The sequence below is a fragment of the Saccostrea cucullata genome, unplaced genomic scaffold (assembly GCF_032062105.1).
Source record: "Saccostrea cucullata isolate Sc308-1 unplaced genomic scaffold, CSIRO_AGI_Scuc_v1 ctg74, whole genome shotgun sequence".
Taxonomy (NCBI): domain Eukaryota; kingdom Metazoa; phylum Mollusca; class Bivalvia; order Ostreida; family Ostreidae; genus Saccostrea; species Saccostrea cuccullata.
Genome location: NW_026934212.1, coordinates 162,411 through 234,499, shown reverse-complemented (window position 1 = coordinate 234,499; position 72,089 = coordinate 162,411). Strand labels below are relative to the sequence as shown.

Here is a 72,089-nt window from a genome sequence, read left to right as displayed (position 1 = left end):
ATTTCTATAAGATCTATATAAAATTCGATTGATAAGGATTTTTCGTCTTTCGTGAGAAGACGATAACAATATTGTACTAACATATATAAATACCGGTATATGTATCTTAAATCGCTGTAGTAACGTTGAATGATTATAAAACTGACATAGATGTAAACATGTTGTTTGTAATGAAATGGTCAGTGAATGTCCTACTTTAATGCAGACTCTATATACAGGTCAACTTAGGTCAGAAAGTTTGCGGTCGTCGAAAGTTCATTAATGGAATGCATATTATGTAAACAAAAAACTACATGTACGAATATACATGTTATCCATTTTAAAATTTAACAATATCTCATGGATGCAAATTCCAAATGATTTTTTTTCTTTTCTTTATTTTAATCATGCTAATCTTTAACAACTCTTAAAATTAAGGGACCCCGAACCTCAGCCAGGAAGGACAACTCTTTAATTTATAATTTAATTCAAAAAGTCTTTAAATGAAGCTTGAAAATTAAATATTTTCATGCAACAACTTTCATTACATGCCTCTCAATGTGCTTCAAGGTTCTTTGCAAAGCTCCATAAATCACTTCTAATTTCATATCATGTTAATAAACATTGGTATCTAAAAATGCTTTTTCGGGATAAAAATTTCTACTCTTAATTAGACCTTTCTAGGAAGTTCAAAGAACCTCGAAGCACGTTGAGAGGCGTGTAATGAATATTGTTGCATGAAAAGATTTAATTTTCAAGTTACATTATAAGACTTTTTGAGTTAAATCATAAATTAAAGAGTTGTCCTTCCTAGCTGAGGGTCGGAGTCCCTTAAGTGTTTACATAATAAAACTTGTGATTATATCCTAATGAATTTGATCTTGTGTAAGAATTTTTAAAAAATGTATATTTTGGATTAATTGTATAAATGATCTAAATTTTCTAAGTATACCTAAGGGATATATATACCCTCTTAATTAAATATGTATAATTAAAGCCTCATAATTGTATCTGCTGCATTTTCCAAAGTTATCTAACATTGAAAAAAAAAACTATGAATTTAAATTTTATTTCATTCACCATGTAATTCCCTGTTAACATAAAAACAAATACAGGGATTTTCCCTTCAAGATAGGGAATAGGTAGTTCAACATTGGTGTTGACATAATTCGTTGAAATCCCAAATAGTAGATAGCCAGTGGTCATGTTTTGTTCAGCTAATGCTCTAATTATTTAGACTTGGTATTTAGGTTAACTGTGGAAAAACAAAATTAATATTTCACCAAAAGGTCAAAAGCAAAATACACAATATAAACACAACATTGGTTAGGATATTTTAGACATAGATATATTAAATTACTTTAATTTTCTTTTCTCTACTGCCACAAACTTTATGATGACGAAATAAATTCGTATTGTTTAGAATAAACTTTTCTTACCTTCATGTATCAAATAGCTTGTACTTGTATGTAAATATTTGTATATATCTTAATTAAGAAGACGGCGTAAGTTATCTTTCTCTTCTCACTTAAATTTATTTAATACTCATTCATCTATTTACAAGACTTTCTCTTATGATTTATATTTTCCATCTTCATCTCTACAGGGGACATAAATGATACATTTACTTCTTCTATAATACAAGCAATAAATACATGCTTCTACAAATATCCGCATGATATTTGTGTCTGCACTTGACTGAATTGTTTCTCATAACACATCATTCTAGAATACATGCTTAAATATGTTACATCAGTTAACCAAGTGTCAAGGTCAAGTTAAGATCCTTCAACTGATACAACTTAGCTTTAGCAATTTTAACTTAACTAGCTAAATACATACCATTATTTTATAATTTCCATTTTCCTTTTACTGTACTTTTTCTTTTATATAGAAGTATTTTTTTAGATTTTATTTTTTATTAAACTTTGGGATAATATACTTTTTCGAAACACCCTATACATGTTTTTTTGTTTTTTCTGAGGATGTTTACTCTTTATGAGTGATATGTTGGTCACATCAGTATTTCTTTTGGGTTACGTATAACTCATACAAAACTCATTGTCCCATGCCTGTTTGTACCGGTCCCATCATTGTGATTAATTTTGCCTGGTCCCTTATATGATTGCACATATTTATATACCAAACTAAAAAAGTTTCAATTATGCCGTAGTGGTAAAAGATAAAACGTTATATTCATGTTTTATTTAAATTGCCATCTTTTACTGACACATCATTGAAAGCTGCTTTTTCAATTAAAATCGAAATTGCAAAGTTACTTACCTTGACAAAAGCAATCTCTACTTATGTAAATTTCTAATTATTAAAACGAGGTAAATTATTGACAAACAAGTTGATGAAACAAGTCTCGTTTAAATTCATCATTTCGTAAGTTATATGGTCGATACAATGACCTTGTCAGCAAATACAGTTTTTCATTAAGTCAAATGCTGACTGACGTTTTTCATACTAGTCGTAAGGACATTATTTACACGCTTAATTGACTACGGTTTTTTCCGTTATTTCCCGATCAAACAAGGAGCACACGGAGGTGTGACTGGTCTGCAGGGGATTGTCACTCCTCCATGGCACCTGATCCCACCTCTAATGCTTTGGAGGTCCATGTAAGCTTTGCTGCTATTTTGTATTGTTAAATGGATTGTTGAGCTTCAATACTGTTCGTTATCTCCATATATTTTTATGCACATAAAGGGTAGATAAATCAGGAGTAGCATACAAAAGAATTTACGGGGGATACAATCTCTGAAATGGTATGTCGCATTCTCTGCATTGCCTATAACAGTAATTTAAATGTTCACAATAAATAAAATATATTATGCATTTAGTGACCAGTAAAGCCTTCTCTTTTACCATTTATTCTACAAACACGTGCATTTTGTTTATATCTGTAAGTGTGCATGAATGTTTTTTTTTATTCCTTGTCTTGTCAAAAAATTGTTCATGGAAATATATTCTTACTCCAAACTTGACCTTAAAAACCAACTTATATTTTTAGAATTGCACCTTTAATATCGACCAGTGTATCTTTTTCTAGCAAAACTAACAAATCTATTTTTATTTAACTATGGTTTACCATAGTTAACTACAGTATCAAATTTTTTTAACAACAAGTGAATCAGAGTTTAAAATATACTTAGTAGTAATACACATTTTTACCATTGATTTTACTGGCTTATATTTTTATTTCTCCCAGAACTAAATGCACTTTTCAAATATTCATATTTCATCTCCATATGTTTCATCGTACAAAATGTATTCAATTACGTCACTGGTATATTACGGTTTTTATGTTAACTTTCAAAGTTTATTGTTGGGAAAATGTTGAGAAAATCTATTCTATTATTTTTAAGAAAATAAGCGCATACAATATAATTTTACAATCACTATGATTTTTTTAATTGCTTATGAAACATATGGAGATAACGAACAGTATTCAAGATCAAAAGTCCATAAAACAATAAAAAAAGAAAAAAGAAAAAATAGGAGCAGAGCAATAACGGACCTCCAAAACTTTGGAAAATGGGATCAGTGCATGGAGGAGTGAGCATCCCCTGCCCACCGGTCACACCCGCCGTATGCTTCTTGGCTTCGGGAAAATCCGTCGTCAGTTCAGTGTTTAAATAATGGACTAACAATTAGTATGAAAAACATCAGTCAGCATTTGACTCAATGATAAATTGTATTTGCTGAGAAGGTCATTGTATCGACCATATTAAACGAGACTCCTGATATTCTTGTTTCATCAACTTTTTTTCAATAATTTAGCTCGTTTTAGAAATTGCTCATACGTAGAGCATGATCTTGCGTATCGAATAAACTAAGAAATATAAACTCCGTATGCAGGTGATGAAGGTATAATGCTGCATAAGTAAGGGAAGTTGACGATAGAAAAGTTAAAGTCATCAAGTTTATCAAAGAGCTTGGTTGTTCGATTACATTTAACGTCTATTTCAAGTAAAATATCCAAATATGAACAACATGTGTCAGACTTTGTGGTATCATTTATCTCAAGCTCACCGGGATATATCGTATCGACATCAAAATGGAAGGTACCATTCTTAATTGACAACATGTCGTCGATATATTTAAATGTCGTTTTCAAGGCCAGAACAAGTGTTTTTTTTCTTTTCATGCATAAGATTTTGCACAAATTCTGCTTTATATGAATACAAAAATAGGTCTACTAATAACGGGGCGCAATTGGAACCCATGGGAATTTCAATAGATCGTTGGAAGACCTGGTCTCGAAAAACAACAAAGGTGTTGTCAATTAGAAACTCGAGTATCTTTTTGATGTCAACTTCAGTGTGTACAATCAGAATGTTTTTAACAAAATAATTTTGCAAATGACCAGTGACCAGATAGTTCCATTCTTATTGAAAAAGCAGCTGTCAATGATATCAAAACGCCTGGACTTTAATTTATCGTGGGGAATGGTTGTGTATAAAGTTGAAAAGATTTAAGTTTTTAGGCTGTTGATTTTGATAAAAATTTCATGATTTCAAATTGTCCAAAAATTCTTTTGAATTTTTAAGTGTCAACATCTGATTTACACCACTTCTTAAATATATCGTTGTACTCTTGAATTTTCTCCTTCAGAACTGTAATATCTTAGTGAGGAGTAGAGAAAGAGGCTCGGTTGAACGTTTACTGGAATCCGCTATGTATCTTTGTAATGATTCTTGTGAAGTTTCACAATCCAATATCTATATAGGTAGTTCCAGGGACCTATATACTACTTAGTATATAGGTCCCTGGTAGTTCAAATTCATTTTGGTTGTTTGTGATATTATAAATGATCAATACTGACATATAATTTGGAAGAATTTTTTCCTTAGCATGGGAACTATGATTATAAGTTGGATTACCACTTGTAGAATTAAATTATTATATAACATCTTCTAATGATGATTATTAATGTTAAAAAAAAAAACCTAATGAAAACAGTCTTTGATACTGTAAATATTTCCTAATGCAAATTAGGTATCTGCGACTTTTTTCCATAGGGTGAAGGAAAAAATGCAATTTACGTTTTAAAAAGATTGTTCATGGTACATGGTAAACACTTTATTTTTTAAATATACATAATGAAAAGCCAAAAAATAGAATCTGGAAAAACTACGCAATTTTACCTACAAGAAGATTTTAATTTGTGTTTGTATGTAAAAACATGTAATAACTGAGAATCAAGATTTGAATTATTTTTTTCTTTTTTCTGTTACAGCTTTTTTTTGCTAATTAGACATATGTGAGATGTTTTGACTGAACGCATTGAAAGAAACTCGATTTATTTTATGATAAGGTTAGATTTTAAAAAAGGTTATTGGATGATGGATGTATCTGTGTTTTATATATAGATATATAGCTATCATTTTTGAAGCTTTCTCTACTCAGTCTAATTGTGTCGTATCGAATTTCACATGGATGTTATGCTTATCGTTTTAATCAGAATTATATCAGTACCTGTAAAAAAAATGTTGTTACTTTGCTTAGTTTTAAAATCATCAGCCTTTAAGTATCACATTTCATATTCAAAATCATCAATAGAAGGTAAGAGTTTGGCGAAACAGTATCTGTATTTACCAGTGTCATGATCACAGCGTGATGGATGGATGACAATAATATAACCTCAAAGTCATTGACACAGCCTCACTTCTATAGAATCCTCCTATTGTTAAAACTGTTATATCCGCCTTCACAATATGGTATGTTATATGATTCTGTTTATTATATGATTCTGTTTATGATATGTTATGTTCCTATCTTAAAGCTAAATTTTTACACTTTAAGATGGAAGCTGACGAATAAAAAGAAAGCCATTCAATTACAAAAAGACAAACATATAATGTTCTAGCTATGTTTTTTCTTAATTTCCAAGATTTTTATAGATTTTTAATAGTCATATTTATTTCTTTTTATTTCTAACATCAAATAAATTTTCTTAATGATAATTGCGCAAAAGGGCAATTAAGATATAATTAAAAACAAAACAATTAAAATTATTTACTATCATGTGTTCATTTTTGTTGTTTTTTCGTCATTAGTGGTGAGCATACTGACTTCTCATACAGAAGACCTATTTGCACTGTGATATCAAGGACATCCCTCTCGATACGTATTGATATGCAACACTTCACTCCAACAAATATACAAATATCAATTCTGCTTAACGAGGCCGAGTCTAATTATTTCTGCCCTAGGGATTTTGATAATTTTTTGAAAATTAATTTTTACTGTTATATTTATTGTTTTCAGATTAAAAAATTGAATGTTTAACATTCCGATTTCATAGGGGGCTATCTCAAAAGATGTCAAAGTTTACTATTGGACCCTATGGGAATTTGTTGGAAAAGTGCCGAATTATCACATTTTTTTCCCATATTTTTGTATTTCTGCCCTAGGGATTTCTTTTTCATTCAAGTATATGAAAGTTATTGTAAAAAGTCACCAAATTGTGAAATTTCAAAAACGTTCACCATCTAGACTGGTTTGGAATTAATTCCTAAGTTTTTTTTTCAACGCCCAATACCTCAAAAATTGCTATATTACGGTATAAATACAATTCAGTGCAGATGAATTATCGGCGCATATGATTTTTTTTCGGTAAAAATAGCAATATTTAGATTGATACAAAGTTCTGTCATCAGTTTTTAGTATAATATCCATAGATGTCTTGAACAAACAAGCGAGCCATGCGTAATTTTTCAGCGTCATGCATTGCTTACAAAATCCGAAAATGGTGACGTCGTTAAACTTTATGTTTATGAATATTTCAGAGCACATACAGTAATGTTTATTTTGTATTAAGATCAAAATATTTGGCAAAGGTTTACTGTCGCACAAATGACTGCATAAAATTAAAAAGCTGCGCAAAGTCATGAATTGTGCGCACTCGAATTAGACTCAGCCTCATTAAATATGAGCACGTTTAATCACCTGAGTAACAAATTCAATGTTTAATAATGTAAACCATTGACTCCTCCAAGGTCAAACTTTATGTTTACGAATATAAACATGTATATTGTATATAATACGTCATTCATGCATAAAATGTAAATGATCTAATTGCTAACTTAACATTCTAAAGCTTGCATTGCCCGTGGCTGTAATTTCTATTCTTATACTACTTTTTATGCCTCCGTAAACGAAGTATAAAAGTTTTTGTCGTGTTCGTCCGTCTGTCTCTCTGTCTGTCTCTCTTTTTGTCTGTCCGCAAAAACTTTAACCTTGCCCATAACTTTTGATTTAGTGGAGCTATGACTTTTATATTTCACATGTGTATTCCTTTTGACAAGACCTTTCTTTGGGTACCACCAAATTTGACCTTTTGACCTTGACCTTGACCCACTTTAACACAAATATTTTAAATTTTTACTTTCGCCATAACTTTTGAACGGAAGATACTAGGACTTTTATACTTCTAATATATATATTTTTTGTGGCACGACCTTTAATTGAATACCACCAACCTTGACTTTTTGACCTTGACCTTGGAGATTTACGTACTAATAAAAAAAACTTTAACCTTGGCAATAACTTCAGAACGGTTAGGGATAGAGCTTTAATACTATACATCTGTAATCCTTGTAAGAAGTCGCTTTATTGGATACTAAGAGCTTTGAATTTTTGACCCTGACTTTGGAGTTTGACCTACTTTTAAAAAACAAACCTTGACAATATCTTTTAAATGGTCAGGGCTAGTGCTTTCATACTTTACATATTTAATTCCTTGTGACAAGACCTTTCATTTGATATCAAGACCTTTGACCCTTTGACCTTGACCTTAGAGTTTGACCTACTTTTAAATTTTTTAAACCTTGGCCATAACTTTTTAACGGTTAGGGCTAGAGCTTTCATACTTCACATATATATTTTTTGTGGAAAGACCTTTCATTGGATACCAATAACCTTGACCTTCTGGCCTTGACCTTGAAGATTTCCAGACCTATGAAAAAACATTAACCTTAGCAATACCTTTTTAACGGTTAGGGCTAGGGCTTCCATACTTAATAAGTGTATTCTTTGTGGCAAGTCCTTTTATTGGATACCAATGATCTTGACCTTTTGACCTTGACCTTACAGATTTCAAGACTTATGAAAAAAATATTAACCTTGGCAATAACTTTTCAAGAATAAGGGCTAGGGCTTCCATACCTCTCATATGTAATTCTTGTGACAAGACCTTTCATTCAATACCAATAATCTTGACCTTCTGACCTTGATCTTGGAGTTTAACCTACTTGTAAAAGCTTTTAACCTTGGCCATAACTTTTGAATGGTTAGGGCTAGGGCTTCCATACTTCATACATGTATTCTTTGTGGAAATATCTTTCATTGGACACCAATAACATTGACCTTCTGACCTTGATCTTGAAGATTTCAGTACTTATGAAAAAACTTTAGCCTGGCCATAATTGGGAACAGATGGTGATAGGGCTTTCATGTTTTACAATGGTATTTCCAGTTAGGAGACCCTACTTTAGGTACTAATATATTAAATTTGAATTTAAGAAAAGTTTAGTCTTCACTATGTTGCCATCCGGGGGCATCAGTGTTTCACAAACACATCTTGTTCTATATATATGTAAAAGGTCTTGAAACCTGTCCTTTATTTTTTGATAATCAGCAACAGGGTTAATTGCAGATGGAGAATAATCAGGTGAAATACAGTGTTGTATAAAGTGACGTGTTAATAAGATATATTTTTAGAAAAGGGATATTCTTTGAAAACACAGCATATATTTATACCCCCCGCTTGAAAAGCGGGATATATTTCGGTTCTAATTTTTAATTAAAATCAACATAATCCGTCCGAGAGTCCGTCCGTCTGTTACGTTTGAATGATTTCATTTTATTTTTAACTTCTCATACCGCTGAATGAAATTTGATGAAACTTTCACAGAATCTTTATTACATATTGCCATTGTGCACCTCCTATTTTACTTTTTGATCCGACACATATTTTGAATTTTCCGGCCACAGGAAAACATGGACTTTTTCACCGGTTAAAACCATATGGGAAACAGGGGGTCATATTTCAGTGAGCTCATCGCTCATAGTATCTAAAAATTGACTAATTTCAGCATAATTTCGGTTCTAATTTTTAATTAAAATCAACATAATCGAAGAGAGAGAGAACATAAATGTTTGAATGATTTCATTTTATTTTTATTTATCCTGTCTGGTTCGTTCACTTGCAAGCTTCCAGTAACAAACAAATAAAGCATGCATGTGTTCATCACTACACTACTGAAGTATTATGTAATATCTCAAGACATGCAAAACAATAGAATATGAATTTTCCATGATGCATTCCTGACACATGCCTCCTTGTCTCATACAGAGAAACAGTCATATGTCACTGCTTGCTATCGCAAATTTATTAAAAACATTTGTGCAGTAATTTATGAATCGTCTTTTAAAAACATTGTGATGTTTGATAAAGAGAACATCATAAGATTTCAAATGAATGATCTTTTAGTTTGAAATAAAATTTGAATTACGAATTGAATAATAATGTAGTTAATTTAACATTTCTATGACATTGTTTTAACGCAATAAGATACGAGTGAATTTTTACCTGACATTAACAAACACATAAATTATGCCGCCAATTCTTCAAGTATTTTCCGTCATGCATTCAAGGTTGATTAAAAAAAAACTATTTAACGATAACAAATTCATTTTGTAAACTCAAAGTTTCCAAATTAAACTTTAAGAATTTAAATTTATAATAATGATACGATTCACATTACAGATAATAAAAACAATATTGTTGTATATAGTCTTTTTAACCCTCTCTCTCTCTCTCTCTCTCTCTCTCTCTCTCTCTCTCTCTCTTTTAAAAAAAGCTATAAAAACATTGTGAAATGTAACTTTTTTAATACATCAAAATCTAACATCGACGATCAGGCTGGCCCAGAATAGTTAACAAATCTAAAACGCAAAATTCGGATATCAGAGTCCTCAGTCAGCAATTTTAATGCTAATTGCGTTTTAAGTTTGAATCTTTTCAAAGTGGCCTTGCATTTTACACAATGGTTCGTTACTGCGTTCTAAGTTTGGGTCCATGGTTTTTTTTTTCTTACCTAAACTGGCACTATCTGATTTATAAGTATATTCTTTTGAAATAAGACAAACAGCCTTAGGTTTTAAATGTAATATTTTTGTATACTAAAATATTCCGACGCAATTAGAGAACGTTCTAAATATATTTTAATAAAATTTAAAATAATTTTCTCTAATAAGTAAAAAAAAAGCACACTATTTTTTCAAAATATAAAGGAAAAAAATATAACCCGGATTATACCGGGAAAAGATAACATAATATTATTATCTCACGTCATATTTTTAACATTGAAGGCTTTGCAGCATCATGCAGACTAGAAAAGAACCATCAGCTTTTTTATATATCCTTGTTTCTTTATTGCATTTGTCGATATAATTCGATAAATAAAAATTGTTTGAATGTAGAACATGCTTTTGCGTATATAACTAACTTGGAGACATAATCTCCACATGCAGATAATACTGGTATAGTGTTGTCTTGATCAGGAAAGTTCATGATTTAAAAGTTGAAATCAACACATAATTCATAATGTTTTGTGTTATATATATATATATATATATATATATATATATATATATATATATATATATATATATATATATATATATATATATATATATATATATATATATATATATATATATATATATATATATATATATATATATATAAACAGTATTTAATCAACGTTATAAATAACAGCAAGAGTAAACTGTAATTTTCACGATCTTAACAGAATTAATTTTATATATTAAAGCAATATGTAATCAGTATTAAGTATGTTGGCGTTTTAAGGAATATATCTAGAACGTCACATTCTATTTTATATAAATCTTCTTAATTATAGCTCTTATAATTTGAAGTGTATCGTTTACTATGAATTCTTAATCACTGACATTTTTGTATATTAGTACAATCTGTTTACAAGTAAAGGACTATAGAATAAATGGCATTAAACTTTAACTTTTTATGAATTAACAGTGAAATTTAATCTACCACAGATAAACACGTTTTGATTTCATATAGAAAATATTAATCTTATTAAACCAAATTTTTAGGAAGCAAGCTTTATCAATTAATATACTGGAATTTTCACATAAAAAAATGAAATATATATCTTATACATGTATGCTGTCAATTTAATCATGTCGATTAGAAAAATACTGAAAATTATATATTGATTATATACGTTAACCAAAAAAACTAAAGATATATGTTCATATGTCAGTGTAGAACTGTACATGCACGTAAATACGTATAAACACCCAGCTTCTGTAATATAATGCTGTTTGAGTACAAAACCCTGACACTTACAGAAATCGTTCAGACCTTTGTTATGTGGCTTACTTTTGTGCACTGGGAGAATATTCCAGAGTCAGAAGTAATTACATAAATTGTAGAAAAATGAGTTAACAACAAAATGAATGTATATTCTCTGAATCTTTAGAGAGTTATCGTTCTTCGTCTTAGATAGGTCGCCATTCATACACGTAAGCATGAATGGTCAATGACTGAGTTTCTAATCTAATTAAGTACCACTGATCTAGAGTTCAAAGTCCTTTTGCAGGATTTTCTTCAATCAGAAAGCTCAGAGTCCAATTTTTCCTTTCTAACTACAGGAACCATTTCTTTTGAATTAGATCTGCAGCATATGGTCAGCCAAAAACTCTCTGACCTGATCAATAGGGCTTATCAATACATGAGCTATTGATGCCAAGTGGAATTTGAACTTCACACTGAAGTCTACATACAAATTGATCAAATTTTGTTTAATATTGTTTAACTGCATTTGTAAACTTTACCTCTGACATATATATTTTTTTCATAATATCAGTATTATTGTTGTTAAAAGTACGTTTTATCGCTTGTTTCTTTACAAATTAAAAGAAATACTTTCTCAAATATTTTTGTTAAATCACCCGTGGGGTTTAATATCCGTTGTTTTCGATGCATGAAGAGACCATGAATTATGAGCACCATGAAATTTAAATTTTCATATGCAGTATTACTAAATATATTCTCCAACCATGAAATAAAGTCCCCCAAAACCAACGTTTTTCCTCAAACCTCGAAAATTTGTCCAACGAATATATGTGATTTTACAGCATGTAGTCAAAAAAGTACTTTTTTTTCACCATTTTTACTTATAACTATTTTATTTTTTCAAGAGAAGATCATAGGTAAACTGTAAAAAAGACGTTTAGAATTATATTGCATAATCATTAATGCCTCTCGTACGTATTAGATGAAAATATTTCATCAGTTGATTCCAAACATTCAATATGAAACAAAACAATAGAATTCTCGTGAATACTTTATATAATATTTCAGTGCTTGTAGTAATATATACTTCGATATAATGCTGAATGAAGACGTAAACATGTTGTGTTTTGGTTGGCGGATTGCCCTACTATTGCTACTATCCCATGTATGCAGGTCAATCTTGGTCAGTTAGTTCGATCGTAGTCGGCAAGAGGTCATGAGGGATGCATGAATTGTAAACAAATGTTCACTAGATGCTTTATATTTTTCACATAATAATGTATGTTTTGTACCAACTGATGGGAGTGTTTTCCATTGTCTTTTTTCTTTTTTTTCAATGTATTTTAAATCATGAAAGAATTAGTAGATAATTGTTTAAGAATGTTAAATAAGATCATAGAAACATACTGGTTATTAAAGCTCAGTTCATGCATGTATGAAAAATCCTTCACTATATGTATATAACCTAAAATTAAATTAGCCAAAACTTTGTCCAACTATTTGCCCTATTATACATGTTTCGTACAATGAAAAAAAAAAATAAGCCTGATGAGGCTTTTATACGAGCAGACAATGCAACAATGCTATTGACGTGATTTGTTGAAATTTCAAATATTTAACCGCAAATGGTCATGTTTTGGTCAGCTAATCCCCGAACTATACAATCCAGAGAAAAAGAGGTCATGTACATACTAAGGTCAATACAAGGTCAAAAATATATCAATAATGTAAACAAATACATTTTGGAAAAAAGGGCTATATCTCTACATTCCTTTCTATTTCTTGAGTATTTTGATAATTCTTAATTTTTTCTCTATCATTTATTTAAATTTGATTACAACTCCTAAGTAAATTTATTTCTAATAGATGCATGAAAATGTCATTTCTAGAGCACAAAATTTTGAATTAAGATACTACTAATTATAAAATGATTTAGAAAACACAATAGACAAAAATATATGATCATAGCATTCATAATAGAGAAAAAAAAGTACTTTTACAAAATGCATTAATTATAATGTTTACACGATCTATAGGTGTACCTAAAGCATTTGCATATACCTCTACATATTGTATGTTTACTCTCCGTAGTTGGATTCCTCATGCGTACTTGACTGAATTGTCTTTGTGTTGAAATTGTATTGCATGCTATTTAAAAATACACTTGTTTACATTTAAAATATATATTTATATTCATCCTACTCAAAACGTCATTCAACTGTTGAGACCAAGTTATCATAATACTGATTTTTTTTACTAAATTTGAAATTTAGCAAAATTGTACGTATATACACTGTATATCTTTTTTAAACATTTTATACAAGTATTTCTTTTTTAAATTATTTAATGAATTCAGTTTCAAAAGTAGAATTTCTACATTAATTGAAACACACTATAGAGGATGTTTACATTTTTATGGGTGATATGTAGGTCACATCTAAATAACTACATATAAATCATTTGGATCTTGAAATTTTTCTCAAAGTTTTACACATCATTCTACCATATTTATACTTTTTGCAAATATATATTTGAATCTATAGTATCTTTAGAAGAAAAACGTGCACCAAAGCACTTTCAAATGTATCATCATATCGTTGCATGTAAATATCAGGTCAGTAGAACATGGGGAAATCAGCACGAGGACTCACGAGGAGTAGAACGTGAGAGAGGAGGGTCTCTATAACCTGGAGCTCATTGTACATATGTCACTTTTAAGTTTACATACAAAAATGGAAAGTGCCCCCCTAGAATATCTAACTCTAGCTATCAAATGACATCGTGCATTTTACTGACAATTTAAGAAAAGCGTTAATTTCTGTTTGACTAAAAAAATCTACAAAGACATGCATTTTATGCACCCTTTTCCCATAAAATTCTCTTTTCAAACGAAAGTTACCTATAAAATATCTTTTTTTTTAATCATGTACACTGACATATAAAAAAAAATGACCATCAAATATAAAAGCCAACACAAAACCAAAAGAAATTCAATCTTTGTTTTAAACCTCCTTTTTAATGACTCTTTCATTATAATTTAATTTTTATTTTAACATTAATTAATTGACTTTAATTTTAGGATAATTTTATTTCATAGTATTATCATCTTGAAATTAATGATGGGAAAAGAAAAAAACTCAACATTTATTGTTCATAAATGTTGCAGATGTAATAAAATTTCAACTGAATTAATTCCGCCTTTTTCTAGTTGCATAAAAATAGCAATAAAACAAATAAGTAAAGCTACATTTTACGTTTCAAAAAATGTGTTTTTTACAGTTTGCAGTAAACAAGTTTTTTTAATATAAACAATGACAAACAAGGACTTTTTTCGCACGAAGGAACATAATGGAGGGGAAAAAATACAATTTTCTTCTTAAAAGATTACATTTACATATATCTTGGTTTTAAAAAATAAATGTACATTTTAATTTTATTAACAAACATAAATAAAATCTTATCAAATCATACAGAAAATGTGTATAGTGATAGAATTTTGATAGTGAAGTCAACGTTAATACTATGAGACTTATTTCCTTTCCCATTCTTTAGATTGATTTTAGAATCTTACTTTTCCAAAGGCATTTACATTAAATATGAAAATGACAAAAATAACACAGCACTGGCTTAAAAAAAGAAAAATGTCTATGATATATAAAAGCATAAAATAGTGTTAACAAAGTAATAGAAAAAGACCTTAATTATAATCAAATTAGAATAATTGCTATTTCTTATAAGCAATAAGCTAACATTTAGTATCAACATCACCATAAAATTTCTTTAAAAAAATAGTTCTATTTCTTCTCTTAACCTTTAAGTATCTAATTCCAAAGCTCCAGAAACCTTAAAAAGTGTATGAGTTTGGAGGCAGTGTACCTGTATAAACCAGTACAAAGCTGTAGTTTCAGTGCACTGATTGTGTAATGAGTTCTTAGTACTAGATCAAGATCATAGTGTGAAGGATGGATGATGATAGGTATAGCCTAAAAGTCACTGACACAGCCTCACTGAACAAACTGCTGTAGTCGCCAAAACATCCTAACTATTCTTGTGATGAACTTTTTGTTGAGTTTTACGATATCTACTGCATTTTAATGCATTTTAAATTTTTAATAATTAATAATTTCTTGAAAGATAGGCAAGTAAAATGTAGAAAGACTTGCAGCAATTTTAGTAGAAGACACTAGATGCATACATGAATATAATGTAATTAAATGTTTGAAATCGCCGAGTCTTACAGTTTTGATCAGACGGTAAGCTCATCATTTAAGTCAAAATTTACTTAATTTTCATCTTATTTTCTAAAGTTCTAGTGATCAATATTTTAAACCTTTCATACCAGTTAGTGTTTTTGAAATATGTGCAGGTTCCGTGGCATCACTCCTCCTTGGCACCTGATCCCACCTCGAATGTTTTGGAGGTCCGTGTTTGCTCTGCTCACATATGTTATTTATTGTTTTATGGACTTTTGGTCTTGAATACAGTTCATTATCTCCATATATTTCATTGCAAACACTATTTTTTTAATATCAAAGTATGTGAGAGCTGCTTAAGGAAAAAAGAAAATTTGGGTCAAATATATATAGTTATTGTCGGTGTTTATCTCGTAATTTGTGGTCAACATACTGACTTAATCCAACACAAGGAGCTTCTCTCTCTCTCTCTTTTATAACCTAAATGATAAATTAAGGATCTATCCAGATTTACTGTCAAAAATGTATTGACTTGAATATCCAACATAAACAGTCTGCTATGTGAACACGTTTCAATCACGTGCGAAAAACGTCCAACTGCTAGATATGTTCACATTTACCAATTACGCTATCAAACTTCTTTTTATAAATGTGCATAACAGAATATTTCACATACCTTATTCATTCAGGCAATATTAATCTGATAACAAAGTTTCAATACAATTTTGCTGTACATATATATCTGTGAAAAACAACCACAACAAAAGTTCTGAAACAATTATAATTCGCTGCATTTCATTTCTGGAAATATGCATAGCATTTCCGACATTTTTTTTTATTTCATTTCCATTTTTTGTTTTCATTTGCGGAATTTACCTGTGCGGCAATTCTATGTATTCTAATTAAGTGAAAATGGAATTTTAAAAGTATTTATACCAAAATATTGATAATTAAAAAAAATCTATACATATATACATACATAAAGCACTAAGTCTAGGTAAAAGAGTTCAATGTGCATAAAACTTTTCACCACATTTACGAGGGGTGATCAAAAAGTTGACGATCTCTATATCTACAAAACCACAATTCAGATTAGAATGAAATTCGGTACACACATAGCCATACACAAGGTCTATAAATAGCATATGCTGAATAAAGTTTCTCTCCTTGTTTGTGACGTCACAATGTGAAAATGACGTCACTATTTAGGTCACTTGTAACGAAAAATGGTTGTCTCAGTCGAACTCGTTCACCAAACGACTGTACAATTTATTGTAATATCTTAGAAATCCCTCTACAGTATCATATAATAATTTGTACACAGTTTATTGAGATAAATGAGTTCCTATAAATTTAATTAATGATTGGATTAATCGTTTTAGTGAAGGAAGGCTGATGGTTAAAAATGATACTTATTATCTTGCCCAGTGAAAGCAAGTTTGAAAAGATATGTATTTTTAATTAAGCAATTTGCTATCAAAGACCTCCAATTAGCACTTTGAAAAATAGTTGAATATTTGAACAATGATATAAGTATTAAATACCTAAGATATCGTTTACTTTAGATTTTAAACATATTAGATATGATAAAAAGGATGCACCCAATCTCTATCCACCTTGAATAAAGGTCTCTCCTGAGACAGAAGATTTGTGTTTTAATGGTCGCCATGCTTATTTTTGGAAAGGATGTTATTATCCACCCATTCTGTTGCCGAGATATGACCATTTCTGACAAATTAACTGTTCTTGTCATAAAAATTAACTCACATGGAAAGAAATAAAAAAATCGGAAAAATCTTTTAACTTTTGTGACAGAACGCTTCAAGGAGGGGGTCACGTGACCGCCAATATCACGTGATTCGCGCATGCGCAGAACGGTGGTTGATGTGCATTAAAATTGGGGAGGATTAATTTAAAATATAATCAACATTAAAACCAAATATTGTTTCTTGTATGGAAGTTATTGAATTAGTTTGCGAACTTTTTGATCAACCCTCGTAATGTGCGCTAAATTAAATGTCAGTGATACCACCAAACTTATGTCCAAGTCATTGATAGATTTACAAAACTCAGAAATTGGATTTCAATGATTTATTTATGATTTATTCCTTTATATTTTTCATAAGTAAAGTCTTCAAATCGGTTACTAAAGGTACTATACATATGTATTTGAAAAATATATATCTGAAACGAAAACAAAAAAAAAATGTCGGAAATGAAAACAAAAAAATGTCGGAAATGAAAACTAAAAAATGTCGGAAATAAAAAGTTGATTATTAAAAAAGATTCCGGAAATGAAATGCAGCCTTATAATTAATTGAATTAGCTAATCGTTTTGTTGTTTCCAATCAGTTATATCTGTTTACTTATGTTATGACTACTATATAATGCTTTTGCTCAAAACACCCACTTAAACGATAAGCTTATCAGTTGTCACACTTATTGTTGTCTCTACTTAAGGTCAATTCTTAAAATATCCCTCTAGTTATGAACACTTAAACTTTGCCTTCACCAAATCTTACATGCACTATGAATTATATGCACATTGTTACTATAATGGACATACTTATTCATTGTATTGAAAATGTGTCATCAATAAACCTTGGTTTAAATACCATGAAACGCAGAAGCTTAATCAAGAATATTCTTGTATAAAAATGTCAATTAATGATGAATGGAAAATTATTTGAATATAATTTGGCTGAATTTATTAGAATAAGGATAACTCTTGAACAACTTTTAAAAACCATTTTCTTAACAACATGTTCATGTATTTTGAGATATCTGGTTGAGAAAGAAAATTAATACATGACATAAAAACAGGACTTTCCCGAAACATTCAGAGACTGATTGATTGCACTTAATATTTAATCTTCTTCTGGAGAGTACTTATATAATAAGCGTCTGCTGTCCAATCCATTTATTATTGTTCATAATAAGATGTTGTTTGAATAATTCTACTCTTCTTGTATTCTATCTGGCAATTAAGAGACTTTGTGGAAGTTTCTTCGACTAAAATTAGTTTTACGTAGTTTAAAAAATCATTGTAAATTTATGATAACTTCTTTTAAATTACTGTCACACATTGTATTTAATTCATATGGTAATCGCGCCTACATATACGGAAAACACACTTAATTATAAGTTTGAAAATTATGTTTTCTTTCGGTCTTCAAAAAAGTCTATATACGAGGGTTGATCCAAAAGTTCGTGGAATTTCTTTCTAAAATTTTATTGTAATTTGATGAAAGCAAATAACAGGCATATTCATAATGAAGAGTCATAATTCAACGATATTGGAAAATTTCACCACTTTCCAATTACCAATGGGGTCACACGAGCTTTCTGAAAATGGATAGTTGTGAAACCCGGGGGAGACTTCGACGTAACGTCAACTTAGATATGTCACTTCACATTATAGATGCCACTCGCCCTAATGTCCAATTGGAATACGTAATTCTACAAAAATGCTGTCCTTTTCTCCATTTTTTTTATCAAGAAAAGCCTGGGTATCCTCTCGCACCAACTTATCTTCATTTTTCACTTATATTTCAAAATACTCCCATCTTTCCATATCTAAACAACAGTATGTAAGCAACAGTAGCCAACGGACTATAATACTTTGGCAAAAGTATTATATTATTAATTATTATTTCTTAAAGACTCACTTCCTTTTTATAACATTAACGGCAACTTTTGGGGACAAGACAATCCTAACATTAAAATCTTTAAAAAAATATTTATAATTCAGATTCTGAAGGTACATCATCACCGAAAAGTTCACGGTTCAAATTATTGTATATCATACATTAAATTTGCAAGAATGCCAACAAAAACATGTAATTTTTTTTCAAAGTGCCTTAATATTGTCGATATTAATGCGCTTTGAAAAGAAAAATTCTTTTTCTTTTTTGTATATCAACGTCTTCGCAGTTATGAAATACAGTCATATATTTGGGTAGGAAAGATAAAGAGTTTGGCCAGGGACCTTCTTCTTGTTCAGAATTTAATTTTGTTCCAAAAACGCAGTTTGAAATAAAAAAAAATTCAAAGTGCATTTTATTTTGTCCTAATTCTAGTGCACTTTGAATTTTTTTTTTTCGAAGTACGTAATTTGTTGTAAAACTGCGTCGCCAAATAGCATGTGTTCACATACAATAATATACAGCATGTGCTCACATACAATAATATACATGCTGCATGTATTCACATAAAGTAACTTTAGCATTTACATTGTCATAAAGCATGTGTTCATATCTTCACGTTTCCAGAAATAACGTGTTATGTAATCTCCCAAGATATGTCTGGCCGGCGATAAGTAGGAATAAGACACCGCTTTTATCATTTACGTATTTAAATATAGTATTAAACAATTCTATAATTTGCTTCCATGTATTATTTTGTAATTCGTGGATTGATGGAGTTAACCGGTATAAAACAGAACGATTAATTAAAAACCATTCAAAGATAAAAATACCATATTTCATAACGTAAATTAATTGACATTTCCACGATATTGTTTCTTATAATATATATAAAACTGAGTAAAAGTACAGGCACCTTAGACATTATTAATTATATCGTAATTCATTCAGCAGACATGTACAAAACATGTTTTTCTACATGGATTCAAGGCCAGTAATGACATAATTTTAGGAAAGAATTCACTTTCTAAACACACAAATTTGATTCTGTGAATAAAACAACGCATATTAAAATAGAACAAAAACAAGATGAGTAGTATGAATTAAAAAAATAAAATATTATTGTAGGTTTATGAGATACAGTTACCTATTTGCTCACTTTTGAGGAATACCTATGCGATAAAAAATATCGATTAGAATTAAAGTAATAGATTACAGGCAAACATGACACTTCATTTGAAGAACTTTATCGCTGGCTTAAATAACAATGTTTTCCGAGGGAGCATACAATGCAGGTACATTGTAATTTTGGGTTGTTCAGATTATTAATGACTTAATTGTGAAGCAGAATAATCATTATTAAGTTTTTTTGTTTGTTTTTTTTCTTTAAGACGCCCTGCTACCGGCAACAGTGCAAAAATGTTTCCTTTTTATCAACAAGATACAGCTACCATAACAAATGTAGAAGCAGGAGGGTTTTTCAGTCGACATAAGAACTTCTTATCACCCAAAACTCCATACATGATTTCTCTTCTTCCTTTGCAAACAAATTGTGGTCGTGATTTGACATGGGGTAAGGGTTTTCAGCGAAAAGTGGAGGGATTGAATTAAAAAAAAACTATAAGCAGTTATAAGCAGTTTTCTTTATGATCATATTTGGATTATAATTTATTGAATGCCCCTCGTACTGCACAAATTTAACTCAGGCAATCAAATCAAAGAACGTGACCAAAACAAAAATGTGAAATTCGGCAATCGGCTTCCTTATCTAGCACCATTTAAATGCTAATTGCGTAGTAAGCATGGATCTATTCAATATGGCCTTGTTTATTCTTCAGTAATATTTAATTGCGTAATATGTCTCTTCATTGTGACCTTGGTTTTTAAAACAATCTTAAAGTAAGACAAATGGCCATGAATTTTAATTTTGAAATATTACGCGTTAATTGAATTATAAAATGTTAAATAAAGTTAATTAGATAAAACAAGTTTTAGAACACCTTTTCTAATAAAAATGTAACCGAACAAATCTAACCATTTTTTTCATTGAATGCAAGATATTTCATAGTTTTGTAAACTGGTATAGAATAAAGTACTAGTAATTATGTAAGCTCAAATATCTCAAATTTACGCAATATTCTGTTTGAGAAGTCTGCTACTTCGGTTAAGAATTCTAACAAAGAAATATGTGGAGATAACGAACAGTTTTCGAGCTCAGAAGTCCATAACACATAACGAAATAGGAGCAGAGCAAACACGGACCCGCAAAACATCAGAGGTGGGATCAAGTACCATGGAGGAGTGAGCATCCCCTGCTGGCAGGTCACACTCTCCGTTTGCACCTTGTCATGATCGGGAAAAAACGAAAAAACTCCGTGGACAACTCAGTGTGTAAATAATGCCCAACAGTCAGAATGAAAAAAGTCAGCCAGCATTTGGCTCAATGATAAATTGTATCTCCTGACAAGGTCATTGTATCGACCATAATACTTACGAAATGATGACTTTAAACGAGACTGTTGATATTCTTGCTTCATCAACTTACCTCGTTTGAAATTGTTTACACATAGAACATTCTCCTCCGTATCAAATCAACTAAGACATATAGACTCCGTATGTAGGTGACAAAGGTATAATGCTGCATTACTAAGGGAAGTTGACGATTGGAAAGTTAAACTCAACACGTTTATCATAAAACTTTGTTGTTAGATAACAATTAAGGTCTTTTTTCTAGTAAAAGATCCAAAAATAAACCAGATTAGTTAATGAAGGGTATGGAGTTAACGAACAGTATTCAATATCAAAGTTCATGAAACAATACAAAGAAGGAGCAGAGCAAATATACGGACCTCTAAAACATCAGAGGTGAGATCAGGTGCCATGGAGGAGTGAGCATCCCCTGCTGACCGGTTACACCCGCCGTGTGCTCCTTGTCATGATCGGGAAATAACAAAAAAATCTGTCGTCAATTCAGTGTCTAAATAATGGACTTACAATTAGTATGAAAAACGTCAGTCAGCATTTGATTCCATGATAAACTGTATTTGCTGACAAGGTCATTGTATTGACCAAAGAACTTACGAAATTATGACTTTAAACGAGACTGCTGAAATTTTTTTTCATCAACTTGTTTGTCAATAATATACCTCGTTTTAGAAATTGTTCATACGTAGAGCACGCTCGTGCGTATCGAATCAACTGAGATATATAAACTCCGTAATGTAACAGGAATTTCGACAACCTCGTATAAATCGGCATTTCATAAATTTTATGGCCGTTATAATGTTCCTGATAGCAAATATAACCTATCAATGGGTTGTATTTTGTTTAACTTGTTAAATACCGATCTTTTAGCTTTGGTTTTATACTGAATTTGACTTATAGGAATGTTCTGTCTGCCTGATCAATAAATAAGGTTTACAGCGAATGTGAACGGTCAATAGAGTATGCTTTCTCGTCTTAGGCACACGACCCCACCTCTTTAATTTCCAGGAGTCCGTGTGTTATGCCCTCTTCATTGATTTCTATTGTTAATAGATTTCTTTTATGGTCGATCGTTATCCTCGTCTTTCTTTATTTTGATTCATCAAAGTAAAATGTGCATCTAGATATTAAGGAAACCACTTCGAGAGAAACTGAACTATGTAACATAAAACAAAGGTGTTAGATTACAAATTGTGCTTAAAGAAGTGGACAAGAGCTTTCAAAAGGAGATAAGTATAATGTGAAACCTATGTGTCTAGACATTCCAAACATTTTTTTTTATTTAAAAAAAATCTTCTTTTTCTTTTAATTTTAAGAATCTGTTATGATAAAAGCATTTGAAAGAAGTATGAAGAATACATATTAGAAAACTTTAATATTCGTTTCTGTTTCTTTAGAATTTTAATTAAACATAAAATGTTACCATATCATTTTTTTTTAATTTTACTATAAACAACTTTTCATGGAAACTTCAAATGAATGAACACATTATTGATTATAGGGCTGCACTGTATGTAAACTGTATGAGCAGAGTCATGATCAGTGCGTGAACCATGACTGTCCGTATGTGACTTTTCTCATTTTCTCAGCATCCGGACCTACTGTTTTTTCGCATTAATCGTTATCATATGGTTATATGTCAAGCAAATACAGCCAACCACCTGGTTATAATGAAATTGAAAGTGCATGCATAAGGTAAATTTATTTACAGATATGTCTCTTCATGCATTCAGTGCGCCTCCCCTTTTTAATAAGGAAGAAACAAGCACAAAAGATTCACTTTCACTCAGAATTTCCCATAACTAAAACATTAGGATCGGGGCAATTTTCTTGTACATAAATGTAACATTTTGTGTTTCAAGTCACTGATCCAGCTTTTGATGACAGTATGTATGATGATAATAATTATGTCAAATACATAATGATTAATAGAAGTGTAGGCAGTATTAACAGGTACAATTTGTCCAAACATATAAATTGAAAACTACACGATATCTTCATGTATGTTTACTTTTCGTTCTTGTTAAAAACACCTCATTTGATTAAAATTTGTGTTCTTTTTTTAATAAAATACAGTTGTACGAAAAAAGATATTGTATCCCAACTGCTGTATCCAATACTTCAGTACATTATCTTAGCTCTATGAAAAAAATGCTAAATCTAAAATTGTCAATCAATATACCGGTATGAGATTTGAATGAGTAGAATGAGTAGAATTTGAATGAGACGTGAGTAAACAGTGAGTAAATAAACTTGGTTTGTTTTTTCACCATTTTTCTCTTTCATTAAAGATAATTTTTTGTTGTTCATGAAACAATGTCGTGAACACACGGAAATAAAACAATTTTACATGAAGGCGTTTCATGCACATTAATACAAGTCTCTTTTATATGAACACGTTCCAATCACGCGATTAGTAATCCCTCTATGATTCAATGTGCACTGTTGTAAATAAAACAGGGCCAAAATATTACTTTGAAAGTGTACACGTTTACATAACAGTAATTAAATCATGAATAAATTTGATAATATCATTATGGATACAAGTTATATAATACTTCATTGATATTTTTATTCAATTTTATAATCAACAGAATTTTTCATCATTGTATAAAATGCATTGATCATGATCTTTCGTTTGATTGAAAAGGAAGGAATAGTATAAGAGACACCTGCATTAGTGACATCAGTTGCGCCAGATGCTGATTTTTTTTGTTTCGCAGACAAAGAAAGCATGGGACCGGTTCCTCGATCACATGACGTCACATATAAAAACGTTTATGTAAGGTTCTTTGGGTCAGTGTTCTAGCAGTCTGGTTTTGACCGCATTCTTGCAGGTATTTTATCGTATTTGTATGAGTGAATGACCTTCTGGAAAAAACTAAAGAAATAAAGCCATTTCAAGATGGTATTTTGTTGTGAGGTACATCGGAAAAACTTCTCGTTGTTGCTTTTCCCCTGAGTGTATTATAGGGTGTGTGAGTTGGTGAGGGGGAGAGAAAGAGATCGAGGCGTTATATAAACTGCACACACTAAACCCCTTAAGCTTTGTTCATAAATAGGTCAAAATGTTAGCGTGCCAGCACATTTAACACATTATAAAGATAATTTTAAAGTCACGGTTAAGTAAAGTGCACTGCTTAAAACGTTTATAATTGAAAATTTTAAGCTTAAAATATTGACGTGAAATAAATATAAAAACGTGAAATATACACATGTACTTGGAAAATGTTTTTGTCGTCCAAATGATTCGGTATGCGGGAGCATGCTTTACCTTCGAACTATTTTTCTACTGACAAGTTGATGAAATCATTAAGAATATCTATAGAAAAACTTCAAGTCAACATTTAGCATGTTTCATGGTCCTTAAAAAGACTTGTCAGCAGGTACAATCTTTCATTATAAGCCCAATGCTGACTGACGTTGCATATACTTATTGTAAGACAAGTTTTGAGACACTGAATTGTCCAAATGGATTTTTTTTTCGTTGGCCAGATAATAATAAAGTACACACGGCAGGTAAAACCGGTCGACAGGGGGATATTTCTCCTCCAGAACATCTGATCCCACCTCTGTTTTAGAGGTGCAAGTTTGCTCTTCTTTTGATGAGTATGGGTTTAATGAAAATTAGATTTTAGCTTGACTATTCTTTATCTCAAAACCCAAATGGATAGTTTTCTAAAATAGCCAAGACTACACCTTAAATGTCCAGGCATGGGTACATAGTGCATTGACCACGTCCAGCATCTCCTTTTCATCGTACTTTATAGCCCTGAGTCAAGGACACTAAATGGAGATAAAGAACGGTATTCAAGCTCAAAAGTCATTCAAACTAATTAGAAGCAAAGGACCTCTAAAACATTAAATGTGAGATCTGGTGCTTTGGAGAAGTGAGCATCCCCTGCAGACCGCTCATACCTGTTATGTTCGGGAAAACACTAAAAAAAAAAAATGAAGACAATAAAGAACTAATATAAATTAGTAAGAAAAACATCAGCTAGCAGTTGGCTCAATAATAAGTTGTACATGTATTTGCTGACATGCCAGCCGCACCCTGGTCATTGTATCGATGACTTCAAAAAAGACTGTTTATATCCTTGTTTCGTCAACTTTTTATCAATAGCTTGTCTCATTTCAAAAACAGTTTATATGTAGTATATGCCCTTGCGTATCGAATCAACTGAGAGATGTTAACCCTATCCAGGATATAAGGATATATTGCTACATAGGGAAGTTGATGATTGAATGTTGAATTCATCACGTTTATAATATTTTAAGTTTAGTTATTAGGTTACCATTAATGTCTTTTTCTAGAAAAAAATATTCACAAATGATGCGTGCTCTGTCGTATCTTTTATTTCAAGCTCTCTGAGATATATGGAATCGACATATGAATGGAAGTAACTATTTAAAATTGATAAAACATCATCAATATATATGAATTTAAGGTCACAGCAGGTGTTTCCTTCTGAAATTCTTCAATACAATATGCTTCATATAAATGAAAAATATAGGATAAGAACAGGGCGCAATTGGAACCCATTGAAATAGATAGCTGGAAGACTTGATCTCCAAAAACTACATAGATGAATGTCAGCCAGAAAATCAAGCAGCTTTATAACATCAATTTCAGATCTAGAGTACTTGTGTGCACAATCAGAATGTTTTTTTTTGTAAAATATAAATTTTGCGAATGACCAATGCCAAGGAAAAGTTTTTCGCGAATTTCACTTTTAATTATTGAAAAGCAGCTGTCTCTGATGCCAAAATAAATTTATTAACTGTGGTATATGTTCCAAGGCCTTGGCTCAAGGGCATATCTAACATGTAACTTAAATTGTCCTTTAAAATCATTAAAACAAAACTTACATCTTTTGTTTAATTTTGATAATTCATTAGCTGTTACATGTATAAATTAATACTTTTAATATATAATTATTTTCGGGTTTCATTAAAATCTTAAAATAAAATAATTTCAATGGATAAGTCAAATTTTGCATTATGTAATACTTATGCTACGCATATTTTTTTTGATAAACAAAACCAAGTGATTGTTGATATGCAACAGATGTTGAAATACAATGTACAGAACCAAGTATACATAATAGCATGTACCATATGGAAAATAAAGAAAATAATATTATGTTTTCATGATAACGTAAAAAAATACACTCTTTTTTATACGCAAAAACACAGATCAATTAAGTGGAGTAGGATGTACACTTTTAAAGTACTTTTTTGTGTTTCTTTTTTTATTGGTATAAGCAATGATTCTCGTCACGTACGTGTTATGGTCTGCACATGTAAACAACTCGAAATCGATATTTTACTGACTCACTCCTTTGAATTTGACTCTTAACTCATTCTAGCAGATTTTCGTTTTAGCGAATGTTTACGTTTTTTTCTTGCCCTAATTAAACATCTCGTGACATTTTTGTCACGCCTGTGACCTTGTTACGATTCGTCCGCTTCCCTCCAGCTGGCTTGTTTTTCTCTAGGTACATGAATGGATCATTCTTGAAGATTATAAGGTTATTTTTATATGTTTTTAAAACTAACACAGGATTCTTGTTGATTCAATGAACATTCTTAACGGAGTATGAATACATATGAAAAAAATTGTTGCACGAGTCAAGTTTGATACGTTTACTTTTGTTTTCGTTGTTCTTGTTTGTTTGTTGTTATAAGTTCATTTGAGAAATTTTCACTCATGTTGACATATGTCTCCATTTGCCGGTGAAGGGTATTCCCTATTGAAAAGTTGATTGATGGCTCGTTTTAAAACGAGCCATCAATCAACTTCTCAATAGAGAATAGGTGGAGGGCTGCACATTTTAGACCTTTACTCAGCACTTAAGACCTTTGAGCAGTATAATTAGGTTCTTTTTTTCGTGCCAACACACGCAACATGAGGCCTCGGTTTTTTTTTTTTATTTTCATCCAAATAATTGGTCTCCTGTCCCTCAGTAAGATTCAAACCATAGAGGTAAGGATCAACTCCTTACTCCGGGACTCTAAAGCAACAGTGCAACCACTGAGCCACGCAGGTGACTCGTCTCCTTGTAATATAAATATACCAAAAGTGTAATCTCAGCGATATTCCGTAGAGACTAAAATTTGTGGTCTAGCTGGTGTCTTAATGGTACTTTGAGATGCTAGACCAAAAGTTTTAGTCTCTTCGAATCTCGCTGTGATTAACCAACAGTGGTGTAAATTAATACTTCAAGGGCTTTTTATTGTTTAACGTCCCTCTCGAGAATGTTTCACTCATCTTGCTCATATGGAGATGCCACTACTTGCCGGTGGAGGACTGCAAATTAATAGCTATACTCGAACTCGGCACTTCGGGTCATTGAGTAGTGCTAAAGGGATCTTTTTATTGTCAATGCCTACTACGACATGGGACCTCGGTTCTACGGTCTCATCCGGAAGGGTCTCCACACCCTGCAGTGTGTTTGAACCTACGGCGTAAGGATCCTTACTTTGCGACTCTAGACCAGACTTTTTAACCACTGTGCCACGTTTTTGGTAAATGCCATAAAGCCCTTGTTCTGTTTAACAAAAAAAAAAAAAAAAAAAAAAATATACAACTAAGACCAGTATATATTTTTATTGTGGTCAAGTGTTGGGTCGTTCAGTGAATATTTTCTTGATTTCTTGATATTTAGAAAGGTCTTCTTAGACATATATATATTATCAGGTAAGCAAGGTGAAGAAAATAGCTAAATATTGTTGTACGATTGCTTCACTTGAGTGATTTTCTAGGTTCCCACATATACATCATCCTTCCTGTGTCAAGCAAATGAAATTCTTTTTCTGACTACTGCTATCGTTTTTAAATTGCCAGTACTGGCGTTTTATGTCACTTTAATAATTTGCAAGTACTATTTTCTATTTCTAAGTTATTTACAGGTTTTTTCAGGTGGTCAGTTAACAAGTGTTGGGTCGTTCACAGATTCTGAAAAGCTGTGTTTATATCGTTGTAATATGTCTTATTCACCTTATTGTGTGCATTCTTGTTCATTATTATAGATGTGCTTATCGTACACACACATCGTTGGTCTTATTTACCTTATTGGTTCTTGTTCATTATTATAGACCTACGTTTATTATATCGAAAAGTTATATTTGGGGCTTTAATTTGGAAGGAAAACAGCACGACAAGTCCTTGACTCCTGACTAAGGAATTACGCAGTTAAGTTTTAATCTGGCACTTTAAATGCTCTGCACAAAAACAAACGCTAGGGTCCTCTTGACAAAGTCAATCTGTCTCTCCCGTGTTTGGATTGTCAACAACATTTACCATGGCCATAGGGCTAAGTCTGCCAATAATTAAGACCATCCTGATCCAGATTCATAAATTAGTCTCTGTTTAGGTTCATGAATTTTAATAAGTATAAAAATCATACATCAGTAATTTGCTGTAACAAAAACAATTCTCATTTCGCACGTACACCATTCACATACACATTCAGAACTCTACCACTTAGCACTTTCTGGATCACATATAATATCACATTTGATGCAACTAATAAATAATGCCTCAACGAGAAAGGACAACAATTATAAAGTAAATGTCAGAACTGTTTTTTTCAAAACAGCACTCTAAAGTTGCCCTAGAACATGTTTAACAAGCTATCGTACTATATGGATGTCAATGATGTCACACATACTCAAGCAAAGTACATCGAGTCTATGGTATTCATGTCCTTTTTGCAAAGTAATAAACACTCGTCATTGAACACTAAGGGCACAGAATTGCGGGAATAGCACTATAGTTCTTGTTCAGATCATCAAGTGACCATCGGATTTCTCCAATCATCAAGCACTTTACACGGAGCACCATTTACTTATTCAGATCATGGATTGGATGAACTTGTGGCATCCGGAATTCAAGTCTTCCAGGATTTGGTAGAAAACTCTGAATTCAGGGACATGGCCAAATATTGCATATCAGCATTGCCATATTTATGCAGATGATATAATCATCCCATCTTGCTTTCTTGTTTTACCGATTTGGCACACTGACAATACAAATAGCAGTTCAATTGTCAACTGTTTGAGAATGGTTGATCTTGAGTATAGCTCGCCCAGTTATCCGACTTTGGTAAAGGTCTTCAAAAACTTGGTTTGCATCTTCAACATTGTGAATTGAAAACAAGGGTGGTTTGACCTGTGAAAATTCACAAAAGACGGTTTAATGACACTTAAAATTTTGAAAATTTATGCATTAGAAAACTTATCTGTCCTCTCCTTTCACATTTCTAGGGACTATATACCAATATAATGTACTAACCTTCTTTTCTGCTACAAGGTCAACCAATTCCAGCAGAAGTTTGAGGGACCCTTTTGGTATTCCTACTATACTCTGCTGCTTGGCTGCTAACACATTCAAGTTGATGCTAACTTCTGACATTGTGTTTCCTCCAACCAATATTAAACCCTCCTATAAAGTAACAGATGAATTCATTTAAGATCAATTACATTCATCCAGTATCAAATAATTAATCTATATAGAGTGGCTGGGCTTTTCATACAGAAAACTTTCAAGACAGCTGAAATGTACTCACTCTATTAAGGACCTTGAGAGTTCTGTGCACTGTTCTTGGAGAGCTGACAAAATCAATGACTACATCTACTCCTCCTTTGCAGGCTTCCAGAGTTCGCTCTATGATAAATTGCTCGTGATCTTCTTCATTCCAGTGAATGACGTCATAACAGCCGTGGTCTAGTGCTGTCAGCAGTTTGTCAATACTGTTGTCTGATACAAATAATTTGATGTTGGTCTGACTGAATTGGGAGAGCATGTAATTGGCCAGCTGCACTGCCCAAAGTCCTATGCCACCAGCACCAACAATAAGGACATTGATTCCAGCTGTAAAAACAGAAGACATATTTTAGTTTTGCAAAATAATAACCTTTTAATTGTTAACAGTAGAATTCGTAAAACTGCCATTTATATTTTTCTTCAAAAATATGCTTACATTTAACCTCCTGTAGTTTTTCTATGTGTGGTATGGCTTTCATTACTGCACTGTACGCTGTCAGGGCGCTTCCGGGTAACATAGCCGCTACTTCTAGGGGTATGGAGTCTGGGATTTGAATACATTTCTCAGTATCATCAACAGCTATGTACTCCTGATAACCAGTCTCTGCAAAGTCTTCATCCAGATATAGAATGACCCTGTCCCCTGTGTTGAAGTTTCTGTTGGGTATTGAGGGGCACACATCTTGTACTACTCCAGCCACTTCAATGCCTGGCAGTATGGGGTGTAAATCCTTTCTCTTTATCTGCCCTTCTGGTGAGCAAGCTCCCAAGCACTGTATCTGTTAGATGAGGTAGAATATATTAATATCTCATTATCTTACTTTTTCCACAATATACATATTTTTAATTTTTTTTCCAATATCCTGATCACGTGACTTTTTAAATAAGTACCAGTACTCACCCTGACCAGAACGCCCCCTTTGGGCATGCTGGGCATTGCCAAGGATGAGGAAACCTCGAATGGATTGCACAGGTCGTGACCTGGATGTCTATCCACCAACATTTCGTTGTCCAACATGGTTACTGCAAAGATAAAATACCCAAATTAGGAAATCGATCGTTATGATCTTCTCGATTCTAAAACGGATGTATTTTTTTTATTTTTCACATTTTTCTGTTACATTACTGTTTCTTATCATTCACGTACGTATTGCGTGTAATTTACGATAAGGCAGTGAAGACACTGAGCGTTACACGACGATACCTCTGTTTTTTAAAGCTGACCTCATAATCATTACATTACATGTGCATGTTTTGATCATGCACTCGTCATTGGATAATATGCGCATGCGTGTCAGTATCTGTTTACCAATATTTTTTTCGGCCAGGCCTATTTTCCATCGGTTATTCATATTATAAAATGCGTATTGGCTCATTTTTTATCACTAATGAACATTCTAGACAAGGTCTAACACTGTGTCACGATTTCCATTTTCACCTTTCTTTATCAGCCGAACAGCTGATTACGGTAACATAGATCTGGGTCACAATAAACTTGTGTATTGGACAGACAAAAGACAGTGACTTAAATGTACATTTCTTAAGCTTGAAAAGAAAATATTCCCAGACAAATTAACACAAACTGATTAAGAATATTTTTGATAAAATACATCTAGCAGGAAACCCAACATTTTACCGTTATACTGTTATACATAGAATTTTCAATATAGGCCTAAACAACAGACCCAGTCCCAAATATAAAATGCTTTAGATTCTATTTCACTTTAATAGTAAAACTTAAACTTACCTTTGTATTATACAATAATGTATTCCTAAATTAAAACTTTTTCCAATGTTACTTCTTCGAGTTTCAGACGCTTAATGAAATCTGAAGGCCGCTTGTTTATATATGAACTCATGAAAACATCCCCTTTTCACGTGGACATGGAACTTGGTAAACATGATGGGGAAAATCGGTCATATTTCAGCCAATCAAACGCGCCCTTTACAACAACAGTGTCAAATATTGTCCGTTTCAAAAATCTACTGTTCGCGTATTTTGATTTTAGTAAGAACATCGCAGTTATCTACCTTTGATTGAATTACCTTAAAAATTCTTCTGAAGATTCGAAGATTTATAAAAAGGCAAATTAGGATGATCAAACAAAGAATTTTCATTAAGAAATAATTATGCAAATAGTTTAAATGCTGATCTATATAGAAAAAAATCAATACCTGCATGAATATTGATTAAAAATGATTTACATACTGAAAGTGTTCTTTAATCATAATTTCTTTTTGAGACATGTCATGGTTATATTGAACAAAATGAATTTATGACGGTATGTCTATGCCTACAATGGATCTGCAATAATACAAGATGTATCCTTAAATATGTTTAGTTATCATTATTTGGCGACAATATTTCCTCTGCAAAGAAAAGCCCAAATTGTTCGATTCAATTTATGAAATATATTTATTTATACTAAAAAGAGCATGGTTATAAATTTCTCGTGAAATACAATGGATCAAATATAAATCATTTTTAATTACTTATTCTTGCTGTATTTTCCCTTTTTGTGTGTAATTCTCAAATTCTTAAATACAACTCATCGAAGTTTTGCGCTCAGTGTACTCTGAAATGTGCAACATGTAGAAAATGTACGACCCCTTCTTAGTTCTTATGAGCCCCGGGAGATTTCTTGGCTAAATATCATCCAGTATATAACCATCGAGAGCCACAGTAATTTATAATCTACATAATTATATCAAAATTCTAATCAAGACAACAAAATTAATCCTCAACATAAAAATTGATTCATGAAATACTTCCGTATTGAACTTGGACCATGAAATACGATCTTACCTTGACGATTCCATGGCGGACGTCGAGTTCTATCCGTCAGGAGGGGCATCCATTGGATGCCGTCGTATGAAGCACGCTTGGACGTGATTGCTGCGTGCCATCTTCGTTCATTTCCAGGGAGAAAGTTGAAGGTCAAATCACTTTATGGGAAATGGGAAAGCTTTTTTTTTTCATTAAAAATTCACGCATGTATTATTTTCACTTTCTAAATCACAGACAGAAACCTGTGTAAAGAAATCTTTTATGTTGACGCAGCACCAACTTGCACTTTATTATGTATAACCAGCAACATTGCTATGTTGATTCTTACAGAAATTCATAATTAAAAATATAGATTCAACATGGTATGTGTACGTAGTTCGCCCTAATCATGCTAATTTTCCCGGAATTCTGTTTTTTCTTGCACACATACAAAGCAAAACAATTGTTTATCTGTTCAATTATGCATTTTATTGTTTCAAATGAATATTACATATCAACAATAAGAAAAAAGTTCCAACAAAATATCAACAACTGTGTATAAAAAGTAAATGGATTTGGCACATTGTTCCATTATAATATCAACAATTGTATACAAAAGGAAATGGATTGGCACATTAAAATCGATGAATTATTCCACCGCTGGTTTCTGTAAATCAAATTATTTATTAATCATAGCAACAATTTTTTTTTCATTTTACGAACACCCTCAAAGACAAGTCAAATGAACAGTCGCACTTAAAGAAAGATTTTAAAGTTGAACGAACCACTAAATTAGAGATCCAAAATGAGGAATAGACCAAAATGCGTTTGACAATTAAAATCTTTGAAAATTGAAACCCCTAAAAAAACCTCAAAACCCAACAAACTATTGCCAACAAACCATACTACTTTAACATCAAATGATAAAAAAAGAAAACCTTCTAGCAGTTTTGGACAACAGAAAAAAAACCTCACGGAACAAGTAATTTCTAAAAGGAAGATGCCAATATCCCTTATAAACACAATAGAAATTTTTTAAGTCATAGCAAACTGCTCCCCCGGAGATCACTACCAACGTGAAATGGACACAGTAGTACTTGTCTTGTTAGAAGGTAAGAGGGTAGATACATAAATTTATCATTGGTACGCCAGAATCATCTTCACTAGAACAGACAATACAGATTTGAGGTCTTCAAAAAAAATTATTTGAATCAAATGAAACATATATAAAAACTTCCAATAAAATAACAATAGAATCAAAATTACATGCACTAGCAATTGACCCCCATGATGTACGATTCTAAAACTTCCAACAGAAAACTAGCATCATTGGACCCCTTACAGCTGGCTACTTACACTGAAATTAAATTCTTCACAAACACAACTAGTAACAGAGACAGGTGCCCATCAACTGACTCTCTATACTATATAATGTAGGACTCAAATACTTCCAATAGAACATTAGTATCATTGGTAACGTTACACCTGACCATCTATACTAGAGTCAAATACTTCACAAAGAAACTTATAACAGAGACAGGTGCCCATCAAGCAATCCTCTATACTATATAATGTAGGACTCAAATACTTCCAATAGAACATTAGTATCATTAGTAAAGTTACACCTGACCGTCTATACTAGACTCTAATAATTCACAAAGAAAACTAGTAACAGAGACAGGTGCCCATCAACTGACCCTCTATAAAGCAGTCTGCATGGAACTCTAATAGTTCAAATACAAAATCAGATAGGTTCCCAAACAACTGACTTTCTATATTTAATTCCCTTCACAAGCATGTGTTGACATCTCTATATGAGTGAAAAAACAAACTCTCGAAACAACTTACGGTCAAACAATCAATCTATATAGTAGTGACTTAAAATATAGGGCTAGTATGACAGATGTTGTAGGTACCATAACAGCTGATCTCTGTATAAAAATCAAAGTAAGGAGCTCTTATATATCCCTACAATACCAGGGGTCTTGAGTCGACACTTTGCCGTGGTGAACGAGTTGACTCACGACCCCCTAGCATTGCAAGGATGACGTATTTAAAACATAACGCTAGCATGATACTGAGCAGATAGATGCCCTTACAATAGCTGCAATCATGCTGCCCTCTCCAATATCTTTTAATCCGATATTTTCGGGGGGAAAATGGAGAGGGCTATATTACTGCAGCTATCCTTACAACTGGCGATCTACAAAGAACTCAAATACTTCAAATGGAAAACAAGTAACACAGATAAACATGCCTAAACAACCGAGTTTCTAAACACAATACCCAATATGATGCATCAATGGTGTGGAAGATCATTAAGGACTGTTGAAATATATTTTGAATCCATGAACTGTTGAATTCGTTAAAATTAATTTTGATAAAATAACCAGAAAAATGGTTTGTACTTATAGCAAAGGAATTATATTATAATCAGACTTAAACTGCAGGAGGAGTAGCATTTTGAGATTTTTGAACAGAAATTTCTATTTTTAGTTACCATGGCAACACCGTTCATCGAAATTAAACAGAATTACGTATAGTAACTTATGTGCCAAGTTATATTGAAATCAGACCATGTAAGGAGTAGCATTTTGAAAGAATTGAATTTTCTATTTTTAGCAAAATCAAAAACTGAAAACAGAATTATGTATCTTAGTGTATCTAAAATATAAAAAAGTAGGAGGAGTAGCATTTTGAAAGAATTTCATAGAAATTGTAACAACGGCAACACTGTTAATCGAAATCAAAAACCGATATACAGAATTATGTATCTTAGTGTAGTCTACTTGTGTGCCAAATTATAATAAATCAGACCAAAACTGTAGGAGGAGTAGCATTTTGAAAGAATTTCACAGAAATTTCTATTTTTAGTAACCACGGCAACACCGTTCATCGAAATCAAAAACCGATACACAGAATTATGCATCTTAGTGTAAATGTGCCAAGTTATATTGAAATCAGACCAAAACTGTAGGAGGAGTAGCATTTTGAAACAATTTAACAGAAATTTCTATTTTTAGTAACAAAACACCGTTAATTAACACAGAATTAAAAGTCTACTTGTGTGCCATTATATCGAAATCAGACCAAAACTGTAGGAGGAGTAGCATTTTGAAAGATTGTTTACAGACAGACAGACAGACAGACGGACGGACGACGGACGCATTACTATCGCATAAGCTCTTCTGGTCTCTGACCAGTAGAGCTAAAAATATGGATATTTTATAAAATTGTCGTCGTTTACCTCCCATTTTAAACTGCATTAATTTGGCAAAAACAAATCTATCAAAATATTAACAAAAGTTACTGATTGTTTTCGCAATTTACACCCCTTTTAAATAAATTTGTAACTTCCATCATGGTTTAAAATCTTAAATTTGTTTACAGAAAAATTATCATTCCTTATCAAAAGTTTTAGAAAAATATTATAACAGCTTTTACAAATGAGAAAATCAAATTTAAAAAAATTGCAAATATGAATTTTGAGATTCATTAATTTGAATTTAATTTAGCAAAACATATTATGTATTTTTTAATATTCAATAACTGTTTATAAAAATTCAAATTACCCAAAGATAAGAGCTTTTTGTTCTACATGTATGAAATTGATCTTAATGCAATTAAAATATCACAGTGAAGGGCAAAGAGACGGTCCTTTGCATGAAATCATACAGATGAAGCTACTGTACTGGTATGCACATGACGTCATCCCTATTTAATGGTCAAAAGTACTAAGTACAAAAGCACCCTTCCATAAAAACTGATGGCATCTCATCTTCGCTAGCCAAGGGTTAATGAGGAGAGTAGCATATCAAAAACCGTTAGCTAGCAAAGATGATTGCATCTAAACATGAGTCAAGAATTTCATGGATGCAAAGCAAGCGATCAAATGAATTCAATGATTTCCATAATTTTTTTTTAATGAATTTCAGTTTCTTTCTAGGAATTCAACAATTCATTATGTCAGAACTATATTTCAATAGGTCCTTAAAAGGGCTCTTCATTTGAGGGCAATCAAGGTAAATAATTTTCCTTCATGTGATACAACTATAAATTTTGATAGGTCAAATATGCTTACTTAAAAAAGAAAGCCTTATAGGACTATCAGTATTAAACCCTGAAAAACAAACTTGGATTATTATCTTATTGCCATTATCATCAGATCAAACATGCCAAAAATATTAAAAATATTTAAAAATCTTAATCAAATTATAAAACAATACAAGTATTTGTTGACCATTGTGCAATCCTCAACATGAGTATTTTTTCTCACTTATTTTTTTTAATAATCTCTTTAACATCCCTTTTTAGCTTGAGAAAAAAAGTTAACGACAAAATATCTAACCATTATAAACTTATTTTCTGCAGACTAATCTCTTTCCGTCTTTCTCAGGCTTACCTTAAATACATGTGGGTTATATCATCTTCACATCTGGTCTTATCTGTTATCTATAATTTAGTTAACCTTCATTTTGAAGACTAAAACAGAAAGGGAAAAAAAATGAAGATAGGCACCTTCTGTTGTCCAATCTGTTTCTATTAACAAAGTGTGTTCAATTCGAACTAGCTACATAACGGGTTTAAGTATATTTCTCCAAGAAAACTTACCTTTTACCTAATATTTCTATTTTTTTATTTAAGGCAATCTAAGAATGTTGATACTTGTAAAATTAATTTCAACTAGAGAGTGTAAAATTTTTAATTTCAACTAGAATCATTTGAGTGTGGAGTGATATTTAAAAATATTTCAGTACCTTTTAGCATTCATTTAGCAGCTCTGTCTTCAAGTCTGCAAGGCTCCCAATAATCTTAAATTTTAAGAGTTTTCCAAAAACATCCTTTTAATTTCTGTAAAAGAAACTTTTTCACTGTAAAATACTTCAAATGTTTGTTTTGTAAATTATTATCCAATATACAACCAGCAATCATTTGTTCTTGGGAGGGAACAGTGGGTATACTTTTTGTGCCATCACTTACTGTGACATAACAAGAAATTCTGACTCCATGTACGTGTATTTAAAAATGTGCCATATGCGGGCGACAATTCAAAACGTAAAAACCTTTTTTTTTTTAAATGTTGCATTCACTTAGCAGCTCTGTCTTCAAGTCTGTCTTCTTTAATTAAAAACTTGCATGAAATCTAAAGAAGATGTTTTATGAAAATGTACAACTAAACTTGCTGTTGATCATCAAATTTTTGTGACAGCTTATTTTGGTCAGAAATTTATTTTGTAATTTAAGCAAGAAAAAAATCTTTATTACTCTATATTTGTGTTAAATATATGTATTACATATTATCATGCAAATAAAATCAATTTACAGTAAACACTTACCTTCAATTTTTAGCGGACTTTCTGAATTTTTTTTCATCATGTAAAATATAAGCCTTTAGTGCAATGTCTTACCTAAATGCCAAATGCTCTAGTTGATAAAAAAAATCAAATTGATATACAATGTGTATATATAGCACCTGAAACAAATAAATAGTTAGAACACATTAAACATTATAACTGCAATTTTCAAACATCAAAGCAAATAGTCACAAACCATAACTACTGTACACTGCTGCTGTATGTGTAACCAATATATAGACAATAACAATCACATATATGTGAAAAGATCAACTTTACCTAAAAAATAAGTAATACAGTAGGAAAATAATGCAAAATGATTATAGTCATTAAGTACATTATCAAAAAAATATTTCTGAACATGGATGATCTGATGAAAAATAGCATTCAAAGAATGCAGATACAATACTTAATAAAATCACAAAATATTTCTTTAAAAATACAAATTTGTATACAGTAGCACCATTAATAGTGTGAAAAACCACACAAATTTTAAAAAATAATAATAACAAAGATATAACAATAACAAAGATATAAAAAATAAAGTTTCTGCATTCTTAAAAAATAAAAACAAACATTAATAACAATTGACAATCAAGTTATGCATGGGTATTTTATTTTCTTAACAACTTTATGGTTTAATGATAATAGCTTACACTCATGGAAAAGAAATTCCCAATTATGACTACGTTTCCAGTTCCTATGTAAAATGTATCTAAATTTTTCACAAAAATAATATTTGGATGACAACAGTCATAAACGAGATCTTAATAGATATGGTAAACATGATTCGCCACTTAGAGTCACATAACAATAATATCAACAGTCATAAAAGTTTTAATTCATTCTTAACATTGAATTCATTATGGTATGTGATATCATGATCATATAACCAAAAAAAAAAATTGTGGAAAATTAATTCTTTTAACGAAGTCTCAACTAATTAAATAAAGATTAAAGAAGGCAAAAGGTTTTCTCCTTTATACCTTCATTTATGATCAGTAGTAAATATCTTGTTAGAATTTTTTTTGGATGCTTTGTTTTTATCAAGGATAAAGTTTTCATGCGTTTGTGTAGAGTGCGTGTTTTAATTCTGCATGTAAAGTTAATGTATAGCAACATTTAATAGTAGTATAAATTGATGAATCTAACGCATTGTTCTCGTATTATGTACTCTCTCCATTATTTCCTGGCATTCACAATTGGGAAAAACCAGTTTCTAAAAAAAGGATAGATGAGTCTCACACAATTAACTCCATTAAAAGTTTCATCCATCTAATATCTTCATTGATTCTTTTAAGGCATAGAGAAAAATCCTTATCACAAGAAACACAGTGTGTCCATTGCATATTTCTTCTTCATAGTTTATTCAATAGCAAATCCTCTAGAAGCCTCTATTTCCATTTAGTTCATGTGTCACTTTAAAAATATTTTTCTGTTTAACAATAGTTCATTTATCTGTGATATCAACATCCTTTCATACATGTAAATCCATCAAATATCTCGATTTAAAACTTGTAATAATTCCAAATTTGGCTTTTTGAAGGTTTCAACATAAATTTCTGGTGCGGCAATCATTTACAAAGGAGTTGGCAGTGTGTGTATGTGTGCTTAAAGATTTTTAAGGGGTATACTAAATTTAGGTTGACTAATGAATCATAATTTGAAGATTTCACTCTGACAAGGTACAAGGCCATCCTTAAAAAATTGTTTGTTTGGAATTGCCGCCTGGAGGGTTTCAGACACAGGAGGGAGGGAGGGAAATTATTTTTTTTTTTTTAATTGAAGATAAATTATAAATTTTTGATAAAAATCTCAGAACAAAAATCCCTGATTTTACATAGATCTGACACTACATTTCAGTGTTTTGTATGGTGCGTGTGATACATGTAATGGGGAAAAAAATTGATTAAATTTAAAAAAAATCTTCCTACTTTTGGTCAATAAATTTTTTTCAGGAGGGGGGCATTTCAATGAGGCGGGAGGCAATTCCAAACAAACTATAATTTTATTTTGGCCCAAATAAATATGTATAACTATCTGACAGACTTTTCTCATAAAAAGGAACCCACTAAAATGTTATTTCTCCTAAGTAATTGAGAATATGGCACAATATCCTGCAACAGTCTTTCAAGTATAAAAATTAATCTTGATTTTTAATACAGCCTTTCATCCTATTTAAAAAAGAACTTCTACATAAATCTAATGTTGCTGCAAAATGGAATCAAAACTTCTACTTTCATATTCCTACAAACAAAAATACACCTGGAAACATTGAGGAATCTATCTATTTTTTTTTAACTCATTTGCATTTCTACAATGAATATTTTAAGTGGTTTTTTTTTCCAAAAGCTTGCTTTATGTAACTAAGCAAAAGCACAACACAGTTCCCTATTTAGTCTCGCATGTTAGGAAATCTGATAATTTTTCATTTTTCTTTAAAACTTGAAAGGAACCCACAAAAGCCAAAAGAAAAAACACTCATCAATTTTTCATTTACAAATTTTCAACTCCTGCATTACTTTAGAATAAAGTTTTATTGAAAATGATGAACCTTGGGCAAACTGGCATGAAATTTCTCATCCAACAGTATTATTTTACTTACAGCTTAGGTATTAAGATCTTTAACATTTTTAAAATATTATCAAACTAACATTATTTAACTCATTCAATATTTGACTTTCTCTCTGCATAATGATTACACTCTAGTACCCAAATAAAACTTCTTTCTTAAATTTAGCTGAAATGAATGATGTTAAAAAAATTCCCATCACTTTTAGAATTGTTCTGAAATTGTTTTTAGTTTTTCCCTTTCATTTTTTTTTTTTTTTGGATTTTATGTAAATAAATAAATGTTTATTGAGCATGATAAGCTTATCAGAGAAAACAATTTTTTAAAGAAACATTCTTAAATCTATTATTTTAAAGAAGTGCTAGTTAACATGGTTAAGTCTTAAATTCTGATTTCTTAAAATTAAAAAAATTACACTCAATATAAATCTTTTTAAAGGAAACTATTTTTCCTATTATTATATGCATTAAACTTTACACATCAATTTAACTTCATAAAACTGCTGCGTTTCTCTCTGGCTTTTTAAATTCAGTCCTCTTGAAATATTAAAAATTAAGAATATTTATCAAGGGGTTGTGTCTGTTTCAAAAAATAACATTTAAATGTCTGCAAGTAATTCATCAACAAGGGTTAAATTACAATGTGATAAATAACTATTTGCCACTTCACAATGAATAGTTTTAGCATTTCTGAATGGGGCTAAAAAAATATCTTCACCTTGTTATAATTTTCGAGTTATACTGAGAAATCACAAATTTTCATGGTTTTAATTTTTGTTGTTTTTGAGGTATGAAGAGACCCATGAATTCATGTCCACAAGGAATGTAAAATGTTACACACATAACTACTCAACAATTCTCATCCATGAATATCAAATCCCCATGAACCAAGAGTTTTTATTAGAACCACGAAAATCTGACCCCACAAAAATATGTGATTTTACAGTAGCAACTTTTCCCGGTATGCTGTACATAAATTTCCCCTTTTTAGTAATTAAGCCTACTTAACAATGAAAATATTATTGAAGAAAATTAACTGGTAATCTACTCCTGTGCCTCCTCACGTTTTCTCAAAATAAAGTTAAACCAGAGCGTTAGGATTTCATTATATCTGAGTATATTCCTTGACATTATACTTCAAAAGTTTCATAGATGTTCTAACAAACGGGAATGGGGTGGTGGATGTGTCAAAATTTATCAGTTATGTTGGATAAGGTATATTCAGCAGCTATCGATAAAACTCAATGTTCAAATTATAAAACGATGTTCAAATAAATGATGTTTCTTAACATGTGCCACCTTGTCATGTGAAATCTTTTTTTAAAAATATGTATTGTTGTCTTTAAGGTATCTTTAGATAGAGTAATACATACAATGAAGCTAAATATTTGAATGAAATCAACTACATGATTATGTACAACTTTCAACTTGACTTCAAGTTGACTTTCTACAGTAACAAATATCCCCTAACTAACTGAATGACAATTAGACCGAAGTTAGTTGTTAGAACTTCAGAATTCCTAGGAAGATAGTGATGTTTAATCCTGGCTCTGTATCCTACTAGAAGAAGCTGTCCTCGATGAATTTGATATGGATCCATCCCCTGATGCTCTTTTATGTTCAATCCGCCTAACCTTTCACAATCAGATCTCTTATGGGTAGTTTATTTTAGTAATTTATCAGTGACACGAGGATTGTTGACAAGTCCAGAAGTGTCCTACGATAAAAAGTAGTTGATAACTTGATATATTAACTTTTCTCTAAATGATTTTTTGAATTTTATTTCCTGAAATTTTGACAGACATAATGATTACAGAACAGACAAATATTACCTGTTGTATTTCTCAGCAAACAGTGATGCGTGATTTGCATTCATGAACGTTACCACTGCATCTTTCTGGTCTCTTTTTATGCTCTGAATAAGACAAAGAGATGAAAATCTGGTCATTTTGTATTGAATGACTATATTTCTGTAAAAAAAACCAACTGTTCAATGTCCTATGTTACACAACTGTTTTTCCAGTATATAGAAACCTTTTTAAGAAAAGTACAGATTATCGCACAACTTGAATATCTAATAATGTTATAGTTTGAATTTTAAAAATGAAATATGCCAAGGTTTCATTTACATGTACTGTAATTTTGGGATTATAGGTCGATGGGGTATATAGGTCGAAAGGCTCATTTTCAGCCTTAATTTTTGAAAAATCCTAAGATAGGTCGAACTTACTATATAGGACGAGGCTTTGTTTCCCGTCTTCTAAAGATTCACGCAGATACGACGTATCAGGTAAACCCCTAAAATTACCGGGGTTACCGTGACATGAACGTATCAAGAAAATAAACAGGTATTTTAATGAGTACAGCATTTAAATAAAGTTTTTAAAAAAAATGTTGCTAAAACTTCTTTGAATTGTGTTACTACTTATTTTTCTCCAACTTGCCTGTTCAATGCCTTCGTAGTTTCACACTGTTGTTAAATCAGAGGCATAAATAACACGGAAATACGTTATTATTTTACAGCTATAATTCGGTAAATACCCGAGACCAAAGAATAGTAATTCCGATTTCAGAACAACTTTGACACATTCCTAATAAATTTTATTTAGACATTATTTACCGGTGGACGACAATTACTTCGATGTCCGCCATTTTTATTTTTCTTCTCCAGGGATTTGCTAAAACACGCAAATGACCATTGAATGTATAAATCAAGCAACAGTAAAGAACTGAAATCATATTAAAACTTTATAAGTTTAATTTATAAATTTAATTGAGAGTACATTCCCAATTTGACTGTCAACATGAATTTCACAGCTTTGTTTGTTCAATGATGTGTAACTTTAGTACCCTATAACGGCACTTGGGTTTGTTAATCATGCCCCGCAGCCATTTAAACCAACACAGGTGTAAATCCCTTTATCTGTCAGACAATTAAAATTCTGTTAGAAGCCAATCTTTGTACACCATGTATACTGTGTAAAAACACTACAGTTGTGAAAATTTTCCGTATCTTAAATTTTGATATGGTTGCGGTTTTACTTTTAGTACACGATCGCGACTTCCTAACTTCACAAGATGGATACCGCATGATGTTAATGGATAATACGTTGAGGAATTATTTAATAGATGAAGCAATGTTGTTTTCCTTTGTCATCAACGGATAATTAATGGAATTCATTTTGTAAGAAAGCTATAGAATAAATATTTTATTGTTTACCGGGGCATTAATTTTTTTGCGAAAAATGATCAAAAAAGTTACGAAAGTGGCACAAATTTGCTTTGAAATTGACGTAAATGTTACTGATTTGGGGGCATTTTTCGTAAACTTGAGCCTAAAATAGGTTGAATTCTGAATATTGGGCGACCCCAGCGGTTCTGAGAAAAAAAGTATCGACATATATTCCGTAAATTACGATATATTAAAAGGATTTTAGTGTTTATAAATAACATACCTCTACTGGACCCACTGTTGTGCAGAGATTCTTGATGATGGAGTCTGATGTAGAAATAGACAGATTCTTCACCATCACTGATTTAGGAGTGGATTTCACAACAATTCTCTGAATATAAAAAAATATTTTTCATGTTAAGTCAACTTGACAAATTTCTTGCATATACATGTGAATAAAAAAGTCTGATATCTCACTAAGGTAATGTTATACAGTGTACTTAAATTTAAGAGTGAATCACAATTCTTTACCCTTCCAATAGTCTGCTGACTGACCACATTTCTGAGGTCCCCTTCATCACCCTGCCCGCTGTCTGGAGTTAACCTGATGACAGACCGGTTGCCGGACCCTGGGGTGATGACCGACCTGTTCCCGCTGACCACAGTTCTGTTTCCTGCTTGCTGACCCTCAGTAGAGGTGACCATAGTGCTCTTCTTGACCACCTGGACCTGCCCTCGATTTGTGACCGAAGTCTGCTCACTAATGACCCCTTCATCCTCTATAGGAACGAGCTTTATTTCTCGAGATATGATTTCTCCTTGAGCATTTTTCTTTACAGTTTCTATCCTCTTCATTAGTTTCTTTGTAGGACTTGCTAGAGTTTTGTTGGTTGTCATTTGAGCATTTGCTGGTTTATGAACACCTTTATTAAGGTTCACGATTTTTTTCTGAGGATTCCTCTGAGGGGTTTTTGAGACCTGAGTATTCTGAAATCTGATTTGATTTGACTGCACTGTTTGGATCTGTTGACCAGCTTGTGGGGTGTGTATAGGTTGTATTGTCTTTTTAAGAGCCACATTGCCCTGTACTGGTTTATTATGAACCTGTTGTTGTACGGGACCACTTGTAGTTGAGCTTTGCTCAATGTCTTCTAATGTCTGACCTAAAAGTAAGCACATCAAAATATATTTGTTAAATATCTTTTAGTGATGAGAGCATTTTACCTTTTTAATAAAATTTGAAGAATAGGGATTAAAGTGAAAAGAATGACTGATAATTGTACAAGTACCATATTATAGCACTCAAAGAAAATACAATAAGATGAAAAACTAGAATGATAGAATCTACTAGATTTACTTGAATTTCATAAATACTGCGTAATCACTGTATATGTGAAGATCAATGTTCATGAGTTACCAAAATTTTACTGCTTCTAGGGGATGCAATTTCAGAATTAGCTCATATGTTCAAAAGACTCAATAAATTAATGTGAAAATTTTTGCCTAGTAAATTTTATTTATAGTCAGTCTATATACATATAACAAAAAACAAGAGCTTTAAAGCTTTTTGCTTATCGAAGGAGAGTTACAATCTCGAGCTCAATAAATAAATGTGAACAGTGTTTTCTTTTACTGATGCGGATATGGTGCTCTGAATTTCCTGGTAAGGATGATCAATGAAAATCACTAACATGATGATGACTTCAAAGAACTACACTTTGCGTATAGAAGTAGTACCTGTCCCTGCTAGCCGCTGAGCTAACTCTTCTCGTTTTTTCTGGGCCAGTGCCTGTCTATTGGCCTCCTTTTTTCGCCTTATATACTCTCTCTGTTCAGCCTGCAGTGCTAGCTTTTCTTGTAGCTCCTTGTCCTCTCGAGTCTGATAAAAACATTTCAACATGTAATTCACAGACAGTATAAATATTCATGTAGCAGTCCATGTTCTGTCAATTAAATTAATTCACATCAGTTTTTTCAATTCTATTTCATGTACAACTTGGTTTTGCTCGTGTTTATTTTAATCTTTATATAAACAAAATTTGTCTCTGCTTGAACTTCAATTTATGGTCCGTTTATTATTTTTAAGTTCTCCAACAATTCTTAAATTTTATTCTGTTGTTGAAATACACTGAAGTAACACAGTGATAGGGATGTATGCATTATCAATCCAATGCACTGAAATACTTACCAATGGTTTGGTTTCTACTTTCGTTTGTTTTATTGGGGAAGGCTCAATACTTCCCTCCACTATCACTTCTGTTGAGGGCCTCTTCTTAGGTTTACTGGGGACTACTATAGGAGTATTCTGTGAAAATTTCTTTGCACGATCTCTCAGCTTTTTGGCATGTGCCAACAATAAAGCATTTTGTTTTGGACTGAAAGAAAATTACCCACGTCTTTAACAACTACAACAGTTAGAAGATCAATTGTTCACACAACCTTTCAGCAACTAACATATCAAATGATCAAAAGACTGTACCTTGAATTTTTTTTTTACAAAGTAGCAGTAGATATCATACAAGTCAGAGGAACCTGCTTTAAATAAAACTGCACTATAGATACATGTACAATACAAACCTGAACTATCCTTGATCTACATCACAGATAATCTTTTTGGCGATTCACGACTTACTTGTTAACAGGTTGTCTAGGTGCTCCATTATTCTGTCCAGTATTGGGACCTTGAGGCATTCTCTGTCCCTGAGACTGAAATCTCTGGGGTCGGGACTGGTACCCTGGGGCCACTCTCGGCTGAAATCTCGGAGGCGGCTGCTGTGTCTGGTGAGAGGGGTGGAAATCGGGTCTGACGTGCGGCTCTGGGGCATGTTGTGGGTTAGGAAACCTGTATTCACACATACAATTTTTGACATGTTAATCATTCTTAAATGTCCATTACAAGGCTCAATTTAAAACATCAATATATAACATTTGAATGATCCATCATCGAGAAGTCCTTCAATTTCTTATAAGACCTGATCATAACTTTAATAATAGACCTGATTGCTTTATTTTCTCTGTCTTTCAGATACTGTAGAAGTACTTTTTTCTGCATGGTATTTATTTACGCTATGTACGCTGTCACAAATTTTCTGCGGAAATTTATCCCATCGAACTTAATACAAATATAAGCCATATAAGGAGAGTCTAAGATATTCGCGTAATTTTCTACCAGCGGATTGAAAAGAATTAGAGATTCCGCGGAATTATGACCCCGTGGAAAAAAGTATGTCTACAGTACTAAAATTGTTCAATATAAAGTATTCTTTGTTCCCCTCGTAGTGTAACTGTGTATTTACCTTTGTTCCTGATAATGTTGTGGATTGTATTGTTGATGTTGTGGCGGGGGTCCACTTTGAGGTTGATGGGGTGGGGGTCCCATCCGTACGTGTGGTGGATGCTGGGGTTCCACCCTGACCTGAGGTTGTGGGGGGTGATGGGGGGCAGGAAACTGATGGTTGGGTTGTCCCATCAGTGGTTGAGGTGGGGGCCCGGAGGGACGGTACTGCTCCCTTGGCGGGTACTGCTGTCCATGGAAGGGAGGGGGGCCACCGTGTGGTACCTGGTGGTGGTGAGGTCCCACGTAATGGTGGGGGGCCTGATGAGCATGAGATGGTGGTCCACCAGAGAATGCTGGGTAGGGATCATTCTGCCTTGGAGGAGGCTGATGAGCTAATAAGGAGAAAATATGTGTCAAATGTCTAATGAATAGAGTTTACCATGAACCTGTATCCAACATGATGTCTTCATGTTTGACTTGTTTCTGTCTTTATACAACTTTTAAATCATGTCCTTGTTATTATCAGGTGGTGATAAAAATTCCTGGAGAATGGCCTTGAAGTAATGACATATCTGACGTATATCAAAGAAAGGGGGTAGACATGTATTTCATGATTTTGCAAATGCTTAGAGTTGTCTTTCTTTTAATAGAATTTAAGGTAATTTAGTCCATCTATGGTGAATTTTGTCAATAAATGATGATTAAATGAAAAAAAAATTTCAGAAATTTCGTTTCAAAGTTCTCTAAATTTAATCAAAGATGATTTTTTTTTAAAAATGTGGATGTTTACCTAGCAGTGTACACAGTTTACCATGCATCAACAAATGCACTTTCAAAGTGAGGCCAAAGTGCAAACTGTGATATTGCCATCCAAGGCGAGGTGGAGCAACTAAAGAACTATATGCGGTATATTGCATATGTTTGCCCCCACAAAAGTCAAATTTTGAAAACTTCCTGAAATGTGCTGAATTCAATAAATTGTACGAGAAATATAAGTTAACAGAAAATATTATAGTTCCAGAGCAGTGTATTCACAATTTCTGTTTTTATGATATTGCCATTTTTCAGAAAGAGGACAAAATGGACAAAATTTCAACAATTTAAGCTTTAAAATTTATAGAGCGCATGTGTGTTCAGGAACAATATTGACATATTTCATTGATATTATCATTCTACACATTATATCAAAATATTTATCCTGAACACACATGCGCTCGGTGACTTTTATTTAAAATATACGAAATATATACATTTTTCTGCAAAATTCATAAAAAACTGAAATTTACGTCATATTTGTGACGTCATTAACATATGATTAAATTATTCAGTGCTTTGGAACATATACTCCCCTGTAAGGACTTAATTAAATATTACTCCATCAAAGTTTGATTTTGGGGGGCAAATGTTGGTTAATACCGCATATAGTTCTTTGCTCCCCATTTGCGGATAAATATACCGTAAATCTGGAAATTTCTTCTGTAGATAAATTTTTAGCAAATTTGCACGTGCACTGCATTCGCAAAAATATTTTCTTAAAAATAAATCAAGATGTGAAGAATTTTTTTTTCTGAGAGCTCGTGTCTTTTTTTAACTCAGTGAATAAGTGTCGGTAAGCACTAGTCATTTTTAAGAGAAACCTGTTTATACTACTACATGTATAACTACAAGTTAATTACCCGTGCATGTAAATTGCCCTTATTATATGCAATACCGTCCGATGGTTTGACAAGCACTGAGGAGGTGTGCCCCTTTTTAATTATCTTGCCAATAAAGAGAGAACTGTTATTTTATCTAACCGTGTATCAACACAGGCGATAACTCATACTCAGTGCATTAACTAGAGAGTTCCAAATGTAAACACGGCGTGTAAATTTTAGGTGAGAAAAAAACCAAACGTTGAGAAAATTAGTTATAATTTTTTCTTCATTTGGATTATATTGTAGCTTAAAAGGCATTCACAACACCTAAAATGTTTGAGTTATAATTGATTTAGAAATTATTTTCAGTGCAAATCCTTTTGTATTTTTATCAAAATTGTTTCGGACGTTGTGAGTATTTGGTGGTATTCTAACTGTGCATATTAATTTGAAACATACCTGATATGAAAATCTTCAGTGATTTTATTTTTACCACCAGTGACAATTCATAAAATTTTGAACTGTAAAAATTAATCAACAGCTTTTTGACCCAAATAAAAAAAAAAAAATCGACATGAAATTTCCAGATTTACGGTAGTTGATCCAATTAAAATAACAGATTAAATTATAGTCTTATTAACTGTATATTAGATGAGATAAATTAACTGTATATTAGATGAGATAAAGTACCCGGTAATTAGAAAATATATTTGTCCCTTACAGGTAAAACCAGAGGGGACTGGGTGTCTGATGTCCCGCTGTCAGTCTGTCCTTCTTGGTTTTCCACACTTTTTTTCTAAATGCTTGCAGATATTGAGCTGACTTTTAGTATGTGATTGTATCTTGATGAGTTACAGATCAAGTTTGAATTTCGTTTTCCTTCATTGACTTTTGACGGAATTATGGCATTATTAATTTTTCATAATTGGGATTACAATTGGGTTTGTTATGCACTAAATTAAAGTTGCTTATGTACTGTTTATGCAATGCTCTCAGAATGCTTGCTTCTTTACATTAGTTTTCCTTTATTTAATGTCACTAAACAACAGTTATTTCTGCTCATTAAAACTTCAATGTCTTTAAAAAAAATTCTTGAGGAAGTATGGCAGGTACTCTACCTTGTAGAGGGCAGAGATAACCTGTTTATGTACATCTTTATACCCCCTCCCCCAAACACATTCACTTTTCAACAGTGTTGCTGTAAGCCAACTATAATTTGCATCATTGGGGACGACAAATAGATTTTGCCCATGGCCAAGTGCATGGTCAAATTTCCCTTGTCCTACTTCAATTTTTACTTGTCCCACCGTAAACTATAAATTAAAGACAACACTTATGACAAAATAATTTCAATTTCATTTTAAACAATAAAACATACTTCCCTTAATTCTTTTCTTGTTGTGTACTATCCAGCACTTCATAATCATCACAATGAATTATTTCCTCATCAAATCGAAAAATTTTACAACCTCGAACATGTTGTTTTGATTATTGGTGATACATGTATTTAAAACCCCCTGCCAGTATAAATACTATTACCATACAGGCTGTCGATTGATTGGTTGATTGTATGTTGATTTATGTCCTTCAAAACTGTCAAAACTTTCTCCATTTCTCCAATGCTAATTTAAGTACAAATACATGTACTTGAAACTTTCGGTAAATGAGACAAGATACATGATTTGATGACAAAATTAAAGTGGTTTGCATACGAAGAGTGACAAAGGAAGATAACTCTTACAACAAAATAATTTCAATTTCGTGTACAACTATAACATTTTGAATGATTTATTTAAAGTCACTTGCCCACAGACAAGTGCCTATTAAAAATCCACTTTCCCACCTCTAAAATTCACTAGCCCCGGGCGTCAGACAATTGGGATTTGTCAGCCCTTGATCATCTTTTGTGATTTCACTGATTTGTCAATTTGATATCAATTAATTTTCATGACTGAGGAAACATTCTCTGCAAAGCACAATATTAAATGGTTCACAAGTTAAAGTAGGTAGAGAAATTCATGGCTATTTTTTGTGATTTCACAAGAGTTGGTTACAGTAATCTATAATCTCCATGACTTACCTGCATAGTGATGATGATGTGGGGGATCCTGCATTTGGTGGGGAGGCAGTGGGTGTGGAGGTCTGCTGAATATTGGTTGAGGGTTAGACTGCGAGGTCCAGGGAACACTCTGTCAGAATTTAAATTAAACCTCCTCTAGAATTATTCTTTTTTTAAATGCTCATGAGTTTCTTCTTAAAAAGAACTTGAATAAAACTAAAATAACTTAAATATAAGACTTTTAAAAAAAAACAAAAAAATAAAATCTCTGATGAATATCAATTTTACCTGTGGTAAGATTGCACTATGGGAGCTCTGGGCTGTAGCATCATGGAGGGTTCCCTGGGTCTGAGCAAGGGGGTATCATGGGGTCGCCAATGCTATCTCCTTGTCTGGGAGGGAGCATAACATTTAAAATGAGGGTTTATGTGAATCTTCTGGGGAACTGAAGCAGGAGGAGGGAGGCTCTGGAAATGTAATTATGATAAAAGAAGTTACAACCTTTCCTTTTTATGAAATCATTAAATGTGTCCTACAAACACAATGAATTTTTTTAATCAACAAGAGTGCCCATGGGCCTTATAGGTCACCTGAGTATCATGTAACAACTTTCAAATAATTAAAATTTTTTTGTTTAGTTTTACCCCAGAGGCCATGAAATTCACAATTCACAATTTTGAAAGAGGCACCATTGCTTATCATAATTATAAACTTAATATTTTCATGCTTTCTCTATTTACTTAATACCCAGAGGTAGATCAGAGTAACAAAGAGAAAATGCACTTCCACTTTATAACCAGTTGTGCACCTCACCCCAAAGGAACCACTGACCCTGGGGCCACATATTTCAAAATTTTGCAAATTTTATCATAAAATGGTTGATTAATACTAAAGAGCAGATTTCAAAGCATTAATTTATTTTCAGACTATGTTACCATCCACCCCCCTCCACCCCCGACCCAAGGGGCATAAAAAATAACCCTTTTGCTAGATGCACCTTTCTTCATAACAAATATATATATACTTAGATCATTGGCATAAAATCCAAGAGCAAAGGAATAGATTTTTCAAAGAATTAATGCATTTTCACTATATAATCAATAGAGCCCCGCCCTAACACCAGAAACCCTGACCCTGGGGCCATAAAATTCACAATTTTGGAAGAGGCACTCTTTCTCATCATAACTATGTACTTACTTAGTTTATTTAATACCCAGAAGCAGAGAAGAAGATTTTCAAAGAATTAATGCATTTTCACTATATGATCAATAGAGCCCCGCCCTAACACCAGAATCCAACCCTGGGGCCATAAAATTCACAATTTTGAAAGTGACACTCTTGCTCATCATAACTATGTGCTTAGTTAGTTTATTTAATACCCAGGAGTAGAGAAGAAGATTGTCAAAGAATAAATGCATTTTCACTATATGATCAACAGAGCCCCACCCTAACACCAGAACCCCTGACCCTGGGGCCATAAAATTCAAAATTTTGGAATGACTTGACAACATAACTATGTACTTAGTTAGTTTACTTAATACCCAAGAGCAGAATGAAGATTTTCAAAGAAATAATGCATTTTCACTATATAATCTATATAGCCCCGCCCTAGCACAAGTTTAAGCCATGAATTTCACAATTTTGGTAGAACTCAATGCTCATGACAATCATGCCAACAGTTTGACTGCTTGATGTCCAGGAGTAAAAGATTTTTAAAGATTGCAATAATTTTGGTGGTTTTGGCCCCACCCCTCAGGCCCCAAGGGGGCGGGGACCGTAAAATTCACAATTTTTGTTCCCCTTCAGCCATAGATGCTGTATACTAAAGAATGAGTGCACTTAAGAACGTCATTTGGAACCTTTTTGGCTGACTATTTTAAGCTTAACATTACAATATATCACAAAATTAATCTATAATTAATGTGCAAGCATATGCTTTTGATATTTATTTCCAGAATTTTTTGTCATATATATTTCTATAATTACAGAAAATGTAATTGAAAAGAACATGTAAAAGCCTTAAATTCCGGAAATTTGAAAGGGGTCACTTTCGAATCTAAGGTATCCACATATAGGCGGAGACATTTAAACCGCTTGGTTGTGGAATGTAAACATTGGCAAATGATTTTTTCGCACTATGAATTTAAATGGAGAAGAGAGAGATCGTGTTGATTTTATTGTGCACAACTATTAAATGATTATAATATTAAGGGATGGGGTAGATGTCTCGATCGCTCTGCAGACCATAGTATAGAGGCGACATAAGCCTATACTTGTACTTACTCAAATGACAATGTCAATACCAGAATTCTTTCAAAACACCCCTAATGAAGAGCATAAAGTTAAATAAGAGACATATTTATTTATCTTAAAATTTGCGCAAAAATCTCCCATAGTTTGAATTTGGAAGTACGCGATAGATACTGTCAAAACAGAGACTTAAACACAATGAAATTTTCAATGAAAGCGTTAGCGTATCGATCAGCAGAATGTCATGTGAGTAAGGTAATTATAATATCAATCGCTGATGCTCGGTGACCTGTTAATTTAGTAGCTATCTCGACCCTAGTTTGGGGACATTTTTTTTAAAATTAGATATGAGCCGCAACTTGGCCAACATTGTCCTTTGGATATGTATAAGTTTAAGTTAAAATATACATTCTGTGCAAATAAGAAAAATGGCCAAGTTGCAGCTCGATGTAAACAAAGTCGTTGAAAACTGATATGCATATGAATAACAATAGAAATGATACAAAACTGTTAGACCCCTGTCTCAAAAGCTAGTGTCCCTCGGCATTAATTAATACTTTCATGTAATATAATATACCAAAACCTGCTCGTAAGATATTGTTCAATACCTATAAAACATACATTTAATGAATTTTGGAATTTTATTTTGCGCAAAACATCGGGATCCAACTCTCATAGCTTAAGTGCAGTCATTCTTTGGTTGAAATTGGTTCAGTGGTTTCAGAGAAGAAGCTGAAAATGTTCAAATGTTAACACACCACGTGACGACGGACGAAACACAATGAATTCACCTTTTTGACCTATAAAAAGGTGTCAAACTTTTTTCATAATCATGTGAAAATTCAAGTATCAATAGCTCTTTTCTAAATCAAAATATGTTGAATTACACTAACCTGCTGAGGCTGGCTCAGTGGAGGAGGGAGTTCCTGTGAAAAACTGGTTGGGTAGTGGTTATGCTGGAAATTATGATTAGTTGGTGGAACTCTCTGATCCAAATCCCTCCTCTGGGGACCATTTCGGTTTGAGAAGCCTCCTCTATTGGAGAAGCCTCCTCTTCCTTGAGACCCTCCTGGATATCCTCCCCTCCCTGACATTCCACCTCTACCCCTGCCCCGCCCTCTGTGGGACTTATTATGGGATTTATTGAACTGCTCTATCTCTTCTTCTTGTTCTTTGGATATTTCTGAAAATATCATTTTTACATCAATATGCATCAAGCATTGACATATTCTGAATAGTTTGATATGTATCTCGAAAATCTCTTACTTGTTTGTGACTGCTCAGTTTGGACTTATCCAATGTATCTTGAATATCTCCTACTGGTTTGTGATTGGTCAATATGGACTTACCTAATGTATCTGGAATATCTACTACTGGTTTTTGATTGCTCAGTTTGTACTTATCTAGCATATCTGGAATTATCAATATCTCCTACTGGTTTGTGATTGGTCAAACTGGACTAACCCAATGTATCTGGAATACCTCTTACTGGTATATAATTGGTCAGTTTGGACTAACCCAATGTATCTGGAATATCTCCTCCTAGTTTGTGATTGGTCAGGACTTACCCAATGTATCTGGAATATCTCCTACTGGTTTGATTGGTCAGGACTTACCCATTGTTTCTGGAATATCTCCTACTGGTTTGTGATTTTGGATTTTAAAAATTGAGTTTGGACTTACCTAGCGTATCTGGAATATCTCCTACTGGTTTGTGACTGGTCAGTTTGGACTTACCTAGAGTATCTGGAATATCTCCTCCCAGTTTGTGATTGGTCAGTTTGACAGTCTGCTGACGTTCGGTCCTGAATCGCCCTCGCCTATCGTCCTCATGATCACTTTCCTCGCTTTCTTCACTGCTTTCCTGACCTCTGTCCACAGACACCTGCAAACAAAATTTTTTTTATGACAAAAGACCTAAAACCAAAATGTTCATAACATTAACATCTCTTTAATGTGATTTAAACTTTTATTGTTGTCCAATAACATGCAAGTTTTTAATAATTCCATGTAAATGAATTTTTACATTTACATTTTTACATGATTTTAACATTTAGTTTAAAAAAAATAAAGTATCAACATGATCAATATGTGAAATCAAAATAAATCTTGCTTTTATAAAAAGACTTTCTGATAATGCCCTGATTAATTTTTATAAAAGAATTAACTGCAGTTTTGAAAATGTAAACCTGTCAATCAAATGCCCTGATCTCTTTTTGTACCTCTAAATTGGAGACATCTGATTGGTCCTCCATGCCTTCCTCCTCTCTCTGACTGACCACCACATGTGGTGTATGCACTGCAGACTTTGAACTTACTTCAAATGGTTTAGTAAACTTAAAATTTTCCGGCTCTTCCCCCTGTGAAACAAATTTTCTCAAATCAGAATTTTTAAATTCCAGGAATAAAGGAACAGTGGCAATTGTCTGATGAAAACAGAAGATTGCTTTTGCAAGTGTACGAGGGTTGATCCAAAAGTTCGTGGAATTTCTTCGTAAAATTTCATAGTGATTAGATGAAAGCAAACAACAGGCATGTTAATAATATGGAGTCATAATGCAACAATATTGGAAAATTTCATCATTTTCCAATTACCAATAAGGTCACACGAGCTTTCTGAAAATGGAATGTTGTGAAACCCGGGGGAGACTTCGACGTAACGTAAAGTTGTATATGCCACGTCGCGTTATAGAGGCATCAAGCCCTAATGTCCAATTTGACTATGTATTTCTACAAAATACCGCCCTTTTCTCCATTTTCTTTTTCTCAAGAAAAGCATAATTATCCTCTTGCACCAACTTATCTTCATTTTTCACTCATATTTCAAAATACTACCCATCTTTCCATATGATGTTCCAATTTCAGTAACAATGTCAAGGACAGCACGGCAACCGGCAACGTCCATTAACGCTTTAAATTTGTCTAGGGGGATACGCACTTAAAACAGAGCCCCCCCAAAAGCGGACCACGCCTTTAATCAACGTCCATGGAAGTTCTATTTTTCTAAATTTCTTATGCCACTAGGAAACCAGTAGCTAAATGCATTTTTCCCAAGCCTATGTCAATAATATACGCGTTTAAGATAGAGTGATCCCGGGATTTTTACAAAACGTATGACTTGACCGAAATTTGACGTAGTCTAATAACTTAAAGATGAACAATAAATCATCAACTTATAAACTAAATGTCCAGTAAATTCAGTAAAACTCTCACACAAAGGTTTATAAAAGATCAAGCAATCGTAATAATGACATAATTTTGGATTTATATACCACATAAGGCTGTTTAATTCTCATTTCACGTATTAAGAATTTAAACTATAATAAACGCGTTGATGTCTCCCCCGCATTTCCAAACAACCGTTTCTATGGCAATTGCCATAGAGTTACTATCAAAGATATTTTAAATGTTTTTCAATTTAAAATATTCATCAAGTGTCTATAATTTCATTTGTAATTTTCAACCAATTCCACTTAAAAATGAATAAATTATGAAGAAATTCCACGAACTTTTGGATCAACCCTCGTAGTTGCCTTGTGAATAAAAATTTAGATTTTTTTAATTGTGACCCAACCTGACTGCTGTCCAGAATTGCCTCTGTCACTCCAGAATCATCAAATTCAAAATCTTCCTCTGGATCCTCCAAGATAAGCACTGGTTCTGGTTCAGGATCACTAAATCTGAAAAAAAAATTCTAAGATAAAACAGATCATTTCAATAATCCATCTTACACGTCTTCGGATAAAATGTTACTGTTCAAAAATCTGTTTAAATGGGGAAAATTTGTTTTGACAAGAGCTTCTGCCAAGAAATTCTAGAAAACTTACACAATTGGGGTTATCTTTTGTTTAGCTGAATTTGCTCCTGAACCTGTGTTTCCTGTTTTCTTTGTAGACACATTATCACTGGGCACTCCATTTCTACTGATGGTTGTTTTATTGGGCACTTTGTTTGTAACACTTGAGTTGAGAGATTTGACAGGTTTATTTGTTGAGGTCAGGGATTTCTTATTCTCGGTAACTGATGTCTGTGGTTTTGATGGAATCGGCAATGATTCATCATCAGACTCTAATAAAGCATCTTCATCTAATTCCTCATCATCATCTGCCTGTCATCAAAAATTAGAAACACTCTAGTCATTAATATATCACAATACAGTAAAACTGGATTACAGTGAAGTCCTTTGAAACTGTGAATTTACTTTGAGCCATAATTTAAAATATGTTTCTTTGCCATTTACCGACCCAGATTTTTAGGAATGGGTAGGTAGGTAGGAACAATATTTCATTTTTTTCTTCTTGACTTCAAATCAGATTACTATTAAAATAAAAATAAAATCAATATGTTCATGTAGATATTCTTTGTTACTGAAACTTACGCTTCATGGAACAAAATGTACTAGTACATAGAGAAATATCTATTGACAATAAAAAAAATGTGTAATTGAAAAGTGGAATAAAATATTTTGAGAGGGTCTAATTTTCGTGGGTCAGTCAGCTAAGGACAAACAAACAATATTTTAATTTAGGCCTTGCTAGATCCATTATTTCTAATTCACACGTTTCTTAATAATATACATTTAATTTTCATCAAATAAAATGCAAATCCACCAAAACTGTTTTTTGTCTTATGATTGACTACTATTCACATTCAGGAAAGTATAAAAATTACAAATTATATCATATTCCAGAACAAGCTTTCTTTAAAATTTTAAATATACATGTATATTATTATTCATAAAATGGTCTTTGTGATCATGTTAAATATTATTCAAAATTCTGAGAACTGAAAACATTCATTATAAAACACAAAATATGTTAATTTTTCACTCTCACAGACATTAATTTTTTCTAGCTGCAGGGCATATAAAATCAATTTTCTATATATTAAATTATATACTGAAATTCATATAAATGTCAGAGTTCATTTCAGGATGAGATAAGTTTTTTTTTTAAATAAATCTATAAGTAGCCATACCTTGAACTTTGTGTTGATACTTAAAAGCTCATCATCTTCATCACTGCAGAAGAAAACATAGGTAATCAGAGATTACAGAGCTCACCTCAACGAATGTTGTCTTTAAGTAAGGCAAAGTCACACAATTAACCAACAAAAAGTATACATTCCAAAAATGAAAATATTTTTAAAAGCAATTTTGATCTGATACTTTGAAATAGACCTACATAAAAAATTTAAACTACTTCTTCTTCATGAAAATGTAATGAAAATCCAGCATCTGAAGCAAATTTGAGAGTTTTCATCTCTTGATGCAGCATTTGTGCAAGTTTGGTTTATACAATGTTATATAAGCCTTATAGTTTTTGGTAATAGACCTGCAACCATAACTTTTACCTTGTCTAATATATGAAAAATGTATGTCCAATTCAGCATCCGAAGCAAGTCCATTAGTGTGCATCCTTAGATGTATCATCCATGCAAGTTTGCTCATTATAGGGCTCATAGTTTATTGGAAATGAAACATGCATCAAAACTAACATTTTCACTCATCCACAAAAAGTAGGTCAGATTCAGCATCCGAAGCAAGCCTGGAAGTATGCATCCTTAGATGTATCATCTATGCAAGATTGGTCATTAAAGAACTCACAGTTCCTTGGAAATGAAACCTGCACCAAAAACTTTTAACTAATCACTCAACCGGAAAATGTAGGTCAGATTCAGCATCCGAAGCAAGCCTGGTAGTGTGCATCCTTAGATGTATCATCCATGCAAGTTTGGTCAACATAGGGCTTAAAGTTACTTGCAAATGAAACCTGCACCAACAACATTAACCTGTTCGCTCAACTGGAAAATGTAGGTCAGATTCAGCATCCGAAGCAAGCCCGGTAGTATGCATCCTTAGATGTATCATCCATGCAAGTGTGGTCAACATAGGGCTTATAGTTACTTTGAAATGAAACCTGCACCAAAAAATTTAACCTGTTCACTCAACTGGAAAATGTAGGTCAGATTCAGCATCCGAAGCAAGCCCGGTAGTATGCATCCTTAGATGTATCATCCATGCAAGTTTGGTCAACATAGGGCTTATAGTTACTTGGAAATGAAACCTGCACCAAAATTTTAACCTGTTCACTCAACTGGAAAATGTAGGTCAGATTCAGCATCCGATGCAAGCCCGGTAGTATGCATCCTTAGATGTATCATCCATGCAAGTTTGGTCAACATAGGGCTTATAGTTACTTGGAAATGAAACCTGCACCAAAAACTTTTAACTAATCACTCAGCCGGAAAATGTAGGTCAGATTCAGCATCCGAAGCAAGCCTGGTAGTGTGCATCCTTAGATGTATCATCCATGCAAGTTTGGTCAACATAGGGCTTAAAGTTACTTGCAAATGAAACCTGCACCAACAACATTAACCTGTTCGCTCAACTGGAAAATGTAGGTCAGATTCAGCATCCGAAGCAAGCCCGGTAGTATGCATCCTTAGATGTATCATCTATGCAAGATTGGTCATTAAAGAACTCATAGTTCCTTGGAAATGAAACCTGCACCAAAATTTTAACCTGTTCACTAAACCGGAAAATGTCGGTCAGATTCAGCATCCGAAGCAAGCCCGGTACTATGCATCCTTAGATGTATCATCCATGCAAGTTTGGTCAACATAGGGTTTATAGTTACTTGGAAATGAAACCTACACCAAAAACTTTAACCTGTTCACTCAACCGGAAAATGTAGGTCAGATTCAGCATCCGAAGCAAGCCCGGTAGTATGCATCCTTAGATGTATCATCCATGCAAGTTTGGTCAACATAGGGCTTATAGTTACTTGGAAATGAAACCCACACCAAAAACTGCACCAAAAATGTTAACCTGCTCCAAAAACATTAACCTGGTAATTCCTTTGCTGAAATTGCAGCATCTGAAACTTTGTCTGGTACAATAAAACACACTAAAACCATCTTCCATGCATGTCTAATCAGTATAGGACACAGAAGTAATTAAAAAGAAAACTGCTCCAAAAAACTTAACCTTAACCTGGGACGCCGACGCCGAGGGTATCACATAAGCTCCCCCCAACTTCGTTGAGGTGAGCTAAAAAGAAACCATACACTATCAAAACAGTTTACCAGTAATTTATGTACTTGTCTGGGTATAATTCAACAAAGTTCAGGCTCATATCAAACATCCAAAACATTTCTAATTCCATGCTAAATTTTATAATCAAATTATGAAAATAAACAATGATACCAAGTTACTCAGATTATGAACAGGGTTTGACACTAAGGCACCTCTGACAGACAGTAATATGTTGATGCTATGATTGTTGGGGCGAGAGAAATTGTGTATTACTGGATACCAAATAACTTTTAAAATAGACCAGCCTCTTTAAAGTGCAAACAACATTTAGAACACTACACAGTGGTTGAATTTTAAATACTTAACATTCTACGGCCCTATACTACAGGGCTATTTGGAGGCAGTGATGGGTAAGTCAAGTATCAGTATAGGAGAGAAGTAAGGATTGATGTTTGAGAAATTTCGGATGGATAAAGCAGAGAGCTACCAATCCAAGCGTTGTAAAAAACCTTCAATTTATGCCACCGATTCTTTGTCACTCAATTCCTATATTAATTATTATTTCTGGTATTTTATGCTTTCATCAGCCTTAATTGTGGTATATGATCATTAGCCATTAATTCATATCTTATTCCTGATATTTTATTTACCTTTCAACAGTTCCAAAAGGCTGTCTTTGGTAAGGAATGTTAAAATGAGATTTTTTTAAAACCCAAATTTCTCAACCATTAATGACTGTTTCCGACCGTTGAAAGGTAAATACTTACATTTCCAATGTCTTTGTTCGAGAAAACATTACAAATAGTTAATGTACTTTATATACCCATTTATGTACTGGTTAATCGATAGGGGCGGGTAAAAAAAAAAATCACGTGCGGGGCAGGACAAATAGGGTCAAGAAGCGGGGCTTCTAGCACGTGAATTGGCGGAATCAATCCCATGTATATATAAGGAATAAGTGTCAGATTTTCCAATTTCATGACGATGATCAATCAATTGCAGGGCTCCCACTGGACCGAAAATATTTTTCGCCACTTATCGCGACAAAATGAAAGGCATTATTACATCTGATTTCTCGACAATGCAATGCACTTTATGTTATTCCTTTTTTTATTATGTTTATCACAGATATTGTTTTAAAATTGTTATGTTTAAAGCTTATGGTAGTGTCCATTTAAAAAAATAAATAAAGTTGGAATGTTTCCCTACTTTCGGTTAAAAAAAAAAAACGATCTCCATAGATCCAGATTTTGTTGATAAATGTTTTTTTTATTTACTAACTTCATCTCCTAATAACACTTTATCCCCCCTTGTTTAATCCAAGTTATATTATTTCAAGCAATTTTGTAACCCTTTATTGCTCCAGGCTAGTTACCTAGTCAGCTGTGTTCGTTCAAGCGAGACGTGATTTCCTACATGTAGGTTTCAATTTTCACACCTCTGCTGAATTAAATAAACAATGGGAGTTATCTGTATACATTGAATAAACAAAGGAGCTAACCAGGACTATACAATTTGTGTACATGGTACATCTAAAAAAAATCATTTTCGCCACTTATGAATTTCTTTTCGCCACTTTTGAAAAAAATTCGCAATTGGCGACAATGGCGAATCACAGCTCGAGCCCTGATCAATTGGCTTGCATGATAATTTTATGCATAAATGCCTTTGGTGTTTATCACGGTTGTGGTTAACCACTCGCCCACTCGCCAATGCGATTAAAATTTCAAGTGGGCGATGAAGAAATCAAAATTTGATCGCCCACATGGCGAGCGTCTTGTTCCCGGAACATGACCGAGCTTTGTTTGTATTTTTATAATCCACTTCCTTTTTTCATAACAAACACTACGCTAACCAAGACTTTTGGTGTCGTGTGCAAACTATTATATTTGTATACGATACAAGCACTTGCATGACCTAGACGTATGCCCTAGTGAAACCAATAATGTGGCGGTTTAGAAAAGCAGAATTTTCAAATATTTTGTTGATGAGGTATGTGGGCCTGTAAATCACATTGTGGGCCCCTAAACTTTGAAAAGTAAGGGGCCCACATGGCTCCTAGGATGTAAATGGTTAACCACAACCATGGTTTATGCAAATTATCACGCACGCCAATCGATTGATCAGATAATGAAATCGAAAAATAAGACAGTTATTCCTTAAACAAAGCAGGGCTCGAGCTGTGATTCGCCATTGTCGCCAAATGCGAATTTTTTTCAAAAGTGGCGAAAAGAAATTCATAAATGGCGAAAATGAATTTTGATGTACCATGTACAAAATTTGTGTAGTCCTGGTTAGCTCCTTTGTTTATTCAATGTATACAGATAAATCCCTTTGTTTATTTAATTTAATGAGGTCTGAAAACTGAACCCTACATGTAGGAAGTCACGTCTCGCTTGAACGAACACAGCTGACTAGGTAACTGGCCTGGAGCAATAAAGGGTTACAAAATTGCTTGAAATATAATTTGGATTAAACAAGGGAGGATAAAGTGTTATTAGGAGATGAAGTTAGTAAATAAAAGATTTTTATTAACAAAATCTGGGTCTATGTAAATCGTTTTTTTAAACCGAAAGTAGGGAAACATGACGGAAATTGTAAAGAATGGCTTCAAATTTTATCTAATGAAAATTGAAAAATGTGTAAATTAATATACCATAAACTGAAAAAGAGTGAAAAAGAAATTGGTTTGGAAACAGAATTATCTTTAATTAGTAAGTTCCACTGAATTATTTACAATAACATGAGCTTGCATATTAAACCCTTGAGCATGTTGAGTCTCCAAGTTATTAATTGATAATAAAGTCAAGTTTCAAACCTAATTTTCATTACTTTTTAATAACTTTTTTTCACAATTGATTAATGAAATGATGAAAATTTTGATCCATTTTTAAAAAATGTCATATTTTTACTAGGTCTGTAGCCCCCCCCCCCCCTCCCCCCCTTCCCAGGCGCAAAAATATAAACAAGAGGACATTTTCTGTCAAGAGTTGGCTGATATCAATTCAATATCAAATTATTTGTATAATTAGTTTTTTTTCTTTTTTTTAAATGGATACTACCATAATTAAAGCTTTAAACATTATAATTTTAAAACAATGTCTGTGTCAGATAAACATAATAAAAAAATGAATAACATAAAGTGCATTGTATTGTCGAGAAATCAGAAGTAAGTATGCCTTTCCTATTGTCGCGAAAAGTGGCGAAAAATATTTTCGGTCCAGTGGGAGCCCTGAAACAAAGTATCAATCATAAAAATAAAATATTTGAGTAATTATCTGATACAATTCTAAAGGGAAAGCATAAAATACCAGAAATAATACCTGAAGTGAGCGACAAAAAATAGATGGCATAAATCGAGAGTTTTTAAAATGCTTGGATCTGTAGCTCTCTGCTTTATCTGTCCAAATTTTCTCAAGCAGAGAGCTACAGTACAGTTCTGCAGCTACCTCAGAAAGTGTGAAAAAAAAACATCACCATAACTCGAAGGTTTTCGCTTGGATCTTTAGCTTTCTAATATCATTATAACTGTCTGAATTTTCTCAAACAGAGGGCTATAGTTTAGTAGTTAATATATTGCTATCTACCTGTCCCATGAAATTTCTGTCGGTCGCTTAAAAGACATGATTTTGCTAATATTCTTGCTTCATAGCTGATATTCTATCAAAATCTGCAAAGACAAGAAGAAAATGTTGAACATAATTCGTACAATAAGACGGTTTGCATAAAAAATATTGAATGTTTAAAAACTAAAAATACCACAGCAGAAATTGAATTTCAATTCAGGACAGCTAACAGGCTAAATGCGTGACTGCTTCTCTCTACAAATTTGTTTCGCATGGTTTAGCCTTTTAGGTGGTCATTGTCTAGTCATAAAAAAGATTTGAAGCACGTCTGTGACAATATCTGCAAATACTTTTCAAGCAATAGATCTTGATTTTCAACATACAATGAAAGTTACTGTATTCTCCGTTTAAATTGGCGTTTTCAATTTCTCTTTTTTTCCCCCGACCTCGTCTTCTCTGGAAATCAAAGATGGCGGCCTCTTCTCTGAAAGATAAGACGTACTATAAATGTTTCGACCTGTATGATGCATTAGATTTCTTTTTTAAAAATAAACTACGATACATTTATTTTTTTTAAAAAAAAACAATTAAAGAGCAATTTACAGAGAAATTCAAACAGTTTTTAAAAGGAAAGGGTAATAACAATTCACGTTCATTTAATTTTTATAACAAGAGGTTCATTGGCTTTTAGGATCATCAGAGAGATTAAATTGTTCTTCTATTGTTGTGACTAAAGATATAGCTATACAGTTTATGGAGATAACGAACAGTAGTCATGCTCAGAAGTCCATTAAACAATACAATCCGATTTTGGAGCAAGCACTGACCTCTAAATCATCAGAGGTAGGATCAGGTGCCATGGAGGAGTAAGCATATGTGCACCTGCCGTGTGCTAATTAAGCCATTGCTGTGCTTTGACCGATAAAACCGTAATACCCAGTATTTCCCCCATGCATACCACCCTCAATTTCAGCTTTGTCACCCAAATATACCAATAGGAAAAATATTTTGAAAATTGGATACAATTTTTCTAGATACATTGTAGAATATAACCTACCTGTTGCCCACCCTAGCACAGACACCTGTTTCAGCATTTTTTTTATCCCATGGGCATAATAATAACAGAGTGTTATTTCTATACTATGGGTCAAAAATTTATTACCGACACAAGTGCCTGCCATGGCTATTCCAGACCTCTTAATCGAGAGGAAGAGCCGACTTTCTCAAGTTATGATTTAGCATGCAACTCATCCCGATTTTAACCATAGGCGCTCCCCATGTAAATCTGTAAATGACGAAATATAAGTATATATAGGTCTACCCCCTCTATACTATAATTAATATATCCGCTCCCCATGTAAATCTGTATATGACGAAATATGATATACTATAGTATAGAGGGGGTAGACCTATATATACTTATATTCCGTCATTTACAGATTTACATGGGGAGCGCCTATTATTTTAACCGTCGTAATTTAATTTGCAATATTAGGTCAAGGTCACAATCTTTTCCCTTCCATGAGACTGGAATTAAATTTTATCTTCTGTTCGGATTCATTTAAACAAGCCTGGACAATTCGCATATAATACGGATCCGGAAAACTGAATGTTGCCAAAATTAATACGTATTAGCTTATTTACTCATGCAGTTTCTTTTCCTTTCATTTTTATAACGATTTACGACTATCTTTCTGTATACTTCCATATATGGACGGGACACAAAAGATTCACTGTATATGAGAAAGCCGGGACTTTGTACCTTTTGACCTTTGATTTTGACCTCCTCTTGATAAAAGAAAAAAAAAACTTTGACCTTGCATATGGTCATATTTTTTAAATGGCTTGACAAGACTTTTCTTTTGGAACCAGTATGTTTGACATCTTGATATTGACCATGAATTTTGACCTACCTTTGCAAAATTTCACTAATCTTTATCTCGGCCATACTTTTTGAATAGTTACAGGTGACGTGTGCTTTTATGTCTCACGAGTGAATTTTTCTTGACGCTATGTTACAACGCACTTTGAAAAATTACGCACTTTGAAAATTTTTTTCAAAGTGCGTTAAATTTGGGACCAAGCTAACGCACTTTGAAAAAATTTATTTTTTTTTCAAAGTGCGTTGATATCGACCATATTAACGCACTTTGAAATAAAAGGTAAAGATCGATCAATATTGTTACAAATAATCGATATGATAAATAACAGATCCTGGTTGGATAACTTTTTTATAATAAAGTCACTTCAGGACCTGAGATATTGACGTTTTAAATATTTGAGGTTTTGATAAAATAAAGGGAAAAGGGTCTTGAAAAAAAGAGTGACGATTGTTTAAAATTTCACTAATCTTTATCTCGGCCATACTTTTTGAATAGTTACAGGTGACGTGTGCTTTTATGTCTCACGAGTGAATTTTTCTTGACGTTATCTTCTCTTGAGTACCAATTTTGTTTAACATCATTGGCGACATCCCTTTAATAACTGTTTGTGCTAGGGCACATATTTTTCACATATTTATTCCTTGTGATAAAATCTTTGTTCGACTACCAACATTATTTACTCCTTGAACTTGAAGTTTAATTGACTTAAAACTGAGAAACTTTAAACTAGAAAAAATAAACCGCCAATTGCGGACATCACTGTTTCAATACACATCTTGTTTTTAATTATAGTTTTATATAGTTTTAATTAAAATATTTAGTTAGTCCGCCTTAAAGCACTGTGCTGTGAGTACTTTGATTTTTTCAATGCTTGTCAGATCCTAATTTGTGTAGCACGTACACGTACTACCGGTATTCATTTAGCACTTTTCTCAATAGTTTTTCTGGTTTCACTCTACAAGACTTAGTGCCTTGTATTCATGATTGCGTCCTATGAAACCTCCACTGTTTCATTTTTATATATCCTTGTAGTAAGTATGCACATGTTTCTCCATGATTTTTGTGAATCTTTGATCCCTACAGAACAAGTCTTAACCTATGCCATTGAATTCTCAGTGTGATTGCCCTCTGCTCTATAAAATATCCCAATCTCAGCTTTTCTCTATATATAGTACCATTAAAACTACTACAGGTCATCTTAAGTCACATTTCTGAGTTATTTAGTTCGTCCAAAATTGTTCAAAACCCATCGGATGTTGCAGGAAGACTTATGTCCATAAGTCCTGTTCTGATAAACTCTGTCTTTTGTATTCTTTTCTATATTCTTTTCTCTGAGCTTGATGCGAAATAGCATCTGTTTTACATCTACATTGCACAGCTTCGACTAGTTTTGCAAAGTGCTGTCTTCGGTTTTACTTAGTTTATTACCCCAAATCTGTAAGAACCTTTCTCATTTATATAGACTCACGGGTACAAAAAAGACAAATTGTCTTCAACACACTGGGACTATCATAAGTCGCAGGTTAAACACAATCCCTGATTTTGATCTCCTCTGGTTTCAGTTTACCTCGGTCATTGCGTGATCAGTACTTGTGATGCTCACAGAGTGCTATCTGATGTTTCTTGGCCTATCATTGGTCTTATCACATGTGCATACATCCTCACCACTTTCCTTTGATTAGCATCTATCTATTGCAAGTACATGTGTAACGTGTATTCGATTGTCCATTTTTTTCTTGATCTTGAGACACATTAAGAAAAAAGAAACATTCCTAGATAGATCGGTGCCTATCATTTGCACTGACTCATCCTTTTTTACAGATACCTCTCAATTTGTTGGTTTATGTATGTGATCACAATTCATAAACTTAACATTTGACAGTATGAAAAAATCAGATATAGGCCTAACTAGGAATCTGCATGTCAAATAGGATCCAACCATGACACCGGCGCTGCCAAGTTCTGTTTATAGTACAGTCGCCGTCAAAGCTAGGGCTATGCATGACCACTACAGCAGCTTAATTATAACAAAAATGAAGATAACGCATATTAATTAATCATGCTCAGATATATTCATTGGAACAATGCGCCGTGGAAGAGTAAATATCCCCGTCGAACGGTCATACCACGTGCTGTGTACTCCTCGTCATCATCAAAGAAACGGAAACATGTCTTCTTTTAGCACGTAATTTGTTTGAAACCCTCAGTCAACATTACTTAACAATAGATTGTATTTGCTAACGAGGATATTGTATCGACCATAGCTAGAATTTGAAAAAGTTTGACTTCAACCACATGAAAACTCTTGAGTACATTATAACAAAATTTATTTGAGAAAAGCTTGAATGTCTTGTTGCAGAAAAAGTTCGGAGGTATATATAGCATGCTCTTGCATATGGAATCAACTGAGAGATATAAACCCCATATGCAGATCATAAGAGTATATTGCTCGTAAAATAAGGGAGATTGATGATAGAAAAGCTGAAGTCACGTTTGTTTGTTAGGTTGCCATTTATGTCTTTTTCTAAGAAAATATTCAAACAAAAACATATGCGATTGACTCTGTGGTGACTTTAATAATTTCCAGTTTAAAAGGATACTTTTATATCGATTCAACACCGGAATGAAAATAAATATGGGTTACATGTATTTATATTTCCATTTCTATCTCTCCTTGAAAGTTAGCGGAGTTAATTTCTTGATAATTCTACCGGAATATAAGTAAGGAAGGTCAATAGGTCAAGAGCTATGGAGGCCTAATATGCATACAAATCTCGTGCGCATCTGTCTGTGAGTCTGACGCTAACCAAATATTTATGAAAATCTTGTGTCGGCTGCCGTTGTATATATAGACGTCAGTGGGCGAGAGATATTGGAATTGGGATGTGAGTCCTCGTATAATTTAAATCTATGTCTGCATTTTTAAAGTCTAAATCTACAATTTTATTTCACAATGAAATGGAAATATACGGAATCACTGTCTAGTTAGTATAGTATGCCAGGGACATCGCCCGTTATGCAAATTATCCCATGTTTCCCACTATTGTTGATGCCCTGGCATATTATACTAAATAGCTATAGACAGTGACTCCTTAAAACATTTTAAACACTATCTGTAAAGCTAACAAACTAGCAACAATCCCAAAAATTTAAAATTTACTTTAAAAGTATTCGCCGATGAAGAAGCAGGCGCACACCAAATAGGACATTTTTATTCATATCATAGCAATTTTTCAAAATAAAAAATGGGTTGTAGTGCATTTTCTTGAAAGTATATACTAGTATACTTTAATGTTCTCTTGAAAATACAATTTATCTTTACAAGATATAGAACAAGGACCCATTCTACCAGTTAAACTATTTTTACGGGTAAAACCGACCTTTTATTAAATTATATATATATCACACTATGTTATTCTAAAATGTCAATTTATATTAATGCTGGTATACTATAACTTTCTGTACTGATTAATTTTAGAATTTCAGACATGCGAGGCTTTGTTATCAGAGTAATGGCTATATATTGGATCTTCGACGAATAATAAATTTAATATAAACAATTAATGCTGTCATCATCATGGTGTCACGGGAAATCATGCGTTTTTTTCTACAATTTTTTAACCCAGGGAAAATAGAAATAATAAAAAAAAGAACAACGGAAAGCCATGAAATATTTTGATATAATATCAGTAAATTATTAATATCACACCATTCCCGCTTACCTCATACCCAAGTAATTGTGACAATAAATTATGGGCGGTTTTGCTTCGTCATTTGTTCTGCTCTTCATTAAAAGTCCATTCACCCAAAATATCGTATTTCCTTCAATTTTATTCCCACTATATGTCTTGATCATCTTTCCGTCAATAAATCCTAATAATGGTTACGGAAATTTATTTTTATCGGTATTTATCGAGTTTCAATTGGTTTTTTTTTTTTCGATTTTTTAAATAAAAATATGTATTTATAAATGTCATATTATGTGGTTCCGCCTAGAGCGACATAAATTTCAAACAGATAGTTCTAAATTTAGTGGTTTTTAATTGTTTTTAAAAATTTGAAACACTAAAAATGTTATTTTTGCAAACTAAATTTTTTCTATAAAGGGTTATATAAGAAATGCATGTCATCCTCTGGTATCTCGCAAAAATGCCCGGTAAAGTACCTCAATTTTTTGTGAGTAAACATGTTAAAGTAGTAATTGTTCAATGACAAAATCCTGGAAAAAATTATATATTATTGAGGAACGTCTCTTCTGTCCTTAAAGTGAAAGGTATGGTTCCGCTTAGAGAGATATTTTAAATCACATATCGTGAACTCATTCTTACAGTCTAAATTTAGAAAGGGTTTGTATAATCGAATCAATTATGAAGTTTATATTTCTCTTGTGATAAAATAATAATAAAACTTAATAATAATGCAACTGCAAAAAAATTTCTAATTGTAAGCAAAACAAGAGGCCCATGGGCCACATCGCTCACCTGAAAAGCCCTTCCCCCGGGGGTCATGATTTTAACAGTTTAGAATCTACACTACCCCCAGGATGCTTCCACATAGGTTTCAGCTTTTCTGGCCCAGTGGTTCTTGAGAAGAAGATTTTCAAAGAGTTTTCCTATATATTTCTATGTAAAACTTTGATTGGCCATTGTGGCCCCGCCCTTCCCCCGGGGGTCATGATTTTTACAATTTAGAATCTACACTACCCCAAAATGCTTCCACATAAGTTTCAGCTTTTCTGGCCTATCTTCTTAAAGAAGAAGATTTACAAAATTTTTCCTATATATTTCTATGTAAAACTTTGATTCCCCATTGTGGCCCCAAGTGGGTCATGAATTGAACAATTTAAAAATTACAACACTACATAAGTTTCATCTTTTCTGACCCAGTGGTTCTTGAGAAGAAGATTTTTAAAGATTTTTCCTAAATATTTCAATGTAAAACTTTGATTGGCCATTGTGGCCCCACCCTGTCCCCGGGGGTCATGATTTTTACAATTAAGAATCTACATTACCCCAGGATGCTTCCACATAGGTTTCAGCTTTTCTGGCCCAGTGGTTCTTGAGAAGAAGATTTTTAAAGATTTTTCCTACATATTTCTATGTAAAACTTTGAGATAATTTGAATCCGCATTCATGGGGGTCATGATTTTAACAATTTAAATTTACACTACCCCGGGATGCTTACATAAGTTTCAGGACCCAGTGGTTCTTTAAAAAGATTTTTAAAATTATTTTTGTCTTTTCATTTCTCCCCTTGTGATAGGATAATTTATAAAACAATTTTAATTCCCCTTCATGCAAGGATGCTTTGCACCAAGTTTGGTAAAATTGGCCCAGTGGTTCAAAAAAAAAAATGTGAAAAGTTTAAATAAAAAAACATGTAAAAAAAAACAAGCAGGAATGTGAAGAAAAGCTCACTTGAGCCTTCTCTCAGGTGAGCTAAAAACTTGTGAATTAACTTAAAATAATGCCACACCAACTTTTTATTTTATAGATCTCTGGAGAACCTTTTTAAACAATGGTTTCAGCATTGAAAAAATTGATCTCAATTATTTTATATATATATATATATATATATATATATATATATATATATATATATATATATATATAAATTAGATATATTGTTGTTAAAATTTTTATGTAAATGAATGCATCACATGAATACTTAAAAAAATATGTAAAGAAAAGCCGTAAAGATATTAAAAATAAAAAAAAAATATTTATAAAAATAAAACGCATAACTTGTGAATATTTTTTAAACTTGTGGTTAAAATCAATTATAAAAAAGTCACAGCTGTAGAACATTTCATTAATCATATTTATAAAAGAAATTGAAACGAAATGGCCAAATTTTAGAGAAATTAATTTTTTTAATTTTGGCCAATCCCGATCAAATTTAAACCGATCCCAACCATAATTGTACAATTACCGTATATACTCGCCTATAAGTCGGTCCGCCTATAAGTCGGTTGTATTTAATAAGCTTTCATATCAGATGGACTGATCTCATATAAAACCATACTTTTGATAGCTCGCCTATAAGTCGGACAATGAGTTTTAGACCGGAGATTAACTCCCAAAAAAACCGACTTATAGGCGAGTATATACGGTATTCGAAATAAATAACATTTTCCAAAGAACACGATCGAAGGGTTAACACATTGTTGAACTTGACAATAAAATAGATTTCTTCATTGTAAATACATAAAGAGGCGTTAAATTAGCATTTTATTCATTTTGCATTAATTTTGATCGGGATCAGTTTAATTTTGATCGGATTAGGTCCAAAAATTAAAAAAAATTAATTTCTCTAA

At 32.5% G+C, this 72,089-nt stretch overlaps 1 protein-coding gene across 1 annotated transcript; it reads right to left on the bottom strand.

The window, feature by feature from the left end:
- Positions 1-29,024: 29,024 nt before the first annotated feature.
- On the bottom strand, positions 29,025-63,966 carry LOC134240176 (RNA-binding protein 33-like). Its single transcript, XM_062722285.1, has 24 exons — positions 63,912-63,966; positions 58,266-58,308; positions 57,116-57,396; positions 56,863-56,968; positions 55,511-55,648; positions 55,026-55,173; positions 54,182-54,471; positions 51,420-51,505; positions 51,245-51,254; positions 51,060-51,168; positions 47,362-47,734; positions 46,698-46,907; positions 46,254-46,440; positions 45,803-45,944; positions 44,597-45,228; positions 44,349-44,456; positions 42,726-42,808; positions 42,563-42,610; positions 33,008-33,147; positions 31,103-31,224; positions 30,638-30,980; positions 30,224-30,528; positions 29,950-30,099; positions 29,025-29,826 (listed from the first exon to the last, which is right to left on the bottom strand). The coding sequence occupies exons 1-24, from the start codon at positions 63,947-63,949 to the stop codon at positions 29,698-29,700; spliced, it is 4,221 nt and encodes a 1,406-aa protein (XP_062578269.1). The 5' UTR covers positions 63,950-63,966; the 3' UTR covers positions 29,025-29,697.
- Between the last annotated feature and the right edge of the window lie 8,123 nt (positions 63,967-72,089).

What these genes read in the sequence shown, in the direction of transcription:
- LOC134240176 (XM_062722285.1), bottom strand. Translation starts at nt 63,949, where the DNA reads ATGTCTTTTAAGCGACCGACAGAAATTTCATGGGACAG. An exon ending in TCAGCGGCTAGCAGGGACAG is followed by an intron (nt 45,229 to 45,802) that starts GTACTACTTCTA and finishes GCTTACTTTTAG; the next exon opens with GTCAGACATTAGAAGACATT. An exon ending in GTCAGCAGACTATTGGAAGG is followed by an intron (nt 44,457 to 44,596) that starts GTAAAGAATTGT and finishes TTTTATATTCAG; the next exon opens with AGAATTGTTGTGAAATCCAC.